The 72,089-nt window shown below is 39.9% G+C and overlaps 2 protein-coding genes across 3 annotated transcripts; one reads left to right on the plus strand and one right to left on the minus strand.

Moving 5' to 3' along the window:
• Positions 1-1,075: 1,075 nt before the first annotated feature.
• Positions 1,076-10,691, minus strand: TIMM21 (translocase of inner mitochondrial membrane 21). Its single transcript, XM_020801817.3, has 6 exons — positions 8,466-10,691; positions 5,064-5,126; positions 4,853-4,950; positions 3,059-3,132; positions 1,654-1,759; positions 1,076-1,551 (listed from the first exon to the last, which is right to left on the minus strand). The coding sequence occupies exons 1-6, from the start codon at positions 8,770-8,772 to the stop codon at positions 1,459-1,461; spliced, it is 741 nt and encodes a 246-aa protein (XP_020657476.2). The 5' UTR covers positions 8,773-10,691; the 3' UTR covers positions 1,076-1,458.
• A 1,115-nt stretch (positions 10,692-11,806) lies between these two features.
• On the plus strand, positions 11,807-29,567 carry FBXO15 (F-box protein 15). Of its 2 annotated transcripts, XM_020801800.3 has the most exons (10): positions 11,811-12,123; positions 13,644-13,763; positions 14,947-15,051; positions 17,731-17,973; positions 18,322-18,528; positions 20,814-20,943; positions 22,555-22,634; positions 25,125-25,270; positions 27,300-27,424; positions 29,134-29,567. In XM_020801800.3, exons 1-10 carry the CDS (start codon positions 11,999-12,001, stop codon positions 29,401-29,403), a joined length of 1,551 nt encoding a protein of 516 aa, XP_020657459.3. In that variant the 5' UTR covers positions 11,811-11,998; the 3' UTR covers positions 29,404-29,567. The 2 variants fall into 2 exon arrangements, with proteins under 2 accessions (XP_020657460.3, XP_020657459.3); XM_020801801.3 differs by lacking the exon at positions 14,947-15,051 and having other exon boundaries at positions 11,807-12,123.
• Positions 29,568-72,089: the final 42,522 nt, after the last annotated feature.

Genomic DNA, 72,089 nt, shown 5'->3' on the forward strand with positions numbered 1-72,089 from the left:
AGCAAGATGGTGTTTTGATGTTAAACGACAATTCTTCAGGAATAACGAAGCTGTAGCCTTTCAGTTGTTGCGGATTTTGAACTCCCACAGTCCTACAAAGCACTGCTTATGGTCAGGCATGACAGGAATCTCTTATTTCTCTACTACATGATACTCAGGATTCACATTAGATCACCTGTTGTCACACAACCCCAGCTCCTCTATATGTTCTCCCTAACAAACAGATTTGCCTTCAGGCATGACAATTTCTCTTGTCTCCACTTCCACTGCCACCAGAGGAAATCCTTCCTCAATTACCAATTAGGACCACAGAATCAGTTGTGTCAAATATAACGTTGTTTATTAACAGATTAACATATTTAAGACTCAAGGAAATCATAGATGGTATTGTATTTGATATTCATTAAACTTCATTAAACTTGGAAATATGCTGGTTACTTTGTATTTAGTTTCAATCACTTTAAAATAATTTATTTATTATAGTTTTCATTGCATTCAGTTCTCTTATGTTTCTTTCCAAAGCAATTCTTCCAATTACCTAACTCATTCCCTAACTCCTAACTAACTGTCCTGTATCATCACTAACTGAAACCCCTAACTGCTGTCCAACCAAAACTCTTAACTGCTTTTAACTGTCCTCCATTCTCTTCTTATATTCCTTGGTTCCGCCCTCCTGCACAACCATTGGCTACTGAATCAGTGTTCCATTGTGATGGACAGGTGTGGTTTCTGGCCTGTCCGTCACACTTGTGAATGCTTGAAAAAGAGGATAAGGCAATGGGGAAGAAAAAATGACAGCAATGCAGCAGCAGACAAAGCAAATGGTGGCAGTTAATATGAGTGAGAAAGACACGGGGTTTCAGAATGGGGAGGCTGTATTTCTAGGAAGTGTTTCAGCTCTTTTCAAGCATGACTTCCATCCCCAAATATCATAACATGGGAACATCTAGCACTATCCCCCTAAAATGTATTATGAAGCATTCTGTCCTACTGTGGCTTTGTATTTCTGTATTATTGAGCAACACAGAAACAGAAGCTGTGCATGAACCATGTGTACAAAAAGAGAACGAGCGCATTCTGTTCATTTCATGTTTTCTTTATTGCATGATTGATACAAAATCCAGTTTCTAACAGAAAAATTCATCTTGAAATTCTAAAAAAGTGTATGTGCACGTGCACGCACACACACACACATGGATTCACCATCAAAAATATTTGATGAATTGCTGGGTCACATTGCTACCAACTTATACTACATGCATCAACACTGTTGTGTTTTCTATTAAAACCATGACTCCCTATTTCCAATATTTATCGAACAGAATTATAGCCCACATACATTAGCAACATTTTATAAGGATGCAAAGTGACCCTTCTGTGAACTCTTCCTGCATTTATTCCATTTTTGCAAACTGCAGTTCCATGAACAAGTATAATAAGGTTATTCTAATCATTTTGTTATCTATTATCTTCGATTATTATGGTTCTTCGGGGATAGACATCAATATCCACAAATATATAACGATATTCATATTTTCCACTGTCAGGGTTCTGTTTAAAAAAAGTTAGAATGGGTGAAATCAGGGTTTTTTTTGCATGCAATAATTTGAATATTAAATCTTGGATCTATGTAGATCAGGAAAGCTCTTGTACCTCTTTCACTTCTAGATGAACCGTCCCTTGTTTTCCTTTTTCTGAGCCCTCAATATAGAACTTCAGGCGCATGTATTTCAGCCCATCTTTTATGTACTCAATGTGGCTAAAGTAAAATAAAACAGGAAGAGGTTTTGAAAGCTGTGAATCTTACAAAGACAAGTACAATACTACAGTTGTGACACCCACACTTGCATGTACAATGTTCAGTGGCCATACTAGCTGAGAGATTCTAACTCTAACAAGTAACTTTTGCAAGCTCTGCTGGACAGGAAATAACTCAGATCTGTGCACACAGTGGTTTGATGAACTATATACATCTCTTAGGTTTTTACATGAACTTTACACATTTTTGCTGCGGATTGCTTGCTTACTTTATAAAGTTCCATACTCATGTTTATATCTGACCTACACCTGTCTGAAGCCTTTGGCTGACTTATCCACAAACAAATTATTAGGGTCTTTGTTGATTTACATCAGATCCTACACTAGGAGTCAATGTGCATCTCACTGAATTAATGCACCGGACACAACAGGATTGCAATCAAATGCCTCATTTTAATTCAGTATTTCTTCAAGTTTTTTTTTAGCTCTGAGCCCCTTCTAAATTCACCTGATCTTCTGAGTTCCCAGCTTGTCCATTGTTATCATACTGGCAGACGAGATGAAAAAAAATTGTGCACAGCTGTACTTGTGTTGTGTATTACGTTCTTGATTGAAATATGAATTCAGTGCCAATATCAGAACTAGAACCCAGTATTTTCAGACTCCCCCTCAAAAGACAGCAAAACTGGGACATAACTCCTGTGGTCAGATGCTCCCATGCTCTCTCCCTCTGAAGCCTTGATGGTTAGCATAGCAGAGTGGTTGGTGGCACTTTCACTGCTAGGAGAAGAGTGTCTAAAGGTAACTCTCTACCTTCAGTACAGCACCTGATTTGGAAGCATCTCGAGCCTTTTGGAGGAGGGCCAAACACTCACTATTTTAGAGTCATTATTTTAACTCCTTAAATAAACTCAGCACGTATTTTCATAAACTGTGAGGGCTGCTTCACAGTTCTGTCTTGTGGCATGTCCACTTTCTGTGTTTCAGTGATGGCAGCATTGTTTTTCAATGGACAGGACTGGCAAATGGTTCCTGCTACCATATATTTAAACAATGAAAATGCCACTAGTTTCTTGGCAAGTGCACTTGCAAAGGATAATGTTGGGTTATGATCTCAGATTCTGGCCATTTACCTAGGCCTCAAGCTATTTTCTCTACTACCATCTTCTGCTTGAAGAGATGGTAAGACAAGTGAATTCAACAAATGTCAAGGAATATAAATAACTTAATCAGCAAATTCATAAGTAGTGTTCAGGGGGGGAAAAACTGGGACCTCTGGAAGAAATTCATCAATAGGTACCTGACCAGTTGTCTTCTCCCACGACGAGTTGCTTCACCATAACCTTTGATGGGTTCTCCAAAAAACCCTATTACCTAATTAGTAAAGACAAGAGTTAATGTTTACTGGCCCATCTTCTACTGAGCTCCAGGTGAGCTGTTTTCTTGATACCGTGAATAATGCTTCCTCGACAGCATGCCTACAATTATTTCCTTTGAAATAAGCTGCAGCAGAGAATGCTGGACACAATCTACAGTGCTCTGTCATTTTACCAAGAGCAACAGTGAGGTCCATCTGGGGTAACTAGTACCCCACCATGTGGACACCCACTCTCACATCACACATACCAGAATCCTCTGAAAAATGCTGAGGGTCTGTGGTGGCAGATTCCTGACTGTCTAGTTGATATGGGAAGGTTTCTCCCAAATGCAAAATGTTTGAGGGAAAAAACACGGTGGTATATAATTTGGGTAATTTAGTCTTCGTAACATAGCTTTAAAAACATCTCTTGCTCCTTACCAGAGCCTACATCTAACTCTAACGCTCTCTGATAATCTATGACAACAGAAAACCAAGTTAGCCATACATACTGGCAATAAAAACTATTCCAAAATCCATATTAGTGCATTGAGTGAATCAAAAATGTGTAGACGCATTGGAGCTCCAGATTTCTAATTTCAAACATGAAGATATTAAAACCATGTTGCAAGGAGGTGAGAGTTTGGGGCTGGCTTGATAATGAAATCATTGTATCTGCATAATGTGGCTTTACACAGTGGCTGGAAGGAGTGACCCTTAAAAGATGAAACAGGAAATGAAGGGCCTACAAGTGTCCAAAAAAGCTTTAGCATACCACCAAGCAAGCTCCAAATGTCTCTGGGATTACTCTGGGTGCAAAACAGGCTTGGAAATGTGAAACGGCCTTTAAATGGTCAACCACATTCCTTGGAGACTTGTGGTGATGGTCAACTACCTCTACAGACATGATTTTTTTCAATTTGTTTTGAGGGGAAAACAACCTTTTTATTGTGTGTTGTGAAATTCCCTTCCCCCTGATGGGTTGTTGGGTGGGGCTCCAGGGGACACAAAAAACACCCAGGAGGAGGGGTACATGGCCCTGACCCATAAAGTAGCAGGTGATGTGGAAGATTTTAGTTTCACCTTTAAGGAATCCTAGGGGGATGAAATAGGAAAAGCTTGATCCATTTTTGCAAACAGAAAGGCTAGCTGCAAACTCAGAACAATCTCCATTTTACTGATCCTTTTAGAAACCAAAAGCTCTGTAGTCTCTGTCTTAACAAGACTGGATAAACTATCGATACTGAACTAGCTTTTTAAAAAGTCAGTAGAAGTCACATTGGATAGCTTTACACAGTGGCTGGAAGGAGTGACCCTTCAAAGAATGAAGTTCAGCTTCAAGTGGTACAAAAATCCTCTTTCTAACAAAATTCTTTCTCTTGGAGTTACTACTCAGTGTAGTTGCTACCCTCTCACCACCTTCCAGGAAAGATGATATTAATGCCATTTGTCATGAATAGAAGTTGACCGGCCATTTTGATTCACCAGACTTTGTTCACAGCTATGATCTTGCAGAGCACAGCTTTAGTGCTCATGATCTGACAACACACTCAGCAGAACAGTCAGTCAATTCTACAATTAAACCCATTTTCAGCTGTTCCAAATCGGTCCTCTTTTCAAGTTAAAAATGTAAGAGCCAGCAAAAAAGAAAGTTGTAGTGGTTAAGAGGAGAAACAGTAATCAAGATTTCCTTCAAAAGAACAAAAGAAGGGAAATTCTTAACAAAAACAAACCAACCTCAGGGTGAGCTCTGCATTTCTCCAAGGCATCTCCATAAATCTTACTGGGGCTGGAAGAAGAGAACAGTTCCTTGAAAATCACATAGAATAAACCACCTGAAACAGAGGAAACACCAGGTGCAAATAAACCAAGTTTGCCTGCTGGCGGGGCCAACAAATACTGTAAAGAACTTATAACTTAGGAAGGGTTTTTTGTTTGTTTCAACAACCTGTGACGCCGATCCCAACCACCACCACTATTAGGTAGGTGAAATCTCTTCCAGCTTCTTTCACTGAAACAAAACAAATCAGCAGTTATACATCATGTGACAATAAGGCCTATAATGGAGCTTCACAAACAGCCATGCTTGGGCTCCTAAAATGCTGCTTTTAAATGCATAAAAGTTAAGAACACAGTAGCATTTGCCTCAAAAATGACAGGGGAGAACATTGGGATGGTTTTGTACTAGTTCTAATATACATATTGGCAATGTTCCCGCACCAGCTGTAAATTTGACATAGGTTTTCACCAAGTCCCCAAAATCTATCTTTTAATTCCAGGTTTTAATCAGCAGTTTTCTGTGGCTCTTTAGTCTAGACCACTGGTTCTTAACCTTGGGTTACTCAGGAGTTTTGGACTGCAACTCCCAGAAGCCTTCACCACCAGCTGTCCTGACTGGGGTTTCTGGGAGTTGCAGTTCAAAAGCATCCGGGTAACAAAGGTTAAGAACCACTGGTCTAGACTGAAAGATAATACTGATGATGTTCTTATATTTTTTGTTATACTGTAAGTAATGCTATATTTTGTAAAAAAATATTTGAATAAAGCAGAAAAACATATACAGTTTATGAAAATAAATATAATTAAATCTTTCATGAGACATACTAGCAGCTCTTCCATATCTCACTAGCATGCCCCACTGCAGTTTGATAATTATAATGTACACTGTGCCTGTTACAGTTATTTTGACTTCAAACTGTGTTACCTTCCAGCTCAATGGCACTGGGTTGAGTATTTCTACTGATATTTTTTGCTACCATCCTCCTCTCTGCCTTTTACAAGAATTTACTGAAGATGATATGAAAGAGTATATTGTGTACCCAGCTTGCTTTGCTCCTTCTGTTTGATGAGTTTTTCCCCATACAAAATATTTTTTCGCCAGTAACAATAGCAGAATGAATGTGTGTATCCCAGACAATGAAAGAGCCATCATATTACCTTTGAGCCATTGAAACATTGTTGTCCGTTTGACTTAGGGCTGCCATTCTGCTCACACAGTGGCCAACCAGTTACTTATGAGAAATCCATGATCAGAGAGAGTGCAATAGAAAACTCCTGATCAAAAATCTGGCTGGCTGATTGAATATGGTCAATTTCTACCCGTTATCTAGCTCCAACTAAACTGCTCTGAGAATGCTTTTCTTCAGATGAACATAATGTATTTTAATATTTTTAATAATTGTATCTTTTACTGGGAAGAGGAGACATGAAGGCCACTTGCCACTAGCTCTGAAACAGTCAAGACCAAACCGGGCAATACTGCAAAGCTTTCCCCAATAGATACTTGTTTTAATTGTGGGCGTCTCCAAAGCAGGAACTTAAGCAGTTAGTCGTCAGTGACAAAGGTCATCAGCGCCTAGTGAGGAGACTGCCAAACTATACTAGCTACTGTAAACTAGGTTGAAGTCCTCAGTCATAATAAATGGCGTTAAAACAGTCATGTACTCTCCATTGAACCTATCTCACACAGCTGTTATGAGCTTAAAACAAGCACAAACTATATATATTGCCCTGAACTTCTGAGGTGAACAGAAGAACAAAAATGTTCAGAAAGAAGAAATAATTAAGTTTTAGAAACAGTATAAATAACCAGACTGAAAACTGGGACTAGGAAATCTGATCATCTTTGGGGTCCCCTTCTCTGTTAGTTTCCATGCTCAATTCAAATTGCTAGTTATGACTAGAAATGGGGGTATTCATATTTGTTGTTGTTTAGTCGTGTCTGAGTCTTTGTGACCCCATGGACCAGAGCACATCAGGCCCTCAAGTCTTCCACTGCCTCCCAGAGTTGGGTCAAATTCATCTTGGTAGCTTCGATGACACTGTCCATCCATCATGTCCTCTGTCATCCCCTTCTCCTCTTGCCTTCACTCTTTCCCAACATCAGGGTCTTTTCCAGGGAGTCTTCTATTCTCATAAGATGCCCAAAGTATTGAAGCATCAGTTTCAGGATCTGTCCTTCCAGTGAGCACTCAGGGTTGATTTCCTTCAGAATGGATACGTTTGATCTCCTTGCAGTCCAGGGGACTCTAAAGAGTCTCCTCCAGCACCACAATTCTTCAGCGGTTAGCCTTCTTTATGGTCCACCTCACACTTCCATATATCATTACTGGAAAAACCATAGCTTTGGCTATGCAGACCTTTGTCGGCAAGGTAATGTCTCTGCTTTTTAATATGCTGTCTAGGTTTGTCATTGCTTTCCTCCCAAGAAGCAGGCATCTTTTAATTTCGTGGCTGCTGTCACCACCTGCAGTCATCACAGAGCCCAAGAAAGTAAAATCTGTCACTGCCTCCATATCTTCCCCTTCGATTTGCCAGGAGGTGATGGGACCAGTGGCCATTATCTTAGTATTCATATACGAATATCCCCATCTCCAGCCCTTAACAGTTTAGGGCTTTGATACTTGTCCGAATGTTTGAAATCAGCTACCTGTTCTATCCACTCCTCTCAATCCATGTTGCTAAAAGTGGCCACACTGAGGGAGGCCAAAAAGACAAATACAAGGAATTGTCCCATTTTGTTTGTAGCCCCTAGTTTCTGGAACAAAATGTGAACAAAACACCTGTTTTCTCCCTCTGATAGAGGCCTTTTCTGTTTTTTAGATGCCTTTAGCTGCATGTTTGCGCCTGTGTGTTAATCAACTCTATGCTTTGTAGTTAAGCTTTTAGGGGCGTAAGAGGTATACATGGATTTTGAACTACGTGGGGCCCAATGTCCCAACCCCAGTATTATTGGAGAGAGAAGTGTATACTTAGATGACATCATTCAGACGATCAGGTATGTTCATATGGACATAGTTGAAGGACTGCACCACCACTCTTTGGGAGATAACTTTTTTTCCCAGCAAACTACAAATCCCAGGATTCCATAGGGTGAATGAAGTGGTATCATGCAGACATACTTTCTGTCTATGCCCTGAGAAGACTTTTCTTATTCTGCCATATTACTTTAAGTTTGCACTTGTTCTAACTGCTGCTGCTTTTAAATGCTAGTTTTTCCCCTGCCATTGACTAGTTCCATTTCATTTCAAGATGGTCTTGTTTTCAAATCTTTCTTTATAAAACACCCTGGGAACCAATTCAGCTGAAGGGTACTGCAGAAATGTTCCTAATGCACAAACTAGACATTCAGGGGCAGTAAACCGAAGTAACATACAAGAGCTTAACTTTTTTTTTTGCATAACTTCACCTTCAAAGATTTACTGTGGATTTACTGCAATGCATGTTCATCCAAAAGTAAGCACCACTACTGTACCTTCAAAGGGGCTTATTCCCAAGTAGAGCTGTAACAGGCTTGTAGCCTTGATTTCCTCGGTTTGGTTGGCAACCCCCTGGAATTAGTGCTCCTTACCTTTCTGAGCAGGTGACAGAGATGCCCCTCCTTTCTGGCTTCTTTGCACAGACACCTGCGCGCTGCTTTCAGGCTTCCCTGCGCTGAGAGCCCCCGTCTGGATCCAGAGGTTTCGCTTTTGTATTCGCCCACATGCTATCCCAGGGCGCAAGGCAGGGGCGCCCTCGCTGTGGATGGATCCTTTCCCGAGCCTTAGGCGCGCCCAAGTCCTTTGAAGTGCTTTCCGATGGGGTATGATCGGCCAATTCCCGGTGGATCCCAGCAGCTTGTCGCTACACTGAATTCCTCGCACGAAAGAAGAAAGCATTATGAGAAGGACCCCCCGTCTCTTACTACTGTATGTTGCTCCAAATGCACGACCTGGTAATTTACACCGAAATCTCCTGTCGTGTGCAAGGAATCAAGCTCATCCTTCCGTGGTTTAATCTCGATGCAAAAGATTCACAGCTGTAAAAAGAAAAATCATATTAAAGTCTTACCAGAATTAACACCTCCAAAAGGGACACGACCCTTTCACTAACAAATGGTTCCACTTTCCCCCGCCATTTTTTTCCCCAAACGTCTCTGGGAACTGTAGTTGTTCCCGGTTGTTCGCTGGCAATCCGACTTGCTGATAGGCGCTCAGGATAAAGGACTACAACTACCACAATGCAAAGCGTCGTATCTCGCAAAGACGCTCAGGTTACAGTGTTGGACTCTGCTTCCAATTTCATGGCTTTCAGTTTATTTGTTAAAAGCGATGAGCCTCCAAAAATAAGCGCGCACTTTGCTTAGGATGGCATTGCTCGAAATAATTAATTGTATTAAAACATGTAGGTTTTGTAAAGCTAAAAATGTCTTTTAAGTGGGCAGTTGTTATACCAAATCTCACACGGTAGGAACAAATAGTACTTAAAGATTTAGCCAGCAGTGACTGCTAAATTTATAAGCCACCCCAACTGATAAGTCACATGGAACAATAATGTCATTTTTATAGTTGGCCCAACACATTTTGCTACCTGAAGCAGAGCAGCACCTCCTATCTCAAAGTGCATAGTATTCAAGGCAACCCGGTTTATTTTGGCAGATGGGGTAGAAAATGCCTGAAGCATTTCTCCCCTAAAGACACATCCATAGCTTGGATTTTTTTTAAAAAAAAAAACATAATTACAAATATCTATGTGCTGTCCTTTTGTGACACACATAATATGCTTCTCAGTTGAAGTGGTCACCTCTCCCAGCCTAATGGTTGGGCCAGGCTTGTTTTCAACTAGTGATTACTAGAAGCCAGCACAGGTTTGCTAAGAGCAGGTCATGCCAAACAAATCTTACTGCCTTCTTTGATAAAGTGACTAAATTAGTGGACCAAGGAAACATAGTAGAGATAGTATACCTAGACTTCAGTAAGGCTTTTGATAAGATAGACCACAACCAGTTCTGCATAAGATAGAATACTGTAAAGTGGTATAGACAAGTACCAGATGGATTTGCAGCTGGCTGATCAACCACACACAATGTGTGGAAACACATCTACGTGGAGGGAAGTGTGCAGTTGGGTCCCTCAAGGTTCTGTCTTGGGCCCAGTGCTCTTCAACATCTTTATAAATGACCTGGATGAAGGGATTGAAGGTGCACTCATCAAATTTGCTGATGACGCAAAGCTGGAGAGAATTTCTAATACTTTGGAAGATCGACTCAATCAGAAGGATCTAGAGTGACCAATAAGATGCAGTTCAGTGGAGGGAAAGTAAGGTCCTGCACTCAGGCAGGAGAAACCAGATGCACAGGTATAGGATAGGTGGTACCTGGCTCGACAGGGATTTAGTTGTTCTGGTGGACCACAGCCTAAGGATGAGTCAGCAGAGTGCTGCAGCTGCCAAGAAAGTCAACACAGTCCTAGGCTGCATCAACAGGGGGATAGCATCAAGATCACGGGAAGTGATAGTACCACTCTATACCGCACTGGTGAGCACTTGGAGTGTCCAGTTCTGGTCACCACAATACAGAAAAGATCCTAAGGCCCCGGAAGGGGTGCAGAGAAGAGCAACAAAGATGATAAGGGGACTGGAGGCTAAATCCTATGAAGAACCACTAAAAGAACTAGGTATGTTTAGCTTAATGAAGAGAAGACTGAGGGGAGATATGATAGCAGTCTTCCAATATCTGAAGGGCTGCTACAAGAAAGAGGGCATCGATTTATTCTCCTTTGTGTCTAAGGGTGGGACAAGAACCAATAGGTGGAAACTCATCAGAGGAAAATCCAACCTGGAAATAAGGAGGAATTTTCTGACCCTGGGAACCATTAAACAGTGGAACACCTTGCTTCCCAATGTTGTGGGTGTCCCATCACTGGCGGTTTTAAAGAAAATATTGGACAGCCATCTTCTGGGATGGTATGAGGTTTCCTGCCTTGTCCAGGGGGTTGGACTAGAAGACCTCCAAGGTCTCTTCCAAACCTACAACGATTCAATGATTCTAGTGCAACTTATTAACATAATTCTGGAAAAGGTGGCACCTAGTTTGGGTTGCAATTTTGCTACATGGAACAAACTGCATTTCTTGAAGTGTGTAAAGGGCTTTTCTTCATATGGAAACAAACAGACCCTTTGTTCTGCTACTAAAGAGACCTCTAGGTAGTGTGGGCGGCATATAAGTTAAATAAATAAATCAATGACTGGGTCATATAGATCCACATTGCTGGGGCCGAGAGGAGTGGTGACTGAATACTTCAAAGGGCTGGCCTGAGAGATTTTGCTACCTGAGGGAGACCTTAGGAAGATTTCCTGATTCTACTTAGAGAACTCAACATTGTTGGCAGTTGCCTCTGACATGGGCACCATGGCACAGGACACTATTCTCTGCCAGAGCTGAAGGCAACAGGCTAGTTTGTGGAGCATACAGCTGCCTGCAGCAAAACCTGTCTGAACCCCTGCTGATTAGTACAGTAGAAGGTAGAATGATAGTGGACTCAGGAGACCGGGGTTCAAATCCCTGGATACTCAGGGAGGATGCCAGGTGGGACTGTTACAACCACTTTTTAATAAATATCACACTTACTGTGACATTCCTTTTAAGGTCACAATAAATCAGTTCCAACTTGACAGCTTATACCACACCAAGACGTAAGTAAATGCCATAGAATCAAGGGGGTCTCCTCTAGTCTGGAATCACGATATACAAAGGTTCTTTGCTGTTTTACTCCGACGGACTACTTTGCCTAAACTAAGCGTGGGAAACGTATACACGCCTTTGCGTTGTGAGGAGACCTGATCCTGCACTCTTATCCTCTCATCCTACAATACTCGTGCATCTCCACCCTTTTGCTCCGGAGACTTCCTTTTGTAGGGGTAGAACCCCTCCCCCCCCACTCTGGCCACGCCCCTCAACGGAAGGACAAAGGGAAAGAGCCCAAAGACTCGATCCTTGTGGGAAAGCCAAGACATTGGCGGTTCCAGCTTGTGGACTCCTTGGGATGCTTTCCCACTCGCGGTTTGCTGCTTTTATCATGGTTTTGATCTGACGCGTCAGTCAACAACCTACTGACGCCAGTCACCATGGCGACGGGACGCGGCTGGATTTTGAGGCAGCACAGTTTAGGCTTCTTACGTTCCCCGGGCCCTGTGGTAACTCATCCCTCTGGAAAGAACGCCGACGCGATGAGTTCCTCTGTCCCGGGCAGGTAACGGGCACCGTTTGCGTTCCTTTCCGTGGAGGGTGGGGGCGAAACACGGCCAGAGATAGGAGAGTTTGCTTTTTCGGGACTGCGTCCTGTCAGGATACCAGAGCCAGCGGCTGTGGGATTCTGGGCGTTGTAGCCAAAAGAAGTGCATGCCACCACCTTCTTTGCTCTCAAAACACGATATATATATACAGAGTGCATCCACATTTTTTAGTATTTATTCATTCGATTTTAAAAAAAATGAAAGTCACTTCATGACTTTCTCGTTGGCTCCTTCTGTACTTTTAATATCAAAGCCGCTTGAATGTACTGAAACCATTTTTCTTGCACTCTTATTAAGGGGAATATTTTAAACTGTATTTTATTTTATCTTTACTACACTTTTGTCCTTAAGAGGACCCAAGGTTGTTTACTTCATTAAAAGACAATATTACAGCTAACAATGAGTATACAAATACTGCAAGGGATCAAACACCGTTTGAAAAAAAACAACCAAAACAAAACATAAGCAACATCAAAATACATTCAGATCAGTAAGGTACAACAAGCCATTTAAACACCTCGCTCAGGGAAAGGTTGCCTGAAGAAAAAGATATTCTCATGCTTGTGAAAAGACATCAAAAATGGGGCCAGCCTAGCTTCCTGTGCTCAGATTGTTATTATGCTTTCTGTTTTGGGGGTTGCTGGGTGGAAAACATTTGCCTTATGTTTTTACAATGAACTGTTTCCTTTGTGTGAGGGTACCTGCCTCCTTTTCTGGCATTGGTTTGTCTGATATGTATAACTACCAAATGAAACTTTGCCCACAATTGACTTTTGCAGAGAAGAAATTTATTTGACTACTGTTAAAATAATCAGGAGGACAATTAATAATAAATATCCAGCCAAAAGACAAAACCATAATGTCTTTTGAGCAGAGGAGAGGCATTATTAGACCATCACTGTTCTTCTTGTTAATATTATTATTATCTTACACTTTTTATTTTTCAGCATTAGTGGGGCAGGTGGGCCAAAGGGCCAAGTCTGAAAATTAGGAATCTTGTTTGGAAAATCACTCATGTTTGGATTTCGGAAACAAATTAACAGCTATTGGCAATTGTTTTAAATTGGTAACTAGAGATTTTGAAGTAACTAGTATGGGAAAGAGGGCAACCTGATCTTGCTTCCATATTCTTTTATTTTCTTGCCTTAATGTTTGGTTCTTTGCAATTACTGTACTTTCTATACTTCTGAGGTTGCTTGCTGATGGAACTCCAACATCTACAGTATAAGGAAATTTTTTCTTAGTTGCTAATCCAGAAGTATGACATCTGGCTTATTAAAATCAAATCATTATGTTGTTGCTGTTAGACCATAGATATGATTCTCTGTGAGAACAGCTTCTTTATCACCTACCCTCCCATTAGAATGTCAGTCATGTTACTCTAAAAATGTTTAGACAATTTTTAGCAATGCAATGGGTCAATCATCTTGATGGATATCTTTAGTAGATACAATGGTGTTATTCTTTTCCCTTTTAGTGCCTCAGCAAAACAGTCCACTACTTTGGCTCTGCCGCTCTCTAAAGTCAAAGGGATGCAAATTCGCAGTCGGCATTGGAAGTCTGCTATCAAATCTAATTCTTCAGTCAACTTTGACAGGTAAAATAACCTGTTGCTTTATAGTAAAATTTGAATGATGGTTATTCATTTTTTATTAATAAAAGGAAAATTACAAATAACAAAATTAAAACTAAAATTCAAACTCAATGGTGACTACACACAATACACATTGAACTATTCCCACCCATGCTACCTTCACCCTTGGGACTAGGTGACCAATAATATCAATTTGTACCCCTTTTCGTCGTATTTCTCTCCAAGAATACATTGAGTCTTTTGCTGGACTTTCCCCTTCAAAAAGACATACTGCAAGTATAAATTCCATACATCTTTGAAATCATTAGACTTTACCATTCCTCTTCTTATTTTCATGTCATATGTTAACTTATCATTAATTGCTAAGCTCCAAATTTCTTTATACCAATCTTCAAGACTGATTTGTTTGTCACCTTTCCAATTTTTTACAAATATTATATCTTGCTACCATAACCGTTATAACAACTAACTCTTTTTGATCTTTTTTCAAATGATTCTTAATTATGTTCAGGAGGGCAATAATTGGCGATATCCGAATATTGCATCCAATCATTTTTCTAATTTCTTTAAAAACCAGTGCCCATTCTTTCTTATTTCACACATTCACATATGCATATAGGTCCCTCTTTCCTTCCTGCATCTCCAGCATTGAAATGGTATGTTTTTATTTATTATGATGGTTATTCATATTTGAAAAATCTGTTGACTGCAGTGGCATGCCCTCTTCTGTGTATGTTCTAGCCTTAACGTTGTATTCCAATAATGGTCTTCTAAGAACAATTATAGTTTAAATGTTTGGTTCACAAACAAGACAAGATTGTCTTTTGGCAATTTTTTGGCAGGTTCAAATGATTATATCATCCTACCTATCTTTTCTCTGATGGTACTATATCCTACCTTCCTTTCCAACCTGCCAGATAATTGCCAAAAGACAATCTTGTCTTGTCTGTGAACCAAAATGTTTACTCTGATACGAAGCATGACCTAAATTACATGTTTCCATATGAAGTTGAACTTCTAGGGATCATTCTTTTGTTTTTACAAAGACAGGTTTTTTTAATTGAGTTATGGAATTTTAGGGGATGTCTTTAGTTTTACATATGGATGGCATTGCTTTCCTTATTAAACCCATTGTTTATCAAGTCTGTTCATAAGAGTGCATGACTTTCTCATTTTCCTTATCCAGCATGCCTTCAGAGATACTACTGAAGATATTCTCATACTTGGATGCTCAATCTCTGCTTTGTGCTGGCTGTGTCAATAAACGTTTTTATCATCTCTCCAGTGACAAGTAAGAGAGAGGAGGCAAACAGAGTATAAAACCCCAGTTACAGTGGGCCCTCGACTTGCGAACGGCCCTAATTGCGAACGTTTCGGGTTACTCATCACGACGTTTCAGGTTACTCATCACAAGTAGCAGACCCTACTTGCGAACGCAGATTGAGTTACGAACCCAAAAGGCAGGGAGAAAGGGCGGGAAATTTGAATTTCCTGCCCTTCCTCCCTGCCTTTGGAGCTTTCAAAAGGCTTCCTCCAACGTCGGAGGAAGCCATTTGAAACCTCAGAAGCCAAAAAGACAGCGAGAAAGGGCGGGAGGTTCAAACTTCCCACCCTTTCTCCCTGCCTTTTTGGCTTCGGAAGCAAGCTGGGCGGCCAGGGAGAAATCGGCTCCCTCCTTTCACCCGATGTTGAGTCCCCTTCGTGCCGGGCTGAGCTCAGCCAGCGCAAAGGGGACTCAGCATCGGGTGAAAGGAGGGAGCCGATTTCTCCCTGGCCGCCCGGCTTGCTTTTGCGTGGGAGGACTTTGGCCGGAACGGATTAATTGGTTTCCAATGCTGTCCTATGGAAAATGCTGGCTCAATTTACGAACTTTCCGATTTACGAACAGACTTCCGGAACGGATTAAGTTCGTAAATTGAGGGCATACGTTTAAACCAGTATATGAAGTTTGCTAAGAGCTAAACATTATTTGATGCTATAATGAACTTGGCTGGCAGAAAGAATAGGGTGCCCTTTGTGATCACACTTGAGTAATAAAACATGATCTCCACAGAGGATCTTGGCCCCAGTTAGGGTAGAAAGGGTCTGTTGAGGTCAGGGAGAGGAACGATGTGCCATTTGGCATGGTCTTCCCATGTGAGCAGCAAAAGACTTCTTTGTAGTCCAATCAGCTGTCCATTAAGTGCATTTGAGGAGGCTCAAAGGAAGTGAAAAAATTTTTTACATTGGTCTTCTCTCCTTTGTCAGTGACATTCCATTTTCTCCCTCCCCTGCCCCGCTTCCTTTTGTTCTTCTCTCACTTTCTCCTCCCTTGAAAACTACAGCCGCAATGGCAGAGGCTGCTATCTCCAGGCAATGAGTATGCCAGAAAGAGTGCATGCCCTACTGCAGGGCCAGAAAGGTGTGTCACAGCTCTTAAAGGGGAAGGATGGATTGTTCTAAGTAGAAACACTTGCGGTCAAGGTTCCCCCCCAATCCAAACCATGCCATCAGTGACCCACATACCATATGCCAGTGTGGGCAGGCCCAGTCCATCAACATGTAGAGGTTCCCAAATTTTTTTGTAAGTACCGTGGTGCCTCGCATTACGACATTAATTTGTTCCAGCGCAATCGCTGTAGAACGAAAGCATCGTAATGCGAAAATAAAAAGCCCATTGAAACCCCTTCAATGCGTTCCAGTGGGCTGGAAACTCACCGTCCAGCGAAGATCCTCCATAGGGCAGCCATTTTCGGTGGCTGTCTTGTGAGGTATCCGTCCCAGAAAACAGCGGGGAGCCATTTTATTTACCCAGTGGCCATTTTGAAACCGCCGATCAGCTGGAGGAAAATCGTTGTTTTGCAAAGAATTGGTTCCCAAAGCAGGGAACCCATCATCGCAAAGAAAAAAAAGCCATTCAGACCATTGTTTTGCGATCGCAAAAAGATCGTCGTAATGTGGTTTCGTCATAATGCAGGGCAGTCGTAAAGCGAGGCACCACTGTAGTAGAATCCTGTTCTCAAGAGAGGCAAATGTTGTAAGTAATGCTCAAAAGGCCCAATTTCCTTCAGACTTGAAGTTGTCTGTGCTCTTAACTTTTTAAAATTGGACTTACAACATAAATGCAGCAAAATCTTTCTTGGGGCTCTTTTTTTTTTAGGAAAAAAAGAGAGGAAGAAGAAATTGAGAACACGAATATATAATGCAATGAATTCATCCTCCAGCAATTGGATTCGATGTGTCATCATGAACAGAAAATTGCACAAAGCTGAATGTTGATTGCTAATTAGCAGAACTTGTAGCAGTTTGACTTCATTAATATCACTGAAAGTGTTGCCATTGGATTTTTTTTTAAATAAAGAGTTCTGTCACCACTTTAAATAAAAACTCAGCCATCTTAAGTCACATCCAGGCCTATGGCATCTTTCAGAATACCAGAGTCATGTTTTTGTTACAAAATTCACAAAGAGCCATTTGCCATGTTAATGGTTTCTTTTTGCAGTCACAAAACTGCTGGGTCAAAAATTGTCCCAAGATACCTATTCCATTTTGTCATTGAGATGCTTTTGTGATCCAGCCAAGATAATGTATTGAGACATTTCAGTAAGCCATGATGCAGGGAAACAGCAAATTTTGGCTATCAGTAGGTTGATCCCTACAGGAGGACATGCAAATTATAAATGAATTCAGCAAATTAAATGATATATAAATGGAATTTAGATCCTAACACTTCTGCTGTATTAGAATTTCCACATGGTAAGAGAATGCTGGAGAAGTCACTCAGCACATGTTATTTTTACCTGCTTAGATAAGGATTATCTAAGGCTCATGGTGTTTAAGGAGCTCAGAAAAATCCTGCGTTTTAATGTTTTCAAGTTACAGATTGATTTGCCGTTATATTTCTTAACAGTGTTTAAAGACCTAAGCTCTTTAGGTCTTTAAACAATGCGTAGGTCTTTAAACAATGTGTGTGTTTGTTTCTTTTCTCCAGTTCCTTGTGGTTTAAAATGTACGCTTCAACTTTTCCGCCTAAAAGGAAAAAATGGAGAGCCAAATCTGTTGAGGAACCAACAACACCTCTGAGCCCTCCAGAGTCTCAAGAAAGGGAATCGGGATATTGGAAGAAAGAGTATATTTTGAAAAATATAGCAGCTATTAGAAGTGACATAATCCAACTTTTAAAGCCAATAAATACTTATACGGGTCTTCCGCTGAAGATGGATAAAGCTATCAAGTAAGCAAAATTATAAAATATACGTGTACAATTTTGAAATAAGTCTGCATGTTTTCTCTATCAGCTAATGAATAAAAATACTTCAGATAGTTAGATGGCTATGGTTAAGTTTTACTAACTTCTGGTTAATGTTACCTTGTAAAATAGAAAATATAAATTTATAGCACTACAGTGATCTTTCTGTTTTGGTGTCTTTGGTTTTGCTGGTAGTAAAACAACAAAAAAGTAGAAAATATACATTGATTTCCGTTGGAAATTTGGAACAGGCTAGTTACTGCAGATGCACATTTCTATATGCTGTATATTAAATTGACAGTTTAAAAGCTCCTTTTGCTTTCCCAATAACAGGTTCTCTGGTTTGAGATGGGTGATCATACTAAAGGACAAAAATGGGAAGGAACATATAACGGATCAATCAGATATCTCTCTGAATGAGACATCTATTACTATATCTTGGTACAGTGTAAAGTGGCCATGCTTACAGATGTTGTCAACTTTGCAGTTATGTGGAGTGACACCAGTACTTTTGAATAAGGGTAAAGTTTATAAGAATGGGTAAGTTTAATTTAAAGTCAGTTATTTAAGTTTTATATTCTTAGTACTTGGTACTTTCTGTAGAAGCTGTTGCTTGAGCTCATTATGCTTATTGCCATTATTTCCTGGAGTTATTTTTCATTCCTTGCAAGTCATAGAATCATAGAATAGTAAATTTGGAAGGGGCCTATAAGGCCATCAAGGCCAATACCTGATTGATGCAGGAATACAAATCAAAGGATACCTGCCAGGTGGTTGTCTAAGTTTCTCTTGAATGCCTCCATTGTTGGAGCACTCACCACCTATTGAGGTAGTTGGTTCCACTGTAGCAGCTTTTGACTGAAATACTGTTGCTTAATGTAATAAGTCACAACTAGAGCTTGTTATTGCATGCTGTCAAGTCAGAACTGACGGTGGTTCTAACAGGGTTTTCAGGGTAAGTGAGATATTTAAGGTGTAATTTTACTTGTTCCACTCCCCCAATCAGTTTCCACATCCAAGCAGGGATTTTCTGTTCTCCAGAGTTCTAGTCCGTAATTCTATCCACTAAACCACACAGGCAACAGGATTTCAGCTTCTGCGTAAATTATACAAGAATGTATACTGCAGCATTGTTGTTTGCAGATTAGTTACTCACCAGTAGCAATTAATAAATTGGACTTTGACAATGAAACAGTAATAAGGGCAATAGTATATTGAGCTGTGTGTCCTAAGTTGTATCTGCATTATCATCTACCGTGATTTTAAGGTAGCAGGTAAAGAGATGCATGCATATATTTGCCTGTGATGTCCACAGCACAGTGACTGCAGCTACTATTTTTGTGGGGTCAGGTAGCATCTAGATCTGAGACAATGGCAACTGATTGGTTCCTATGGCTTCTTTGCGTTATTCAGAGATTCTGCAAGAGTATGTGGTTCATACGTGATGAGAAATTTATGCTGATCTGTTGTTGTCACTTTTAACACATGAAAGTGACAGTCTGAAAAAGAAGAGGATGCTGTATTTGTGGAGGCTCTCCTTGTGAGCCAGAGCCCTGGTGTATGTGTGCATGTGGATTTGATAGCCTCACCTCCTTCAGGCAGTGGTGCCTCCACTTACGACCATAATCCATTCCAGAAGATGGATGTAACTCGAAATGGTCGTAAGTCGAATCACCATTTCCCATAGGAATGCATTGGAATGTGATTAATCCGTTCCAGCAAAAAAAAAATTACAAACAACCACACAGCAAGCCCCATCGGAAGGCGATGGGGCTTTTAAAAAACAAAGCTAAAAATAAACCACACAGCAAGCCCCATTGGAAGGTGCTGGGGCTTAAAACAACAACAAAATAAAAAAAAATCACACAGCAAGCCCCATCGGAAGGCATTGGGGCTTAAACACACACACACACACACACACACACACACACACACACACACACACACACAGAGAGAGAGAGAGAGAGAGAGAGAGAGAGCAAGCTCCATCGGAAGGCGCTGGGGCTTAAAAGACAAACAAAAAATAATAACCAAAAATAAACTACATAGCAGGCCCCATCAGAAGGCACTGGGGCTTAAAAAACAAACACAAAAAATATCACAGCACAGAAACATAACCCTCCCAGCCCAAACCCACCCTGCAAAACCCTGTAAATGTACTTACTCAGGAGCAGAAAGCAGCACCAGGCAGTCCGAAGCCTCCTCCTATCACACTCACTGTAACTGCTGGGGCGAAAGAGCTACAAAGAAGCAGCCTCTTTGCCTGCCAATGGTTAGCAATTTGAATTCCCCGCCTTTTCCCCCTGCCTTTTTTGGTTGTAACTCAAAGCTCCGGCCACAAGTCAAAGCAAAATTTTGCGGCCGGAGCTGGTCGTAGCTTGAAATGGCGTAAGTCGGAACATTCGTAAGTCGAGGCACCACTGTACACATGCTTGTAGAAAAGGGCTCTTGTCTCATCTACACTTATTGCCCACACTTCAGGAAATTAGAAACACAGCTATTGACTTTTGTTGTTGTTTTATTTAACACTGGTAAGGGAAGTGAATAAAGAGTACATTGATCAATTCATAAGTTTTTAAAAATTGTGTTTTTTTAAATACTGTTGTGTTTATAATTGATTCTGAGGAAAACATAACGTTTTACTTGTTTTTAAGCCACCTTGAGTCCTCTTATGGGGAGAAAGGCAGTTTATAAATGAAACCAACTAAATTATTCTGCTTTTAGCTTACCATGTTGCTACTCATTGTTTGTTGAGAGATTAAAAGTAACTGTAACATTTCAACTGTATCTATTATTTGTTTAACTAACTTAATGTCCTCTGAAAGGCCTTGGAGGCGTTCCTTAATTTCCGAATATGATCTGGCTAATCTGAGTGAAAAGGCAAACATGATTGGTTGTGATCCATTTGTTCAGCTTTACCGCTTTGATCAAGGACTTCTGGTGGGACTTTGGAAAGTAAGTAAATTTGCTCAGTAAAATCTTGTGGTCATTTGTGGTTGTTATGTTATATTCAAACTTTTAATTTTTATGCAAGAAAAAATCAAGGGATTCAACATAGTTAAAATAGTTACATAAATGGTTCTAATGAAGTACCTCAGACTAACTAGTTGTTAATGTTTTGATTAATCTTTTTTTATAGTGGCTCATTTGACTTTCATTTTTGGCTCAGATTTCTTTTCTGTTTTCTTTACTGTGTCGGATTATAGAGATTTAGTATGTTCCAAGCTAAAATGGAATTGCAGGGGGAATGATTTTCTCTGTCTCACCCAACCTAACCAGTAGTTCTCGCAGTTTTAAAGATACAGATGCACAGTGAGATGATGAGATTAATATGTGTTTGACAAAACCTCTATGATTTTAGAAGCTGGCGTAGCAAATATATGTAAACACTTAGGACTTTCTCAAGTTAACCTTAGCTGGTTAATCTAATGTGGTTAATTTAATACTTCCTCCCATTTCATTGGTCTCCTTCTGAGTGAGTGAGTGATTTCCTTCTACAAATAGGAAAGGATGTAAGGCAGATATTCTGATTTCAAGCCAGGTGATCAGTCTCAGCAGATTAGCTGTTTTCTGAATGGTGCTCAGCTGAGCTGCTTACCCTTCTGTCTTACAGCTGTGGGATAACACTAACATTTGCTTGGAAGAATTGTGTACAAGAATTAGACATAAATGGTAGTCTGCTTTTTAAAAAACCTTCAAATAATATACAGATCTGCCTCTCTGTAATTTTATCCTTGGATTTAATGGGATCTTCTGGGCTTTAAGTTTTAACCTGTAAACTGTCCAGAGTAGTGCTTGCATTAACGGGGAGAAATATAAATGAAATAAGTAAGTAAATAAATAAATAAAAATAAATGAATGGCCATGTATATGACTTCAATTATGAAGTGTGCAATAAACATCTCACTTCTTTTCATTCTTCTCAGCTATACTGAACTTATTGCACATTTTTTATAAGAAGGAAGAAAACCTATTTTCTTCCCCTTATAAAAAAGCACATTCTAAGCAAGTGGAGTTTTGCATTTTAAAGTTATTTAAGTCATATTGCCATCTTGAGTAAAGGAATCAAGTGGCATTTGCTTCTGATATCCTGCCCCTAAACGTATTTCTTTAACAGAAGAACCAAGGTTTTGGGGGAAAATGTTAAAGTAAAATAATAAAATAAACTTCCGTAGTTCTTTAGCTGCACATTTCCCATTTATAACTTAAAAGAACAACAACAAGATACAATTGTGAGACAAGAAAAGATACAGTCGTGAGAAAGTTTAGCTCCTTTGTGCCCATGCCGATGTTGGGAGTCAACATTCCTCCCTCCCCATGCACAGACTTGCTGTCTCCTGGATGATCATTTGAGGCTTTCTTGGTTCTGCGACTTGATTTCAAAGTTTCATGGGAGCAGTCCCCTGAAAATCTATCAAAATGCAAGTGAATAGTAATTTGTTATAATTTTGGAACAGGAAGAAAGAGCCTTTATGTGGGCTTAAATGGGCTTTGCTTATAAAAAAATTAAGGGAAAATTAAGTACATTGGACTGAAATATATATTCTGTATAATTAACTTTTTCAGAAAAATGGAATTGCTTTCATTATGGCAAGTCTTCATCACCATCAACTTATTGAAAGAAGCACCCTTGGCACTGCTACAGTGTAAGTGCTGATGTATGAAAGCTAAGGGGAGTGGAGTACTTCAGAGTTTTAATAACTGAATTTCAGAAGAGCGTAGAATTTTGGATCTTTCAAAACATGAATGTGAATTATGTTGGACAGCATTTCTAGTAGCTGGTTTGCAAAGCACTGCAGAGATAGTTAGGTTTTTATGATAACTCCAGGGTGCAGTCTCACCCATAATATTGGTGTATGTGGGGATTAAGATTGTGTTTTGGTGTCTCTTTGCTGACCCTCTTCTCATGGAAAAGATTAATGCTGTGGGGCAGGTTGCTTTGTTATGAAAAGTGCTTCTCTTATACCCAGGCAGGTGGTTGCTGGTAGCTGTAAGGGGAAGCCCACAAAATGGAACAGTCTATGGGCATAGAGGAGCCAACTTTCGATTTGCTGAATCTAAATCTGCTCCATCATGTCAGATGGGCTCTGTGTGGGCCTGTAATCTGTGGTAACTGTGGAGCAGGTATAACTAATGTTCTTCCTACTGCTGCCAGACCCGGTGACTAAAGAGCGAAAGTAATAACTTTTAATTACATAGGAACATTAAACTGGGAACAAATTTGAGCTCCCGTTTTCTTCAGCTACAACAACCAATTAAAGTAATTCATAACCACAGGTTCCATATCTTTTCCCCTAGCTTTAACATTTGCTCAATTCTATAGTCTTCTTTTTCATCATAACCTATATATTTTATTTTATTTTTTCCCTCAAAACTTCCAGGCCGCTCTCTCTTTCCTTACTCCAGCCCTCTAGTCCCCTCCTCTACCTACAGCCGGTCATATTGCTGCCCTGTTAACAAGTGGATTGGCCAAGGTTCCGTTCACATAGACCTGTTAGTGTGCCCTATGTGTGCTAATTCTTCTGCAGTATAAAGGCCAATGAAAGTATAATTAATGATTCAGTGACTTGTGGAATGGCTTGTGAAAGTAGAACCAAAAACCGGGATCTTATCAAGTGCTGCTAGAGCACAATTCTCTGCCAGCATGGTAATGCTGGATTCCCAGGTTTGCCATCACAAAGACCAGAATCATTGCTGTAGCAGCCCAACTTCTCCTTGTACAGGGAAGTACTAAATAACTCCTTAAACAAGGGAGGAAAAAAGCAAAACCATTCATGCACAGTTACATAGTGTAGGTGGTTCGACTGAACATTTCCTGGTCATACTTCCTGGTCATAGAATTATGCAGGGACCCTATTAAATTTTCCAGGGTTGCTTTCAGTAGTTTTGTGGAGTAATTCTGATTCCTCACATAGAACTACACCTACAAGGTAAACAGTTTAACAATAGTCTCTCACTTGAAAACTAATAAAAAAAAATTCGTATTTCAACTATTTGCCATGTTGTTTCTTTCTTTCTATGAGCACAAAACAGCTGGGACACAATTGTCCTAATAAACCTAGTCCATTTTCTGACTGGGATGCTTTTATGACCCAGCCAAGGTAATGTATTGAGACGTTTCAGTGAGCCATGATACCAAAAGCAGGAACAGCATATTTTGGCTATTAGTAGGTTGATCCCATTTAGGCGGGCATGAGAAATCTCAGTGGATTTAGCAAATAGAAAGTGTCAGACCCTAACACTTCTGCTATATTGGAATTCACACATGGTCAGAAAACGCCTGAGAGTCGCTCAACACATTCCCCCCCGCTTAGATAAGGATTGAATTGCTCACTGTATTCAGTGAGATCAAAAAATGCCTGCTTTTTAATGTTTTCAAGGTATAGATTGGTTTGCAGTTATAGGTCTTAACGTTGTTTAAAGTTTGAACTGGTGTGTTGCATATGTACATGTTTCTTTTCTCTAGTACTGTGTAGTTCAAAATACACTCTTTTGTTTTGGAGAGCCAAATTTGCTGAGAAATCAACAATGCCCCTGAATGACAAATCTATTTACTGGCTGTTTACAATTTTGGTTAAAAATAAATACGGTCTCAAAATGTTTCAAAATGATATGGACAGAATGGACCTGCTAAAATTAAACCTATGTCTTTGAGCTGTGTAAAATATGCATATATGTCAACTTCGGGTAGAGGGGGGATTATCTGATTAAATCAGGTGTTCCTGAGTAGTGATTTAAATCATTATATAAATCATGAGTTTAATCAATTTGATTTAAAACACATCTACCCTGCTTCCTTTCTTGATATGGTTAGCTGATAGCTTTTTCAAAGCATAACATTTTACAGATATAATTGGGAGATATCCTTTTTTTAAAAGGCTGGAAACATCCAGACTAATTGTATATGCATATGTGTATGTGTGTGTGTGGGTATGCATCTAGATATATAAACTGATGGTTGAAATTTGGTGATTTCTAAAGACTAGATTTAAAAAAACCTGAACTGAAAAGTGTGGGCATTGTAGCAAGCTGCCAAAACATATGCAGATCCTGCCAGCCCCCCGCTATTAAACATGTTAGTTACTTAGCTGACTTTGTACACCACAGTATGTTCCTCACTATCCATTTTATTTCAGGAAGCATCCTGAAGCCCAAGATAAAGCCATCTTGGATGATGTTGACCCAGAATATGGCATGCATGGCTATCAGCTACACATTGATCTGTACAGCAGTGGAAATACATACATGTGTAGCACATTTCGTAGTTTGTTTTGTACAAAAGGTAGTACTTAGATTACATATTTAAAGTGGTTCTTCTAGGCCTGTCCTTAATATTTCATTTCTAAGTGTATAAACATAAGTGATATGAATCTTAATATTGAAGAAAAGTGTAGGAAATAAAATATGGCATTTTTACAAGTAGACTATATTTCAGTGCAGAGAAACACTGTTGTGTGGAGTTCTCTGTTCCAGGGTGTAAGAAAGTAACTTGGGAACTAAGATTCTAGCCCCTTGCATTTATTGAGTAGTTCGCCTCGAGTGGTTCCGGTTGCTACCTAATGTGGGAGCCTTTTATGGAGAAGGGTGGTATTTTTGCAAGCTAATAGCAAATCAAGGTACAGTGGTGCCTCGCACAACGATTGCTTCATACAACGATGAATTCATACAGCGATGGGTTTCTTTGAGGAATTTCCCCCATCGTTTAACGATGTTCTCTATGGGGGAATTTTACTTAACGATGTCCCTTTTTCGCTCCTGTAAAAGTGTCTTAAACTGTTAGAAACATGTTTTAAATGCTTGCAATCGTTAGCCCACCTCCTGAACCCTATGCAAACTTAATTTGGTGTTGTTCTGAGTCGTTGTTAATTTTTGGTGATTTTTAAAATTCTCCATTGAAAGCCTTTTAATGGTCCGTTCAAAGGCTTTCAATGGAGAATAAATAAAATCACCAGAAATTAACGACGACTCAGAACAACACCAAATTAAGGTTGCATAGGGTTCAGGAGGTGGGCTAACGATTGCAAGCATTTAAAACAGGCTTCAAACAGTTTAAGACACTTTTACAGGAGCGAAAAGGGAGATCGGAAAGAGCTTTAAAAGGGAAACGGAGATCAAAGAGCCCTTTCCGATCTCCCTTTTCGCTCCTGTAAAAGTGTCTTAAACTGTTTGAAGCCTGTTTTAAATGCTTGCAATCGTTAGCCCACCTCCTGAAACCTATGAAAACTTAATTTGGTGTTGTTCTGAGTCGTTGTTAATTTTTGGTGATTTTTTGTTTTTCCCTCATTGAACTCTATTGAACTGTCCGTCCAATGCATTTCAATGAGAAAACAAAAAATCACCAAAAACTGAAATTCTTAAGGATTTTTTAATATCTTGGTTCAAATGGAAACTGCAGCCAAGAAATCAGAAGACTGAGACTGGAAAGGGCAGCTATGAAGAAACTAGAAAAGATAATCAAGTATAAGAATATGTCACTGGAGACCAAGATGAAGGCTATCCACATTTTTGTATTTCCAATCACCATGTGTGAGTGTGAAAACTGGATAGTAAAGAAAGCTGACAGATGAAAATTTAGTTTGTTTGAAATATGGTGCTGTAGAAGAGCTTTGTGGATACCCTGACTGCCAGAAATAGACAAACAATCCTAAAACAAATTAAGCCTGAATTATCTCTGGAGGGAAAATTTTATTTTATTGATATATTTAATAGGAATATTTATATATTACCTGGTATATAAAATGACAAAATTAAAGCTTTCATACTTTGGGCACATCATGAAATGGCAAGATTCTCTGGAAAAGACAATAATGCTGGGAGAGGTTGAAGGCAGCAGGAAAAGAGAAAGAGTAAATATGAGAGGGATTTACTCCCTAAAGGAACCATAGGCTTGAGTTTACAAGAGCTGAGCATGGATGTTGAGAATAGGACATTTTGGAAAGCTTTCATTCATAGGGTCTCCAAAAGTTGGAGATTACTTTATAGCCTGTGGCAACAAGAAAAAAAGGAACTGGCTAGCTGAAACAATAAATTGGAATATTGTGCATTCCAGCAATTTTTTGCAGGCTCCACTTGTGCATCCATGAAGCCTTAGTAATATTTCATGCTTGCTCATTACCATCATCTTAACTGTTACAGAATCATACACAACTTGAATTTCTCTTCTTTATTCTCTTTGAGAATTGCTCTTCATTTCATGTTTCTTTGAAAATACTGGTCAGTGGATAATTACTCATAAGAGAATGAAATATTCAAAATGCTATAGACTTTATTGTCTCTGAGGTTCTGTGTCTTTTATATCTCATTTGTTACAGATTACATTAGAAATGGATACCTGAGGCTTTCAGTGATAAGTTACAAAAATAATGCCCAACACCTACCTCTTGTTGGAAACGTTGGGTTGTCTTGGAGAGTTGATGCATTTGAAGGCAATGTTAAGGTAACCTTTATTTCTTTTATAATTTAATGCAATCTTGATTGCCTTTCCATTTTAAAAATATTTATGGACTGACATTTCTTAGGTTCAAATACAGTTTCTGCATATGAGAACAATGTGAGTGTATATACATACAGCTGTTGAACACATATTATCTCCTTATATATTACCTATTATGAGTCTCCTCATTGAGAGAAAGGCAGTCTACAAATGACACTAAATGAATGAATGAATGCTTAAGTTTTGGTAAAATGGATAACCTTTCTTGGGGGAGTAGAAGAGTTTTCTGAATTTATCTCTTTAAAGGGTGATTGGTGTTATTACACCTTTTTATTCATTGGTTTTATAACTTGCCTTTCTCTCCAAAATGTGACTCAAGGTGGCTCACAGTAAGGTTATATAAAAGATACAACTAAAACACCAAACAAGTGCAAATGTTAACATATGATTACATTAAAAACACAATGTCTCACGTCCTCTAACCTAGTTAAACTGTCATTGTCTGACTTGGCACGTATCTGATAATGTCTATGGTGATTTCTTCTCTTGGAGCAGTTTGCTTCCAAAAGTTATGCAAGAGGACTTTGGCCAATTTAAAATGCATTGGTACACAACACCCTGCCTGGTAGAAAGCCTCTCCTCTATCAAGTGGGTAGTTTGCTAGAAGTCAGCCTAAATTTTAAAGTTTTTGCCTGTTGTTTGAAGGATAAGGTATCTTGGGGATAAACTTCCTGGGCCTGGGAGTAACCACTGAGAAAATCTTTATTAATATGGGGAGAATGGAGCCATCAAGTCTAGTATACTGTTTAAAGCATATTGGAATGTGTAGTCTGCATTTGCCACTGAAAATTATCAAAATTAGCCAATACCAATGCCTATCACAGCATTCAGCAACTATGGTAGGATTTTGTCTAGTTTTTGCAAAAAAGAAAAAAAAGAAAACAAATACTTTGTGTGTCCTCTGAAGATCTGCTAAATGGGGAATTTGGCCTGTTGATGGTTTTTGCTTGATTTGATGCTGTAAAAACATACACACATGGGCGTGTGTTTCCGCAAAAATAAGACAGAGTTTTATATTAATTTTTGCTCCAAAAATGCAGTAGGGCTTATTTTCAGGGGATGTTTTATTTTTTTCATGGACAACAATCTACATTTATTCAAATACAGTCATGTCATCTTCTGGTTGCTGCACAATGGTGGAGGGCGGGGTTTCACTTAACTAGGGTTTATTTTTGGGGTAGGGCTTATATTACAAGCATCCGGAAAAATCATACTAGGCCTTATTTCAGGTTAGGTAGGGGTGTGTGTGTGTATAAGGTCTTATTTTGGTGGAAACTGTGTATGTGTATACACATGCATGCATGCATGCATGCATGCATGCATGCATGCATGCGTCCATACAAACATACAAACATACAAACATACAAACATACATACATACATACATACATACATACATACATACATACATACATACATACATACATACATACATACATACATACATACATACATACATACATACATACATACATACACCTGGTATTATTTGTCATTCTTTGACAATGAAGGCAACTTTAAAGTTGTAGAGAGAATTTTGGAGGCATCCCCTTAAAATATTAATCATTGTAAGTGCCTGTGGAACATAGTAGAGATATTGCTTTTTCTCATTGCATTTTTTTCTTTTCCTCTTTTTTTTTTGTATTCTATAGAACTGTTTCATCATGGATGTCACCGTTCTGGATTATTCACAAAAACCATTTTGGTGTGTTAGTGCTCCAGTCTACATGATACTTTCTGCCAAACCATCTGTCTTATACCAGTATTTAGGACCAAGTTATGTTGTGAAATATGTAGATTCTACTGGAAAAGTACACATGGAGCTGGTGTGGATGGAAGAAACAAATGAATACTATGTCGTTAATCTGGTCCTTTATTTAAGCACTCGCAAAGTTAATAGTTGGTTTGGCACAAACTATTGAATTTACTTTCTTGAGAGATACTGTGAGATTTTTTTTCAGTTATTTGATATTTTTTGTGTCTCATAATTCATATTTTACAGAATTTCTTCTGTCAACTTTGTGTTGGGAACAAGGCTTAATTTTGGAAGGTATAATGTAAAATAAATTATTTTTTGTCTCTGGGATACATTTGTCACTGCATACATTTAGTCTTCCAAAAGTAAAGGAACAACATCCTTGTGTATTTGGGTGATTTCCCCACATTTTGAAGCTGTTTCTGCGGATATTTTTTCAGTGGACAGACCTACTGTATAAAAAACATTTCAGTGCTGCTAAAATTTAGGACAGCAGCTAAGATGGCTGATGTCTGCTCAACAGGATATTCTGCTTGAAGCCACATGGTTTAACCATTGTTGATGAAATGTTTCTTGCAAACTAATTGTGAACTTTATATTTATTCCAGAGGCGTTTTGTTTTTAAATTCATTCTTAAAAAACTCTTTCTGGTTTATGGATGTGGGATATTGTGCTTTGGGATCCACAATTCAGAATGCCAGGAAATGGCCTGATATTGCTGTACAATATCATGTCAGTGGTGTGAGCAGGAAAAAGGATGCCAAGTAGAGATGGGGATATTCATATTTGAATACGAATATCCCTGGCACAGCTGAACCTAATGAGGGTCTGCTCCTGGGACCGTACCACCCACTCACGTGTCTTGCTGCGGTGCCAGTCCCACTCGTCCGTCCAGTGGTGTCCGGAGCTCTGCTCTTTTCCGGCTTGGCTGGCCACTCAACAGCCATGCAGGAAGACTTGTCCTCCCACCCCCTGCCTAGAGTAGCCAGCTGAGCAGGAAGAGAGTGGAACTCGGGGTGCTATTAGAAGAAAAAGCGGGACCAGCACCACAACAAGATGCATGAATGGACGACCTGGTCCCGGGAGCTCAAGAATTGCTCTGGAACAAGGCAGCTCTCATGGACCAATATATGGAAGGGTTGGCTGATGGGATCCTAGATGAGCTGACACGTGTAGATCTACCCAATACGCTGCAAGAATTAATCACTCTATGCCTTTGCATTGATGGCCGCCTGGAGAGCCGATGCCTAGCACAGGGCGGGTCCCGTTCCTCGCAGCCACGCCTGATGCCCACCAACACTAGACAAGAGGATTCTGAGTCTATGCAGTTAGGGGCTGCTCGGCCATGTCTTACCCCTGAGGAAAAAACACAATGCCGCTCCCAGAATCTCTGCCTGTACTGTGGGGGAGCAGGACACTTCGCTTCCAGCTGCTTGGTTAAGCAGCGTAACACCGGCTCCACTCTACCTACCACGGTCAGTAAAAGATTTGCCCCATGTCTGAGTGGACCCCCAGACGTGGGGCACTTAGCTGGGTCCCCTGAACCCTATGTTAACATCCCGGGTCCATTCTTTGTACTAGTGAAACTTTGCTTGCCTGATGGACACTGGCTGTTTATTTACGCCATGGTCGATTCTGGAGCCGACCGCTGTTTCATTGACATGGCCTTCATGAAATAGCACCAGATCCCCATACAGGATAAAGAGATCCAGACCCTAGTTGAGTCCATAGACGGGTGTCTCCTCCGCTGCAGCCCAGTGACCCAGGAAACCCATCTGATCATTCTCCAGGTCCAACACCATCAGGAGCAACTACAGTTCAACATTGCATGCATGCCTCATTTCCCGCTCATTCTGGCTCCGAACACATAACCCCCTAATGGACTGAGCACAAGGGGAGTTGTGTTTCCGGGACCTGTGACCACATCTGGGTCCACCGGCTACCTTAGCTGCAGCAGGGTCAACAGATAGTCCCATGATACGCTTGGAATACAAGGACATTACTGATGTCTTTGAGGAGAAGGGGGCTGACCAGCAGCCCCCTCTAAGACAAAAGCAATTTCTTCCTTTCCCATAAGCAGAATTTGCATGGCTCCAGGGAAGGAAGTGCACTGACATTTGAAGTCAAGAGTTAAAGGGGAAGCTTTAGAACTTATTTGGTGCTGCTATGATATGCACTCTTGATAGAGATAAATAGGGAAGTTTTAAGCTCCCTTTCATTCCTTCTTTAAACATTCATTAACAGGAGGTCAACTGAACGTGTGAATTGTCTTTTTGTTTTGGGCACATGCTGACCTCTGCCTTCTAAGTCAACTTTTCCAGCACTTGCAAAGAAGCACCGAAGCTTCCATTAAGTGAATTCTATGTTCCATGCTTCCCATTTTCTCAGTTTCTTCACACTCAAATATCAATACTGTATTTATTTACCAGATATATGCACTTAATGTTTACCTAATAGGATTGCTCTAACCTACTCACTAACTATCAGACCTATGAATCAGTACCTATGGTACTTCATTTGTGTTTACTGGTTTGTGTTTTTGGGGTGTGAGAGTTATGCCAAATGGAGGAAAAAAGAAAAGTATCACCAGAAAAAGGTTATTCAGCAAGTAGGTTACTTTATTCCCATGCTTATTCTCACACACTGTTATAGCTACTGGTTATTAGCAATATTCTAAATGGTAATATGTTAGATGTTCCCTTATATTTGTTTTAAATCTTGCAATATGATAGATGTTTTGTGAGCATAGAACAGTTCACACAGCACTTTGTTCAGCTGTATATTAACATGGTTTATTGACTGCATATGCACCACTGATGAAGAAATGTACAAGGGAGTGTCAATTAGAAATGTGTTTTAATCAGTAATTCAGCCTGACCTTTTTCTTGCTGATTTTAAATCTTGTTTTAAACCACTCACTTGATTGCTGTGGTTTAAATCAGTCACTCCAGCTCCACTCTAATACATAAGATGTGGGGGATTTTTCCTAATAGTCACATTAAAGCACAATGTGTTACAGATTTTTCAATGAACTGGAGGCAAGGAAAAAAAGGATTTAAAAAGCCAAGCATTGATCCATACATATTTAATCTTTATTACAAATGCTTTAAATTTGAACAATATTTATTTCCAGCAAATTAGTACTAATGTGTAAACCCAACACATTGGCTAGTATCCTAGAGCTATTCTCAATCTGAGACTTGAAATAGGATACTGGCCATTGAGATTTTGAAATGTTGAAACACATGTACATGCTATCATGAGTTTGTTTTCATTAGCTGTGTTGTGATAAATTTTGTTCAAGAAAAGAATGTATTATAGAAAAATACTTGATCAAGAAAGAAGTAGCAGGAGCAGTAATAATAGGAAGGATGAGTTCTGCAAGGGAAGGTTCAATCAACAGAGTGCTTGATTTATGCCAGTTACGTACTTCAGATACCATGCATTATGATTAGCTAGCAAACCAGAATTGGAAATCATAGTTTCATGTAATGTCTGAAAAGACAATCTACCTTCCAGAGCCCCCCTAGAAAAGAGAATATTGTGTGGTAAAGATACTCTAAAACAGAAAGAGGGCAGTATGTGGACAAAATGACAGACCCTTTCTTTTTGTGCCTCCCTATCACTTTTGAAATTACCACTGTTGTAGGAGATGCAGTCCATCAGCATCTTTGGAAGCGCACTTTTGCCCACCCATGTCTGAATGTTTGGAAGCTTGCTCCATGGTTTGCATTCTAAACTGTGCCTTTATTGCAAAGCACGGTTTCGTTGTAACAAATAGGTGTTGAAAATGAACTGAGTAAAATGGAATTGGTATCAGGAGTTGCTTAGAGGTGTACATTGTAAGCAAGCATAAATGGTGAGATCAGGGCTCTGGCTGTGGAGCCAGATGCTGTGAGTTCAATTTCTACTGTGCCTCTTTGACAGGGGCTGGACTTGATGATCCGTAGGGTCCCCTCCAGTTCTAAAATGATGATGATGATCTAACATTATTCCTGATTATAGTACATCTTTGCTTTAGCTTTGTAGAGCTTGAGTCAACAGAGCCTTAATTCTAGTCTTAAAACTCAGGTTTTTGATCACTGAATAAATGTGGGTTACATAATACAAGCTGGTTTCTGCTGCATCCTGCCTGCAAACAAGAAATATTATGGTAAGGAATCCCAGGAGGCTATTGCAAGCATGCTCATCTCTTATGAAAGTCATACTGAAACTAAGATATTTGCTCAAATGGATCCTGCCGGATTTATGCTATGATTGTATTGGGCTTTTCAATTCTGTAAAATTTGTAGAAGTAGCATCGTTTTTGCAGAAGCAGAACAAATTGTATTTATCTGAGCTAAGAATGCTATCCTTCAGAACAACGCAGCAAGTCAGACAGCACCCATACTCTCAATTGTACTGTCAATGTCATTTGAAATCTCTGTTTTCAACCTGCTTTGTTAATTTATAATCAAGTCCCATTGGCATGTATGGTGTACTACAGATCTCTGTAAGCACAAGGTAGTCCTCTCTTGCTTTCAATTTTTTGACAGAGCTAGGGATGAAAAGATGCAGAAAGGAAGAGGAAGTCTATGGGAAAAGATGCAGTTGTGTATACTTAGGCTTTTAGTTTTACTCATGGGAGATGAGGACATATGAATTCAAAGAGGCATTGACATGAATTAATATGTTCTCATCTGGTTTGTTTACACATCATTTGAAGCTGGTTTGTTTGCTCATCATTTGACACATCCGCCAGATTTTTTCCCTATGTCTTGGTACATTTTTTGCCTCCATTTTATGGAGAGTCCCCACAGAATATCTCAAATCCTATTTGAAATTTTCCACAGGCTTCAAATTGATTATTTCATAAAATAATGAAGAATTCTAAAACAATAGCTAGTATGCCTTTGGAAATGAGCATAGTCCAATAGGAGGACATACAGCACCTTTAATTCCAAAGAACAGCAAAGAAAACACAGGACTTAATGTGGGTTTAATTTGAATTTAATTAGTCCCAGCATTTATCTACTGCCAGGGCTGAGTTCTGACAGTTTTGAAGTAATAATAAAAGGATATGTCTTCATCCATGGATAGAGTATCTGGCCCTCCTGATTTTTGAGACTACACAGAATTCCACATTCATGTGTGTTTTGATACGAAAACTAGCAATACACACCTGGCACAGACAACAAGGTGCCAGGTGCAAAATGGCCCAAAGATAACTAGCATGACCTGCTGCATAAATTGTTTTTATATTTTGTCACAAGTATCCATTATTGGTAAGCCTTCCTTCCTTCCTTCTGTGAGGGTTTGTTATTAGCCTCCAACTTTTGTTCAAATAAACCAGGAGTCATTTTCATACCCAAATCCAAACTGGTGTTTATTTCTTTAGTCAACGGCAAAACGTCTTTTAACAGATCATTCTGTAACTTTTCTTGCGATGCGAACGGGCCTCACAAGGGCAACCAAAGTTCTGAGTCAGAAGGGTTCAGGGACTTAACTTCCCAGGGCCCTGGAACAAATGGGTCATAACTGGGAACTTCAGTTTCAGTTCCTTCTTCTCTCAGTAATGGTAGGGTTTCCTCATCTCCGTCGTCTCGCCATATCTGGTCTCCCTCTCCCGTAACGTGTCCCCACGGTCCTGGAGGTACATCATCCTTTGTGCCTCTTCTGCTCGCCATGCTCAACGTGCCTCTGCTTCCCGGGCCACAGCTTCCTTCTCCTCAACTGTCTCCTCCACTCCCTCGCCTCGGACTCACCCCAGTAAGACAGGCATTGAGTTAGTCCCTTTCTGCGTCGATAATCTGCCTCTTCCCTGGGTACCTTTATCTTTTCACATTTCCCTGTCCAGGGATCCTCAAACCAGATGAGTTCCCAGCCCCCTGGTATGTTGTTGTGATCCCCGTTTATAATCCCCATTCCCGCCTCCACTATGGACCTCCCCTTCTCTTCCCACTAATTCCCTCTCCGTCTGCGTTGCCACAGTCAGACCCCGTAGATTCATTTCCAGCTCCCAGGTGTCTATTCCCTGGTGTATCTTTCTTGGAGGGGTTGGCGGCGGAGTGGTCTGCACCTCTTTAGTTGTCTTACTTGGGGACGGCACTCCGTCCCACTTATCGCACCTTCCCTCCCTCCTTCCTTCCTTCAGTCAAAGAGTCTAATGAGAAAGACCGCTGATGGAAATCTGAATGAGGGGTTATTTTACCCCTAAGGCATTGGAAGTCATGGAGAAAGTTCATGCAAAGAAAGCAGCACTCCAGTTCCATCCCGTCTGTCCCTGTTTCATTGTGTTTCTGAGTACGACAGGTGATAGATGTGAAGAAAGAAAGCCTCTACTACAGACCTGGGCAAAGTGCGGCCCGAGGGCCACATACAGCCTGCGAGCTGCTCCTGTCCGGCTTGCGGACAGTTTTGAACATCAAAACCATTTATAGCTTTTTTGTCTAAAGTTGATCAGTTGCTTATCTTTAACATACTGCAAAAAAACTCTTTAGTATTTGTGAAGATTAACAAGTTTAAAATAAAAACAATCTTAACATCACTGATTCATTTCATTTTTAAGTAAAGTTGGTTCGGCCCCCGAACACAGTTCAGATTTTTCATGTGACTCCCCCATAGAAATCAATTGCCCACCCCTGCTCTACTATCTGCAGGGGTCTCTGTGTGAGTCAGAACCTGATTTTGTTGCTCCTTTGGTCACACTAAAGCATGAGGCTAGATAATCCTTTGCCCTGCATCATCCACAAATGTGCTTGCTGCAATAAGAAATTTGAAAAATTCGCAGTGCAGATTAAACCATACATATGCATACATTCTTGGTTGCCTACTGAATGTTGACCCAGGTTTGTGAGACAATATTGAAAACCTAGGGAAAAGAATTGGTTTTCAATAGAATGAACCCCATAAAAGGGTTTTTTCCCCAGTGGATCTAGACAGCTTCTTGAAAAACATACCATGAGATGTGTGTTCTTTGATCTCACCCCATTGCAAATATATGGATACAATATGCAGTAGAGCAGTGGAACAAAAAGTCAAAAATAACTCCCCACACTGGACTTAATTTATTTGGGAAAGATGAGCAGTTTCCTGGTTGTCCATCCCTCAGCTTCAGCAGTTTCTCTAGCATTAGATTATTCTGGGTGATCCCTCAGCTCCACCACTGGAGACTATACCCTCTGCTTCACTAGCTGCAGTGGACTCCAGTCATCACTAGATTCAAGGTCTGGTGAGCATGAGATTAGTTGCCAAACTGTTGCTCAGCTATATGTCCTGGGACCTGGATATTTGATATTATGGATGTTATGACCTTGGACTGGATACTTGAGGGTATGCCTCTCTCTTTATGCACCTGTCATCTCTATGTCCTGATATGGAAGATGGTCCAGTATGTGGTGATACAGGGTTCGCATCTGTAGAACATAATTTATGGAATGCTGTCTCGATGCTTGACTGGCAACCATATTAATCTCATTTTGCTACCAAGGTAAACATGGTTATTCACCAAGAGCTTTGGGGATTTTGTTGGTTTCAGTGTACAGTATTACACACTGTTTAATGTTCAGTATTTTAAAAAAAAATAAGCCAAAAACATTTGGAACTGTTTTATAATTTAAGTTTTTCTTGAATGCCTCCAATGTTGGAGCACTCACCAACTCCCAAGGTAACTGGTTCCACTGTCTTACTGCTCTAACACTTAGGATGTTTTTCCTGATATTCAAGCAAAATCTAGCTTCCTTTAACTTGAGCTCATTGTTGTGTGTCCTGCACTCTGGGATGATCGAGAACAGATCTTGCCCTTCCTCTGTATGACAGCCTTTCAAATATTTGAAAAGTGCTATCATATCACCCCTCGGCCTTCTTTTCTCAAGGCTGAACAGGCCCAATTCTTTAATCCTTTCCTCATAAGGCTTGGTTTCCAGCCCCCTGATCATCCTTGTCACCCTCCTCTGAACTTGTTCCAGTTTGTTACCATCCTTCTTGAAGTGTGGTGTCCAGAACTGGACACAATACCCAAGGTGGGGCCTAACCAGTACTGAATAGAGGGGGACTAGCACCTCACAGGATTTGGAAACTATACTTCTATTAATGCAGCCTAAAATAGCATTTGCCTTTTTTGTAGCCACATCACACTGTTTGCTCATATTTAGCTTGTGATCTACGACAATTCCAAGATCCTTCTTGCTCGTAGTTTTGCTGAGCCAGGTATCCCCCATCTTGTAACTCTGCAATTGGTTTCTTTTAACAAATTATCAATAAAACAATGCTTTCTTAAATGCTCTATATATTGTCCTTACCCAGCTTGTCTTGCTGTCAATCTCGTGCTGGTTGTATGGAGGGAAAAAGTACAGTTCATTTGGAATTGGGAAAGTCACTTTGAGATATTGTGATAAGTAACTTGAAAGGACATTTGAACTACAATTCCCAGAACACTCATGTTACTGACACTTGAATGTGTGCCAGGCAAATTATGATCCATCTTTTTGGAAGTCAGATTGATGGGTAATGATTTCCAAAAGTTCAAAGAATTGACTATGACTTTGCAGAGTGCCTCAATATATGTGTGTGGTCTGCTCTCTTTGCTCAAAGCTATCCGTATAATGTATTTCTATCTTGGAGGACGAATGAACTCCCTGCTCTTCTCTATTTGATGTTTTCTGCCTTATCAGAAATATTTATTGTTATCTGTAGTCAATATTTATATTCAGGGCAAAAAGGCTACAGTAGACTCAGGATTTTTTAAAAAAGCAATTAGGAGCATTATGTGCAATTAAATCAATTAATTTTAAAATTGCAAAACTGAAATAGAAATTCAAAGCACATTCCAATCCAGCACAGCCATTGAAATAATTTTAAAACACAGATACCAGGAATATATATATGATCAAAAACCCAATTCAGGTGTTTCAAAATAGAAGATTTTTCAGACTAAAAGCCAGTAAAGAAAAGGCTGGCTACACATTTTACAGGCTATGCCTACCATTGGTTGCTGTGTTGTCTACCTTACTCACTCCACAGAGAGCACTACGTAGTTGGCAGGTGGGGGGGGGGGAAGAGTCCTGCAGGTTTCTTTTGGATGCCATGCCCTAACTTAACTCTACCATTTTTCCATACCCCAGAGTCCTTGTTAGCGCTCCTTCCTTCCCATTGTTCCTCTGTTACTCATCTTCCCTCCATACATTTTCTCCTTTCCAAAGACAAATGTGGGGAGGTGTACCTCTGTTCTGTATAAGAGGAAATAACCCAAGCGTCCACTGTAAGTAAAAGTGTTGTTGCAGTTAACCAAAAAGCAGATTAGGGTTTGTTTGTTTTTGGTCCTTTTTCAAGGGAGGAGTTGAAATTGAGCAGACCTCCAGTTACTTTTTAGATTGCACTGACCACGTTGGCCGGGGGATGTTGTTGGCACTGGTCAAAAACAGTAACTTTTCCGGGCCCTGAATTTTAGTAGTATCAGTTCTGCACCACAAGATGTCTTTGCTCATTCCGACAGAGTCTGTCACATATTTGTTGTTTCCCACATTGCAACTTGTCAATCACAATTTATTTTCATCCCAAACAGTGGAATGGATCTATAGCCATCACCAGGGTCTGTGCAGTAGCTCATCATTACGTATAACACATGGCTCGTGCGTGGTTTTATCAGGCCTGGACAGAAATCAAGTCACTGCAGTGTCATGGCAAAGTCACAGTTTGTCTAGAGAATTAAACGCTGCAAGAAATGCCATCCCGGCACAGTCTGTTGTAACTGTACAATTGCTCCCGCAGGATCTCTCTGATAAGGCTGGGGAACAGCAAACGGCAGTACTTTTTCTTGCAGAGAAGAAGCGAGAGCTCTGAGATGGCAGGAGGGAGAAATATCACTTATCTTGACCTCCTTTTTAAGATTCTCAGCAGGTCCTCAATGATCAACCTGGCAGGGGATGAGAAGAAAGTTCCATGCTTGTGATTAAATACTTTGCACCTCCTGCCATCAGTGGCAAACTCAACGGTTGTAATGATACCCTGTAGCACAGAGTGCATTTGAAAAATGGCAAGGCTCTTACAGTTTGAATAATGATAACAGAGGTTCTCAGGTTTTTATTGGACAAATGCATGCTCATCCAAACACCTAAGTTTAGCTACTTGAGGCAATACCTCTGAGTCTAATTCACTGAGACTGATAGCACGGGAAGGCTTTGCTGTCATAAGAATAAGCCTGGAAGTGCATTTAGAAATTTGAATGTCTTTCCTTTTTAGACATGTAAGTACCACTTGGCATTTGTTTGTAGTTTACAGCTGGATGTTGGTATCAGTTGGACTAAGTGTGTTTGTTTAAAAATCAGTGGCTGGGTTTTTTTGCTACCTGACTAGACACCCTGAAAACAGGTTTTCTCCTTGCTAGCTCTGGCTGGCTATTTTAACTGGCTAGCACCACTCTGGCTCCCCTTCAAACCCTTGCCTACTCCATTTCTGTGACTTTACAAAGACCGGCCTAATGGCATTACATTGTACTGTCTCCTGATCTAAGATTTTGGTCTGAAATTTCAGGGAGTGCCATCATCCAACTGAAGAGCTACATTTCTTCCATTTCTGTGGAAAACCCATTTTTACTGTTTTTTTTGTGATGTGCAGCTAGTATATTAACTACTAGGCAGGAAGAAATATCATCTGCCCTGTCAGCTCCAGGCCTGAAGATGGCCATAAAATAAAGGGCCCTCCGGTGGGCCCACTTCTGTCTAGATTAGCTCTGGAGAGCTTCTGTGATAGCACTAGCAGGCAATAACAACTGGTATTATGGCTAACATTGAGCAAATGGGAGTTGCTGTTCAAATATTCTAGTCAATTCTTTTAAAAAACAAATAAACCCACAGTTATGAATGTGAGATATTGAGCTTCTGCACCACAACTCAAAACACCAGGAAATAGCCAGCTATTGCAGCACAATATTGTTACCACGTTCGCATCAGGAAAAAGGATGCCAAGCTTTACATTGCAAAAGGCACCCTGAAAGTTGACAACCAAGGTTTCATCAAAGGTGCGCATGCGCATCTGCACATATGTGACTCCGCTTCCCTCTGTGCAACTTTCTTCCTCCTCCGTGCAGCTCCTTTGGTTCTGGTCACAATGGACACCCCCCACGCATGCACACAGGGCAGACGTTGCACGTGTGAGAGGCGGAGCCCTGCCCGGCAATGCTGAAAATTAGAGGGTATGTTGTTAACAATACCTGTAGCAGCAGCCAAGATGGTCTACAGCAGTGGTTCCCAACCTTGGGTCTCCAGATGTTCTTGGAGTACAATTCCCAGAAACCCTGGTCACACAATTAGGCTTCTGTGAGTTTTCGTTCAAGAACATCTGGGGACCCAAGGTTGGGAACAAATGGTCTACTACAGAATATTCTCTTGTGCTTACCAACATTCACAGAGAAACACCAAACAAGAGAAAATCGTAGAAGCTGACTCCCATTTTCATCAATGAACCACTTCTCACCCAGACAGGAATATTTTTCCAACAAGTTCACTAGGCATCTATTGCTTGCGCAAAAAAGCAATGCAAATGCTTAGAAGAAACCGGTGTTGCAGATTAAGTATGTGCACTGAAGTACTTCTCTGTACATCAGGAAGCTACTGGATCAAGAATCCCTATACAATATATATGAATTGGGAGTGCCTTTGGTCCCAAGCAACCTGATGCACAGCACTCCCAGCCACTGTATTGAAAAGGAAGTCTCAGCCAGATTCCTTTCTTCCACCCTTCAGAGCTAATGTTCTTTTACGTTCAGCAGTGGAGCACAGCACATCCCAATTAAGGTACAAGGCCGATGGAAAAGTATAGATATTTGTTGCAAAACTTAGTTCCAGCTTACTCTCAGATGCATGCAGTGTGTGTTTTTCTTTGAAAATTGATGCTTACCGAGGATTTGCTTGGCTGCCACATCTGTGCTAAGATCGGTGCTGATCTGATGCCCAGTATTTTTTTATTTGCAATGTCCCCATTTTTAGAATTGCCTTACAGAATGTTGATTTGTTCTGCCAGCACATAATCATTGCTGCACTTTCACGTGATGACTGCCCATCGTGTAGCATTGCTCTGACACACTGTGGAAAATGTAAATGATTGGTCATAGTCTCCAGGGAAGAACTACTTAAAGGGCACACAGGATGCAGACATTACCTGTGGTCCCTTCAAGGGTGTTGGGGCCTTGATAGCTGCCCAGTATTACCACATGATTATGCTAGGCCTGTTCCTTATTGCATTTGTCTTCTGATGGTGAACAAGTTAATTCAGCTATAGGTATGCTACTTATTATACTAAGAGAAACTGCATAAATCAGAAAAGTTCAAAAACCCAGATATAACCCTGAAGATGTCCAAATCAGCCCCTTACTTTCCCCTGAGAGATAAAAAGAAGCGAAAGCCTTGCTGATGAGATACAAACAAGTCTTCTCAAACAAACTAGGGGGAGCAAAGGAAGTAGTGCACAAAATTGATACCGGAGATGCACTTCCAAAGTGTATACCAAAGTTCAGCGAAATAGCCGCCCCTATATCTGACCTGACACATAAAAAGAAAGCTAAAAATATCCAGGGGACGAGCAATTGCGAGGACGCTTTTGGGAAGCTGAAGGAGGCATTGATGACAAGCTGGATCGTGAGAGCTTTAGAGTTCCGGAAGGATTTCACCATCCACGCTGATGTGTCCAGATTCGAACCCAGAGCCGTGCTGAGCCAGGAGGATGACAAGGAAGATCATCATCTGGCTACGTTCCTGAGTGGAAAGCTGAAGGCTGGTGAGAGACACCTTGCATAGATGGCACGTAAGTGTAATATAAGGGGGTGGTCATTACAGAAGATCAGGCTGTGCAAGTGGAGAGGACATTTTGAACTGTGTACAGACTCATTTCCTTTAATGGAGTTATGAACTGTGAAATCCTATAAAAACAAGCTTGCAAACTGGACCAGGAACTTGCAAGATTTAGAATTTGAAATCCACAGAAAAAGAAAACTCAAAAGATGGTTACTGAAGCCTGGGCTTGAAGACCTAAGAATTAATAAATGGACAACTGAAAGTAAATTTAGAATGTAATAAACTGTTCCAGTTATGTATAAATAAAAATAAGTAATTACAAATGTAACTTTCTTTTAGATGAAATAATGGTAAGCAATGGTAGTAAAGAAATTGAAGGCAATGCACATGTTGATTGAGTTTAATGGTGTTAAGTATTAATGTGATTTAAAATGAGTAGTGTTGATACAGTGGTGCCTCGCTTAACGAGGATAATCCGTTCCAGAGAAGTCGCTGTAGAGTGAAATTCTCGTTAAGTGAAATAAAAAATCCCATTGAAACCCCATTCAATGTGTTCCAATGGGCTGAAAAACTCACTGTCCAGCGAAGATCCTCCATAGGGGCAGCCATTTTCGGTGCTTGTAAAGTGAGGAATCCGTCCAAAAACACAGCGGGGAGCCATTTTACACAGCGGGCGGCCACTTTGAAGCTGCCAATCAGCTGTTTTAAAAACGTTGTAATGCGAAGAATCGGTTCCCAAAGCAGGGAACTGATCGTTGGGAAGCGAATTTTGCCTATTAAAACATTGTTTTGCGATCGCAAAAGCGATCGCAAAACAGTTGTTGTATAGCGGTTTTGTTGTTTAATGAGGCAATCATTAAGCGAGGCACCACTCTATTATAGGTTGTGGGAAATATTACTAAACTGTTTCTATGTTGTTCATGGAGCAAACCACTGTAGGTTTTACTCCATGGAACAAACTTTCTAAGGGGGAAGGTATGTGGCGAAATGCCAACAGGTGATGTAATCCCTGCCTGTCCATCACAGAAGATCAAAAGGGAGGAGCCAAAGATAGGGCAAGAGGGGCGGAGTCAGAGAGACAGTTGGAGATGTGAAATGGCAGTTAAGGTTTAGGAGAGAGAAGAAGAGGGTTAGGGAATTCAGCTGAGAGAGTTAAGAGAGAAAATTGAGAAGGTTGAAATATATTGAACAAGCAGGAATGAAATCATAAGTACTATAAGATAAATATTGATTAAAAGTATACAGTAGTTCAGGATAAAAGTACTTGGAACCCCATACATAATCAAATCCTTGTTAATACCTGATACAGTTCATACGTGATTTACCTTAGTGATTTACTTGACAATAATCGAATATTTGTTACTTCATCCTCTTATTCCTAAATTCAATAAACCTTAGCTTTGGCAGCACACATGTATAACATACATAATCGGCATTAGGAGGATAATACCTGGTGGCAGCTAGAAGAGAAAAGGGCATGAACCTTTGTGAGGGCCAAAATAAACAGGGGCAACAAGGTCTAACGCCACACACATTCATAAGTAAGTATTGTGAGGTCAGAACATATGCAGGTTATAGGCAGTAAAATTCCTGGAGAATGGAAGGCAGGAGCCAGCAGGAGAGATAGAGATTGCACCCATGGATTTTATGCTGAATTATTCAAGAGAGATTTGCCAAGAAAGGAAATATTGGCCATCTTGTACATTGGCTATTCTCTTCTCTCATTACTGTTAGTACTTAAGCCATTTCTTCTATGGAGACTTCCATTAGAGAGATAGTTAACCGAGGGGGTTGGCAATATGTTAAGTTCAGTTCGGGGGAACAATAATTGAGTGAAATTTGACATGATTGCTCTGTGAAGAAAAGTATCTTTAGCTTATTTTAATAGAGCATATTGATTTTCTCACATCCTCTTGCGAGCATGAACCCTAAAGCAACTGTGACTAATGTACTGATCAAGCAAATGCACACATAAGCAAATAAGTGATTCCACTAAGGCCCCTGGAACATTTTACAGTTTAGGAATAGTATCAGTAAATTAAATATACATACTTACACACAATGCTTTCTGTGATCAGGAAAAAAATGCACAAAACTTCCCTTATTATTTTATTTCTTCACCAAGTGATACGAGGAGTTTTACAAGTTTTTTTGATCAATGGATCAGCTCAAAATGGAGAGAAAGTTGCAATAATCAAAAAGGGAGATGATTGGTGCATTAATGTAGGGTTGCTATATTCCTGCTGCTTATGTGATTTAGACACTCATTTAGCTAATATGTAAACTGGCAATTGTGCACATTAATACATATTTTTTATTTTATGCAAATTAAGCACATTACTTTTTTATTTTTTAATATCGATACATGTCAAATTTGGCGTACTGGTTAGAACATTGGTCCTGGAAAACAGAGCCAAATTCAAACTTTTGCTTAGTCACAAAGCTGGCATGGTATCCTTGGGCCAGTGAGTTCTTCTCAGAGAAACATATTCTAGACTGTTATTTTCTAGAGTAAAATGAATGTAGGGGACCCATAGAAAATAGCTATGTACATTCCTGGTGCATATGAATAAACAAATTATGACATTTTGCCACATATATGGGCTGCTGATGATATTCTTATGAGATGGCTGTGATTTTTCTTACCATTACTTTTTATCAGTCATAAAATGACTCTATAATATGTGTGAATACCACAGGAATCCTCTACTTTCAACTTATTTACAGGGAGAGATATAGGGGGAAAGTGAGGGCAAATTTCGAAAATCAAAGTGTCATTTCCTTTCATAGATCAAATATTTTATTGCAACTGCAAAGTATCTTGGTAACTTTTCACAGTCTCTCTCTCTCTCTCTCTCTCACACACACACACACACACACACACACACACACACACACACACCTCTGTTCCCTCTCTATATATGTTATTTAATCATGTGAACATACTGTCCAATCCAATTTATATCCAAATATTTGCTGTAAAACTTGGTACCACCCTCAAGCTGGTTTGAAGGAGGCCTGGACCAAATCGCACTGCAGACAGAAATAACAAAGGAGTGTGACTTGGGACGGAAGTTGCTGTTTGAATTATTTTCAACCTCGTATGTAGCCTTTAAGAGGTTTTGCAGGGAGGGACCTTTCTGGACTGGGGTAATTACCAATCAATCCAGCAGAAGCCAATTGTTCCCTCTCTGTCTTTGATTTTGGAGAGAGGCACACCTCACAGGAGGCTGCAAATGGAAGGAGAGTGGAAGAAAGTCTTGATTCATTTGATGTCAGATCTTGAGTCAATGATTTACTGCCCTTTCATGACACCCAGAATCTGTTGTCTGTGTTAGGGGGCCTCACTTTGCTTTATGGTGAGCCCAATACTGGGACAGGCTATGAATTGTCTTCTGCCATACTTTCTGTCCTTATTAGGACAGAATTAGAATTAGAACCTGGCTTGCTTTTTACCCCAATTTCTGTCTTAATTAGAACCTGAAAGTAAGGTATATCTAGTGACGTTATCTGCAACAGTACTTTTGGGAGTGATAGCAGGTGATTTGTTGTTTAGTCATTAAGTCATGTTCGACTTTTTGGGACCCCATGGACCAGAGCACGCCAGGCCCTCCTGTCTTCCACTGCCTCCCAGAGTGGGGTCAAATTCATGTTGGTAGCTTCGATGAAACTGTCCAACCGTCTCGTCCTCTGTCGTCCACTTTTCTAACATCAGGGTCTTTTCCAGGGAGTCTTCTCATGAGATGGCCAAAGTATTGGAGCCTCAGCTTCAGGATCTGTCCTTCCAGTGAGCACTCAGGGTTGATTTCCTTCAAAATGGATAGGTTTATTCTCTTTGCAGTCCAGGGGACTCTCAAGAGTCTGCTCCAGCACCACAATTCAAAAGCATCATTCATTGGCGGTCAACCTTCTTTATGGTCCAGCTCTCACTTCCATACATTGCTACTGGAAAAACCATAACTTTGACTATGCGGACCGATAGCAGGTGATACATAACATAATGTGTTATATTTTGAAGGCAGTGAACAATATTTACTAATGATTTAAAGTAATACTTCAGTGCCATCAAAATGATTCTGATTTTGGTGACCCACTCCAAGATTTTCTAAGTATAGAGTGCTCAAAGCTGCTTATCCCTTTCTTCTGGTTGTGCTCTAAGACTGTGCAGCTTTCCAAGGTTACATAAGCTGACTCTTCTCTTGAGTGGCACAGTGGGGAATTAACTCCCAGACAGATACATAACTCACTGAGCCATTTAGCCAGCACATAGGTATTTCATGTTCATTTCCCGGGAGAAGTGGTCGGCTGTTCAGAGAGGCAGGGAAGGACCAACTGGGCTCTCTCGGGGATTGGCGTGACGATGATGGAGCTAAGCATGTGGGGAGCCCAGTGAATGAATCACCGCGGCAATAGAGAAATGAATAAGAAGTGCCCATGTCTAGCCAGCACTAATTATTTATCAACTGTTATTTTTAAGCCTCACTCTTTGCATTTTTGGTCATTTTTTATTTTTAAAAAAGAATTTCGAAGAAAACTTGAAAAAATGCAAACTTTTAGTAAAACACTAATAATGTATTCCAAAACTTTAGCACCATTCATATTATTAGAAACATAGGTAATGCTAAAATGTTATCAGTTTCACATAATGACTCCAAGCCCTGGCCCTAATCAGTATGGTATAAATATTGTCCTTAAAAATCAATTATTGTGCTTAAAAAAATAACGTAGCTTGTGTTCTAATAATGTACCAGTTATGACCTTTTGGAAAAAAAGTTGCTAGAAGTATTCTGACTCCCTGATTCAGTACTAAATCTCCTAAGCTTGCTTACATAAGTTAACAGGCAATAATAAAACAATAAGAACCTTTGTACTTAACTATTCTGGGGTCAGGGAAGGATCATATTTTAGGACAGGCAATATTAGCAAGTTAACAGTCTAATTCATACTAAAGATTTTCTCAAAGAATGGAAACTTATTTCTCCTGATGGTATAAATGCGCTCACTTTACAGTGCAGATAATGAAATCCTTAACTGGAGCAAAACCTTCTCTGCTATTCAAGAGCTCCATATCTAGGGTGAAATTAAATGCCTACTCTGAACAGTAAAGCAGCTAGATACTTTTGCTGATTATATAATCATTTACCCTAATGTGTGTGGTCCTAAAAATGAGTTGTTGCATTACAGTGGAGGAAGAGAAATTCAGTTTGATTTCCCCAACCACCACTACCACATGCTAATTTTCCAGAAAAAATTAAATTATTCTCTCTTATGAGGCTATAAATGAATTTGCCTGGCTTGTTGCTGACGCCCATTCATTCATCTTTATTCAGATTACTTCCCATTCTTATATAGCAGCAGCCTGACGTACTGCTTTTGGAAAACAGCCAAGAGAAGAATTTAAGGAGAGAATTAAATCACTTTTGATCAAGATTTCTCTGGGTTCTGTAGTCTCATCTGCTTTCACTCAACTGTAAGAGCTGGAGATTGGGAAGGGCAGAGGTAGAAAGGGTGGATCTATCCAATGGTCCACTTCTACGAGTGGAACAGGCACTGCTGGTGGACAAATGCCCCCTCTTTTGCAGCCCTTGTGAGCTCCTCCTGAAATGTGTCATTGAGAGGAGATTTGTGGGAAATGTGAGAATCTGTCAGGATGAGGAGAAGAAATCCCCATTGTTCAAGCAGAAGCCCATTCCAGTAATGTTGTATTTAGCTGGTTAAATTCTGGCTGCTACTAACATTGCTTGTTAATTTGCACATGCAAGATTACATATGACAGAGCTTATTATGGCAACGGGGTATTCTTTACATGTCATTGCCAGATTCAAATAAGTTGCGATACAGATGGAATTACATCCATCAGTCCAACAGGAGGTGGTTTATAATCCCTACCCCCCCCTTGGCCCGAAAACCTTCTTCAGGTGGCTGAGAAATTATTCTGAGAAGGATTTTGGCCAGCATATGTCACTTTCCTCTGCAGTGGAGGGATTTCCCCATAAATACCTGCCTCAGCAATCAGATTTGCTGAGTAAGCCAGTTTTGACTTTCTAGTGACCAATCATAAAGCAATGCATAGCTCAATACAACATACACAGTTGAGTCAGAGAATACGCTAAGACAAATTGATGTCCTTCACCAGTTGAGGATGCATAGCTACTGAACACATTCTAAATGTATTGTTTTGTTTGACCCACTGACTTTTGCATTCAAATGGATATTGATTAAACAAATTCACCATTGCCTATTATGCAAATGCATTATGTAGTTTGTTTGTTTACTTAATAAATTCATATACTGCTGACAGTACAGAGCACTACTCTAAGTGGTTTACTCAAAGACAAACAATAAATAAGCAGACCATAAAACCATCCACCCCACACCAACACTAAACATTGATAAATAAGATATATTCAGTACAGTAGGACCCCTGTATCCGTAGGCTCAGTATCCACGGTTTCACTTATCCACAGTCTGAAAATATTAAAAGGATCCAGAAAAAAACTATTTTCACATGTACTACTATAACAGAGCACCAGATGGAGGGAGCCAGACACTGTGTTATGCATACTTGTCAGTGAAGAATACATAGCATGGTCCTTGATGTACTCTAGTGGCCATTCCTAATAATGCATGTAGAAATAATTTTTCTTATTTTCCCCCTTTCTCATGTTAAACATATATAATTCACTATTACTATCACAGTTTTCAGTAATCTCAGGGGACCATGGAACCAATCTCCAGTGGATATGGGAGTCCTACTATAAATCAAAACAGATGGTGGAAACAAGAAATGGTTGGCCTAAGAGAGGATGTCCCTGAGTACTTCTTGAAAAAGGACCATCTTCAACATCCTCTTAAAAGATGGTAGATAGGAGGCCTGATACACTTCTATTGGGAGCCTATTCTGAAGGGAAGGGGCCAAAAACAAGAAGGTGCAATTTCTTATGATCATCTTTTTTGCCTCTTTTGGTGTAGCAACCCAAGTGAGTGGCTTATATGTATATGTAGTTTATACTGCACCCACGTAGAATAGCCTTTATGTAACCCAGATATATGTTCTGTGATATGGCATATCCCTCACTGGAATGCTGAATTTCCCGGTAACAGAGGCCTGTTAGGAATGGATATTTCTCATTCATGCTTCTCTGTTGGATACACTTGATTAAAAATGATTTTTTTCCTCTTCAACCGACATGGTTTATAGATGTGGGATTGAGCTAATTCCATTTGTTTTGTGGGGGGTTTAAAATAAATGGATACCACCAGCTGAGATATGAATTAGGTGAAATGTTCTTATAAATAATGGGCAGTAATTTATGGTCAGTTTAGTAAGTTTCCGACCACAGTAGGCAGATAATGAAAATGTGTCCCCAGGTGGGCAATAAACAACCTGATAAAGTGTAAAGTGGGAAGGGTTTTGTATCTATTTCCATAAAAAGATGGATGTGAGTTTTATAGTGATCAGCATAATTCTGTCCAACTGGCTCTGTGTGTTCCTGTTCTCTTTCTAACAAAGCAGTGAAAAACCATCCAATATATGGTCAAGTGGGATTTAAACTGTTTTAAAACGTCTTATTTTATTTCAGAAACCTTTTCTTGTGGGGTCGTTTTTGTTTTTTTCATATGTTACTGAAGGCCTGCTGCCCTTTCAGACAGAACTACCTATGTGAAGCATGGAAACATTGCTTCAGGAGAGCTTTTTGGACTTAATTGAGCTTTTTGTACCATATTTAATTGATAAATATGGATGGGAACCAACGGATGTTTGAAACAGGTAACAGCAGCCTTCCTCAATCGCAAATTAACAGTATTACCCTTCAGTTGGAAGATGTTGCCTGCAGTATTTGACTGCAATTGGCTGATCTGGTGTGTAAACCGCCCCGAGTAGACATGGTCTAGAGGGGCGGGGTATAAATAAATAAACAAACAAACAAACAAAAAATTTAATCCCAACTTGTCTGATGTGGGTTTGGCAGATTTTTATGGGCTTCTGTCACCCAGCCAAAAATGAACCATATGTTTCTTTATATGGCATTGTGGGGGTGCAGAGGGACTGGCAGGGCTTTGTCTAGGAAAATAATCTAATCTTCATTGCCAGAGATGAAATCTAAAACCTGCCACTTTCACACTGATGCTGCATTTTGGAACTTGCTTCAAAGAAAGATCTAGCCATGATTTTTGGCACTTTAATGTTTCTTGTGTACCACGGTGATCCCAGCCTTGTTGCAGAAATCTGAATTTCTGGTAAAATTCAATGTTGGTGTGTACATGCTTTCAACGTCAAGCCAAAAGTATGCTGTACAAATTAAGGAGGTTTTTAAGCAGGATAACTTTATTATATATTTATTTTGAAAACGTGTATACTGCCTGTTTAGTGCTGGGTACTATTCTGGGTGGTTTACATCAAAGAAACAATCAATTAAATAAAATATAAGAAACAAAATATATCAAATCAACAAGTACAAATAAAAAATCAAAAACCCCAAGAAAAATAATAATACAATAGTGCATGAGACTAAATTAAATCTAAACAGTAGCAAGATGGTGGCAAAATCCAGAAAAACATTTAACTGAGGATACCTCTAAAGCTTTTTCAAATAATCTAGATTTTAGCACTCCTTAAGACTGTCATATTTCTTGTTGAGGTTGTGATGCACCGGACCCCCTAAAGGGCCTCTGGGCATTCGGCCAGAGTGTTTGACAGGCACTTATCTACCACCTTTGCACTGGGTCAAGTCCCAAGAACTCAGCAGTGTTAGCATAAGCTCTTTGAAAAAGTCTGACCTAAAAAGAACACTTTACAATTGCTCAGTACTTCGCAAGTACAGGCACATGGGCTTTGTGATTCCTTAGAACTCACAACAGCGCAGTTAGATAGGACTCTTAAATGATAGCTAGTGTGTGGCCCTCTCCCTTCCTGGATTTAGCCAGACCCTGCTGTTCAAGAGACTGGTCCTTTGTAAGGATTTTTATAATTAATTTTTATTAGAAAACTAGAATTTCATTAGAAATCAGTTTATATTGCATAAGCATTAGCATCAAGAAACATATTCAAAGATCATTGCAGTTAAATAAGATAACTATTTCCCATTTAAAATAATAAACATTAAAAAGCTAAATTAAAGTGTGCTATGGTGGGCTAGCCCCACCTCCTTCTTTCTCCTTTACTTACATCCTCTCTCCTTCAAGCTACATGCTCATACCATCATCATGGAATGAAATCCAGAACAGAATAGAATCCATTTCATCCAGTCTCAGTTACATTCACATAACCCATCATCCATTTTCTACCCTTCTAACTCCTCCCTTCTTTCTGGCCTTTCTGGCTGTTAACCAATTAACTTTTTAGAGGTTGTACCACCTCTCTCCTTCCCTTAGTCCCATGAGAGTCCAGGTGTTGTTTATCTCTTCTGCAACAAGCTTGGAATGTTGAGTCTTCCACGGGCCCCTCAATTTGGTCTTCAAAACACTATCTCGATCCAGGCTGTAACAGTCTTCAGGAAAACACTCTCATGACGCTTAGAAAAACACATCCCAAAGTTTCTCAAATCATCTTCACACAGAAACTGTCTGACTCCATTTTACATTTCTCTGACTACATATCTCATAATCATGACAGAGCTTGTTTATTGAGTGGTGACAGATAAAATTTATGACACTTTTATGTGTATTCTTCCTATTCATACTGCTTGGAAGTAGGTACAAGACTGTAGTTGAATAATTTCTAAAGTAGACATGGGGACGAATATAAAAATGAATCAGGATAGTCAATGAATATCCCTGATCTGTCAGATATTTGTCCCTTTGTATTCTTAGAGTCCAGAGACCTCGATTAATTCGAAGCGATGAATATAACCCTTTTATATTTATCCCTTTGTTCCCTATCTGCTTATGACCCCACGGATCAGCTGGGGGATGGCTTGGGTCAGGCTTTCCCCCTCTTCCTTTGCTCTGCAGGGACATAGGAAGAGGGGAAAAGGGATCAAAGCAGTCCTCCAGTCCCGCTGCCTTTGCAAAGGCAGCAGGGCTGGGGGATCACTTTGATTCCTTTCCCTCTCTTTCTGTGCCCCCGCAGGGCATAGGAAGAGAGGGAAAGCTATTTCCCCAATCCTACTGGAAAGGCAGCGGAGCTGGGGGATTGCTTTGTTCCCTTTTCCCATCTTCAAACCCCCCTGAAGGGCATAAGAAGAGGAGGAAAGTTTGACCCAAGCCATGCCTCAGCCCCCAAAGGCAGTGAGGCTGGGGAATCGCTTTGATCCCTTTCCCCCTCTTCTGATGCTGCATGACATAAGGAGGCTGTGGGGGCGGGGCTTTTTTTTTAAAAAAAAGATATCCCGGGGGTTGTCTAAAAAAATGACCTGATGAACCAATGAATTGATTTGTGGTTTGTTGCACCACTGGGGGGCAATTCGTGGTTTATTCGTGGTCGAACCTGACAACGCACAAACCAAGACGAAGCACCATTTTGGCGCTTTGTCCCCATTTCTATTCAAAAGCTCTGTTTCCTAAGATGGTTCCTTCCAGCTGTTCTGTACTGCAGCTTCCATGAGCCTGAGTCAAGTTGGCCAATGGTCAGAAATTATGGTTGCCGAAACGTATGAAGAGCACCAGTCTACCCATTTTTAAGAACAACACTTAATGTGTTTGTAGCACAAAGGGAAAATGAAAGTGAAGAAAGCAGTCCATAGTAGACAACCCAATAGGCAAAAGAAGCCAAAATATAGGGCTCAGCAACTTGAAAAACTTTCCCCTAAGCAAAAGCTGAGGCATCACTCCATGTTGTTCTCTTGGTTATGGAATGGGACTTGCAACTAACAGTTCTCTGGAAGAGAAATCATAGCATAGTGGTTAAACTGCAGTACTGCAGTCAATGCTTGGCTCACAACCTGAGTTCAATCTCGACGGATTCAGGTAGCTCACTCAAGGTTGTCTCAACCTTCCATCTTTCTGAAGTTGGTAAAAAAAAAAGTACCTGAATTTCTAGGAGGCAAAGTGTTCCTTGCATAATTATGTTGTAAAATGGCCAGAGCCTGCTTCAGCACTATGGGGTGGCATATAAGTTCAAACAACAACAACAACAATATATTTATAGACTGTTTCCAAATAAACTCTACAGAAGAAGCTGAGAAGGACAGATACATCAAAATATATAGAAATGCGCACCTTGGATGAAAGATATGAGGACTTCATAAAATGAATATATTGTTAATGGAGTGTGTAAAAATCATTTTAAATTGCTGATGTATCTCTGGGAGTTAATGACAACTGTAAAAGATCCATGACATACAGTATTTTGTATTTTTAAAGCTTTATTTTGGCTTCAGGTATTCAGAGTAATCTGCTGTGCTCTCATTTGAAGTTCAAAAGCTTAGAGTTTCGTGTAGAATAAGATATTTGAAGATTTTTTTTAAAAAAAAGTCTTGTTAATGCTGTATGCAAATATAGTTCAAATAATTGATTCACTATTCCAAAGTAATACTTGGCAGACATTGGTATGGTTTGTTTAGCTGTCTTTTGATGTTTGAACTGGGGCATGTAATGTTTTCAATTGAAGCACAGAAAGCACAGATAATGAATGACAAAGTGGGTCAGAAGTCAGTAAGGTAAGCAGTGAACTTCAAGTAATTCCATTGATTTAATATTTTAAAATATCTGGATACAACTCTCTGTCTAGCTCAGTGGTCAGGGAACAGGGGTAAATTACCCCAAATGGGGTAAAAATGAAAATCCTGGGGGTAATGAGGACAGTTGTGGCAGCATGGCCCTCCTCATTACCCCAGGCATTTTATTTCCGACGATACTGTGTGTAGGTGGGCATTCTGTCACAGGGAGAGTGAGCGCTGGTAAGGAGGCCCCCTTCCTGCCCCGCCTCACCTGAACTCATGGCTGGTGGACCTGCCGGCACTGCGGTGCCCAGCTCCCTTCAGCTTTCCCAGTGGTGTGGCGGCTCCAGACTGGCTGTTTGGGCGGCAGCCGCAGGTCCCGGGTGAGCACAGAGGTGGGGAGGGGGGTTGGCCACGGATGGTGAGAGCGGAGGGGCAGTGCTGGGAGGGGGGGCGGGGTAATGTTGGCGAATATAATTTTTTTGGGGTGGGTGGGTAAAAAAGTTCCCTGACCCCTGGTCTAGCTCAATGCATTTAGTTTTTTCTCCTTCATTGTATCTCTTGATGGACAGTGTCCTGTAAAAGGTTGAAGTACATGGGGTTTACAAGAGAGTTACACGATCTTAAGTAAACTCTCCAAGCAGCAAAATCCTATATAATCCAGTACAATTTATTTTTGAATAAATATGCATAGGACTGCATGGGACTTGTAAGAACTGGTCAAGTTACAAGAGTTCATGTCTTCCAGCTTTATATGACCTTCTTTCGTTTCCATCAGTCTATGAACCAGCTGGACACTGGTGCTGGCGTTTGATCGGCAAATTTAAAGGGACAGGAAGAGGAAAAAAATTAGAAAGAGAAACCCTCTCCCAGAATCTCCCCCTTGCTTTTTAGTTTATCAGTGTAATTTCCAATTAATAGGAGGGAAACCCTATTGGGAAGAGGCATCCTACAAACACCAGAAGTAGATGTTTGCAAATATAATACCCCATATTTTCCATAGCTTAGAAATTGGAAGTGTGATTTCTCTGTAATGTTTCTAGGTAGTGGTCTTCTCATTAGAGCTAAATTCTCCTTTAGAAATTATCAAACATGGTCTCACCTAAACCGGTAAGAATGAGGAAAGATCAAGTTGCTTGCATTTCATGTCCCTTATATAATTATGCAGTGCCGATTCCACATACAGTAAAGTGTGTGTAGATACAGGTAGAGAGGGGTGTACGTTTGTGTGTACATACAAATAATGTGAACTCTACAGCACTTTTACTAGAGCAACGAAAGAAGGCAGGAGCTAAAAAGGTTGCTGACAGACAGACAATAAGAAAAGATGATGAGATCTAAACAACATTTTTGTCAAGGTTTTCCTGGATTTGTTTCAGGAAAGCAGTTAATCACCAAAATGTGGTATATTCATACTTGTAAAAGTTATTTACAAACAGTTTTATTTAAGCAAAACATTTCAGATGGATGCTGGAATTATGGGAGTCAATACATGCCTAGATTTGTGAGGAGGGGAACTTCCACCAGTGCAGCAGATACTATACAAACTTGGCATAATGTGGGGGTGGTCAACCTAAGGCATGACTGAGTAGACTGGATATCCCATTTTGTTGGGTGTTTTAGCATGCAGAAGTTTGTGAGCTCCTGCTAGTGAAGGTTCCACACTCCACACAAATATGGGCCAGTTTAGGATGTTGCAGATAATGGATTTAAAGATGAAGAAATAGGAATAAACTTCTGTTAGTTGACCATCTGTCCTTTTACCAGGGTATGGAACATTATATTAGCTATGGAGTGACAAAGAACTTTGGAAGAGGCCTTCACACTGAAGGCTTTTTCTGCCTTTTGGTGGACAAAGAGCATACAGCAAAGTGAACAGAGAGGAGATAGTAGTTGGACACATGGCTAGAAATGTTTCCTGCAGAATGTGTACCTGCATGGGGAGATACGGACTGCTTACTACAGATTTCCAGGCAAATGAGGCAGCTGTGCATAACCTCCAGTATGGTCCTGGCCCTGGAAATTTTTGGAGGAGCCATGGTGGAGGCATGCTATTGGTGTGTCATGGGGTCCATCTGCAAGTACCAGCAGACCATGAAGAAGAACTTCACAGCAGCCAAGAAAAAAGACAGAAGAGAAAGAGGATGTTAACTGCCAGAACATTATTAGGATAACTGACTCCCTCAGGAGTCCCACAAAGATTGATAGACCTCATGGGTAAAAAGAACAGATTCTATGATTTGTATTCTCGAAGGCTTTCACGGCCAGGATCTGATGGTTGTTGTGGGTTTTTCGGGTTCTTTGGCCGTGTTCTGAAGGTTGTCCTTCCTGACGTTTCGCCAGTCTCTGTGGCCGGCATTTTCAGAGGACTGCAACAGCAATTGCAACAGCAATAGAGCATGGACAGAGTTCCTACTCCGGTCCTCTGAAGATGCCGGCCACAGAGACTGGCAAAACGTCAAGAAGGACAACCTTCAGAACACGGCCAAAGAACCCGAAAAACCCACAACAACCATCAGATTCTATGATTCATCATAGCTGACATTAATCCAGCAAAGGGTTAATACCAGAATGAAATCGGACAGCCATTAACAAGCTCCTGCAACTCATCTGGGCATCTTAAGATAAAGCTTTCTTGTTGCAATAATTTCAGGCAACTCCAGAACTTGTTAATTTTATACATGTTCTATTTCTTTACATCATTTCTAGGTTCCATATGAAAAACATAAAATTCAAAATGTCAAAGGCAGTCTTACAGTTATGAGGAAAAACTGTAGGCACATATGCTTACAATCTATAAAAGCTGAAAAGCTTTGAATACATCTCAGTTCTAAGCTTATAGGTAAGACTTTAGTCATGTTTGAATCAAAGATACAAAAGCATTAAAATACAGGATCTCATAGCCCATGAAGTCAGAGAATACATCTCTAGAAAACTTCAGGTTTCTTAAGAATCATGACAAGCAAAAAGCCCTATAAATTTCAATGAAAGGCATGAAAAAGTTTTTAAGCTTTAAAAGAAAAAATTTACAAAATAAAAAGCATCATTAAGCTCTAAGCATATTATTAATACAGACAGAAATATTTCCTCACCAAGCTTTTTCCTGTTGGAATAAATGACTATGTTATTCTCATGGCTATCTCCTGGTCACTCTCTGACCATCTGTCATCCACTCTCTTCAGACAGAATGCTTCTTCATTTCATATCCCTGCTTGAGAGCTCACATTATATCTGTGTGAACGTCATTAATCAAAACAAACTCCATCAGAGTTTGTACTTTTCAATGAATTAGAAGCCTACACATTTAAGGTCAGGAGGCCTCTTCTCAAGGCTCTCTCTTCCCAGAACTCTTGAAGCCCAGACCATGCTCAGCTCAGCTACTGGCATTGCCAAGGCTTTGCCTGCAAAGCTCCTGGCTGTAAAGTTCAGAGTAAAATTGCCCCTCTCTTGAGCACTACTAGCTACACTGACGTAACTCACTGACAGTACAACACACTGAAGAGAGTACAATACCATTGCATGCTGTTTTCATCAATACAACTGAATATATATGATTTCATACTCCTTCCAGAACTCAGTTTCTATTAATTATTATGCTAAAACCTTATACAATGAATGGCACCTTCGTTTTTCTTCTCTTCTTATCATTTAATAACGAAGGGACGTGGTGGCGCTGCGGGCTAAACCGCAGAAGCCTTTGTGTGCTGCAGGGTCAGAAGACCAAGCAGTCGTAAGATCGAATCCACATGACGGAGTGAGCGCCCGTTGCTTGTCCCAGCTCCCGCCAACCTAGCAGTTCAAAAGCATGCAAATGCAAGTAGATAAATAGGGACCACTTTGGTGGGAAGGTAACAGCGTTCCGTGTCTAAGTCGCACTGGCCATGTGACCACGGAAGATTGTCTTCGGACAAACGCTGGCTCTATGGCTTGGAAACAGGGATGAGCACCGCCCCCTAGAGTCGAACACGACTGGACAAAAATTGTCAAGGGGAACCTTTACCTTTACCTACCTTTATCATTTAATAAACTGTTTAAAATAACCTTCATCCTTTTCTCCTTTTAAATAATATGTAAATATGTTCATTTTACAATATATTGTTATTCTCATTTTTTAACACAGGTTTCCACATCCGTTTTGTGCCATTTCTTTGTTCATTTACATTATAGGTTAAAAAAAAAACCTCAAGCGGCAAAACAAAATTCACTCCATGTTTTTCTCCATTGTTGTCTCTGTTCACATAATGTAAGCATTGTACTATTTTTTTCATTGTGAAAACCGGCATGAAACTCAGTGAGCTACTTCTGCCTTCTTATCAGTGTTCCAAAACAAACTACCTGTAAGGTAAACAATTTCCCGAGCTTTAGGTTTTCAATAATACTTCAGTTTTTACTGCATCTCTGAGTTTTTAGGGCCACACCTTTGCACCCCTTAAATTCAGCTTTTTGAGCTCTAACATAATGATGGTGGAAATGTCAGATCAGAACAGACTTATATTGACCCTAACAAGGTAAGTGAAATATTTAAGTGAAGTTTTACCAGTTCTACCACCCAAATGAGTTTCTATGGCAAAGCTGGGAAATCGAATCCAGGTCTTCTGAGTCCTAGTCCATTACTCTATCCACTAGATCACACAAGGTACCTAGGAAATGGAAATGGGAAAAAGAATGGCATATCTCTATTATTTCTTCCTTGATTTATGAATTGGGGAGGGTGTTCCTTATTCTTGCTATTTTATATGAATTGCATGCAAGAGAATGAGCTAACTTTCTCTTTTTCTTTATTTGCAAGTCCAGGAAAAGCTTCACAATGTTGCAACAAGCCACCAGCATGATTCATTTATCTCCCTTTAGTGTTTTTATTTGCAAAACACCTTTTTGCCAAGCGTGAATTTCCACATTAGTTCCTGCGGGTAGTTTGCAGTTCTTATTAGAGGGACTGTTCATCATGGCAGCAATTTGCAACTTTATATTCCCCTCTGGAAGGAGTTCATACTCTTTGCTATGCAAGGCAGCCCTCTGGAGAGAATGGAAGAGCCTGTTCTGTTCTGTGCATAAATTTGACAGGCTCTCCGATATGGTTTGATTTACTTACCTTGTTAACCTCCATGCTGGCACCCCATTCTCAGGACTCACTATGGCTTTGCAGAGGTAGCCAGGGAGTAGTGCCTTTTTACACACAGCAAATGATCTACTGAGTATATAAAACAGGTGCCACATCTGAGTTTCTCATAAATTCCTCACAGAGATTTGAAAATAAGGAAAAGGAATAAACTACACCTGCCCTTAGGTTGCACACAGATATGCTACACACATTTGCTGATAATCTCTTGCAACTTGCAAAGTGGTGTTATAGGTGGACATAACGAGGGCCCAGCCCACTGGGGCCGGACTATCTAATCACCTTTCACTGTTGCTGCGGGCTACATGCTCCCTTACTATTGCTCTGGAGCTCGTGGCCTGCGAGCCACTCGTTGACTTGGCACACATTGAAGGACCCTTGATTTCTGTGGTGCAGTCTTTGGATTCAGATGGGATGACAGTGGTTTAAGGAGGATTCCATCTAACCTTCATATGAAATCATGGATATCTGAGCTTTGGATCCAGGTTTTTGCATTAGTGCCAAGCCATGTGTGGTGGGGTCTCTGAATTTTCGGTTGTGGTCTATGGGCATAGATGGGATCTATGAATTGACAGTAGTTTGGAGAAGATCCCTTATAAAACTCATATGAAATCACAAGGAACCATTTTTATGTCATGAATCACCCTTTTACTTTCTTCTTTAGGAGGTTTGTCCCATTTGCTTAATACATGACCAGCTTCAGCTGTACAGCCCTTTCCAAACCATGAAGGAGGGTGAGGTGTTTGCAGCCCGGAGAGGTGGGATGTGTGTTCAAGAGGGGAGGGGGCGAGGCTGCGTCCCACTGCCTTGTTTGTGTCTCTAGTGCATGTCATTATCTCTCTCTGTACTCGAGCCTGTATCCAAGGCTGCGCTGCTTTCTTGCAGCTCTAGAACATTTCTTTTGTGCTTCAGCAAACCTACTGGCAAAACAACAACAGCAACAATAATAAATTAAAAATGCATGTATGCCAGGAGTGGCCTCCCAAATCGGTTTGAAGTGGGTCATTTAATTTGGAATTGCTAATTTCAAAATGAACTTGCCCACTGATATATAAAACTTTGATTGGAAACTGAATTAAAAGACTGCAGATCTGAAATGGATACAAATGAGCAGTGCAACCCTGTTAGGGTCATTATAAGTTGTATTCAACTAGATGGGATGTCACATAGACACAACCTGCTTTTTAATTTTTATTTTAAAAATTGACCTTCTGCACATGCAAGGATTTAACAAAGAGGTGGGTGAGGGTTGAGCCATGAATTCATTTCAAGGAGTCAATGCTTGGACTTCAAAACTTTGACAGAGGCTGCTACTTGATAGTAGGGTTGTAAATGTCCCTGTGCTGTAAGGGAACAGCAGTTTCCCCTGCTTTAATTCCCATCCAAATAATCTTTTTCAGATTTGCATAACATTTTTTGTCTTGCTCTGCAGACAAGATAAATCTGGCTTCAATCATAGTGTTTTGTTTTCTGACATCATGTTGCGTTTTCTGCAAAGCTACTGAACAAAGGCACAACTTGGTGTACTAAGCTGCAGACATTTTGTTGTCTAAAAATCTACAAGGTGGCAGATCATCTCAGTAAAAGCAGTGGTTGCTTGGAAATAAAATATTTTATTCTGGACATAGAGTTAATCTTTTGCTTGAATTAGATTTGATGTGGATTCCCCCCCAAAAAAACCCAGAGTTGAGAGTGTATTACTTCACACAGTAAATCTGAAAGGTGCCTAGGAATGTCAATGTGGTATGTGGAATGTCAATGCAATGCAAGTATATTTATATGAGGTGATATTAATTTTGCATTGATATGCATTCCAGACTGGTCCCTTTGCATTATATCAACAAATACTGATAGAGCATTTGTTTATTTATTTGGTACTTACCCTCAGGTAAGTGTGTGCATATAGATGCCATGGAATTAGACACAAAAGTCAACTGTCGTATTATTTTATAAAACCTTATTTTTAAAAACCCCAGCTTTCTTTTGGCTTTTTCAGTAGCAAGTACGCAATACAACTGTGAAATGTGAAAATATTTGGGGCAGACATGCATGTAGCTGAAGGAGAAGAAAAGGAGGTCCAACGGAGGAGGAGAACTTGTCCATAGTAAGAAACCCAGCTATTGAAACAGTGCGGACTAGGGCCACACAGATGTACAAAGCTGCATTCAAAATCCAAATTTCTTCTCCAAATTTCTTTCACTTGTTAGGCCAGTGGCAGTGAACCTTTTTGGGCCTGAGTGCCCAAACTGGAAAAAAACAAAAATAAAACCAAGTGGGTGGTGTGGGAATTTTTCCACAGCGGTGGAATTGGAAGTGGCAGTGACGGACCAGAAGTGGTGGTGGAAGGAGGAATCCAGGACACGGAGGTGCCTCAAAACCCCCCTCCGGATCTGCTGGCAGCGCCAGCTGCTCCGGATCCTGCCCCCACTGCCTGTCAAAGCACCAGCACCATGGCTGCAGCCGCCTCCTGAGGTTCGGGTGCAGGGGTGGAGTAGCGATCTGGCAACTTATGGCTTGCGTGCCCACAGAAAGGGCTCTGCGTGCCATAAGTTTGCCATCGCTGCGTTAAGCCACCCTAGGAATCATTCTTGCCTTTTTTTCTCTCTGTGTCATTGGGAAATTGTTATGCCATGAGGTGAAAAATGGCCCAATCACTGACACTATGATTTATGCCATGAAGATCGAAATGTATGTGCTTTTCTCGCTGCATTTAAAGTGGCCCAAAATGTGCATATAGCTCTTCTACTTATTTTCAGTCAGTGGTTTCCAAGTGGCAGAGCACATGCTTTACAAAGGATCCCAGGTTCAATTCATTGCATCCTTCTGGCTGGGGAAGACTCCTTGGAAGCTTCTGTCATTCAGTGCAGGCAACCTTGAACTATATGGATCAACAGATATTTGGTGGAATGCCTGCCTCTTCCTGAGTACATCAGCCTGATCATTAAGAGCAGCTGGAGGGGCCTCCTCTGTATTCTACTGCTGAGAGCAGTACATTGTGTGGAGACATAGCAGAGTTTTTTCTTTACATTCTTTTCTTGTATAGTAGCTATTGATTCCATAGTGGTTTTGCTTCTTGCTGAAGACCAAAAAAGCACATCCTGTTCCTGAGTAAATAAGCAAACCATGCATGAAGCTGAAGCCAGGCACAGTTTACCATTGCAGGCCTGAATGGCAAAAACGATGCCTTTATTGTAGCATCAAATTAAAACCTTGATGTTAGGAAAGTGTGAGGGCAAGAGGAGAAGGGCACGACAGAGGATGAGATGGTTGGACAGTGTCACTGAAGCTACCAACATGAATTTGACCCAACTCTGGGAGGCAATGGAAAATAGGAGGGCCTGGTGTGCTCTGGTCCATGGGGACACGACTAAATGACTAAAGACACAAATTAAAACCTAGCTCCTTACTTCAGCATTTGGTAATTAGAGAGACCATGGTTTGGCTTTCAGTCTTCCAGTTTGAAGGAAAGACCAAATAAACAACTTTTTGGAAAGGTTGCTTGTTTATCCAAGACATATATATATAAAACTACACAGGAAACAGATCATGGCCAGATGCCTCTTACTTACACCTGCTGGCATTAAGTCAAATAGCATAAATTGCTGCAGGAAATTCAACGTTGTTAAGAGGCTAAGCATTTCAAGTCACACACCTCTTGCGTGACTTGGAGTGCAATGGGAAATGCAAATGCTTGCTTCTTAGTAGCAACAATTCACCACAGTGATTTAGACTTCTCCTAACAGGTCTAGCAATGATTCTGGTCTATAAGAGAGTATCTGCCATGGCTAAGCAAATAGACAAAGCAAAACACTTTTTAGACTATTTTAAACACTGGGTACTTTGAATTTAAAAAAAACCCAACGATCCAGAATTCATTTTGAAGAAATTATAATGATGTTACGGTTTATTGTCATATATCCTATACTTTTTGATTTAGGACAGCAAGATAGAAAAATCAAAGCCAACATGCATGATAACATTGCTCGATGAAATAAAAGCTGCACCCAACAGCATCTTGCAGATAAAAGTACATGGATGGGAAAATAAAGCTGAGATCATGAGTCAAAGACTAGAGAGAAGAAATTGTATTCAGTAGCCTTTAGTTCCATGGAACCAAGGTGAACTATCTTTATCCCACTAGGTCCTTATTGGCTCTTACAGAACTAAAGTGATTGTGTCCAACAAATGGTCCTTCTAGGTCAGTGTTGTCAGTTCATTGCTAGTAGTAGTAGGCCTCCAACGTTTATGGCAAAGAGTTTTCCCTCAGCCTTAGTTAGATATACCAGGATTGATACTGAGTTCTTTCCTGTGCAAGAACACATGTTCTACCCTTGAGTTTCCCCATCTCATCTTGTACAAGGTTTCCTGCTATTTATTTTTCAACTTCCAGGGACTGGGGATGTGAAAAGCCTATCTGCCAGCAGCAGTGAAGCTTCGGCATTCTGGCCTGGAACTAGTATGCTTGCTAGCAGAGCATGGAGTCATGGTTACAGCTGGGATGGGATGGCAGCAGTGCCTAGCAGCTAGCACCAAACAATGCCCTATAGATCCACTTCCACTGCCCTAGGTAACTGCTCCACCCCACTGTATGCTGCAAATCATATTTTTACACACTCAACCATTATCAGCTTTCCTTTCCCCCAACGTGATATTTTCCTGAAGTGGATCCTGTGATTTCTGCTGAGGGATCCACCCACATGCAGCCTGATGCTACTTGGTTCAGAAAAAGTTTTTTTGTGAAGTAGTAAAGTAGTGTCCCCATGGATTGATAGGTAGTTACGACCATCTGGGTCTGAGGCATAAGGAAAATAAAGTATTTTGCAACTGGCTGAAGTTACTTTGGGATATAGATTTATGGTTTTATGCTACGTAGCTTTATAGCTTTTATTCCCATCCACAATTCATGTTTGACTCTGCTGACTCGCTTCAGTAAGTCTCCTGGTCATGTGTATACTTTCATGTGTCCTCTGAACTAAGCCTTCTTGCTTGGATGGATTGATATAAACTGGAGGAGGGGGAGAGACCAGTTTAAATCAGTGATTCAAACCAAATCTCCCATTTTGAAATGAATGTTATGTCCTGAACATAGGTGTATTAGTAGATTGCTCTATGAATTCAAATATAATGGTTCTGCAGCTATAGGAAACCTTTACAGATGTTGATGCAGTTTTGGCCACTGGGAAAAATAAAATACAAACATTTGTGCTTTGCCTTCCCATCTGGAAAGAAAACCCAACAATAGCACATCATTAGAAGCAGAATTCCTTAAGTGACAAATGATGGCTGATTGCCCTACCATGTCTCACACTGTATTTTGCAAATTAGCCTGCTTTTTTTCTGTCACAGGTTATCACTAGTACAGTAGATAAACACTGGCTTTATGGGATTAACAGAACTGCATGCCTGGAGGGATAAAACTGTGAGGCAGAATCCAGTTCTGTTTCAAAATGGTTGCAAAATTTCCAAGTTATTCAGTTATATCCCCTTGTACAAGTGCAGAAATTGTTTAGCCTCTCGTGTAACAAACCATTGCAAAAGCAGAAGGAACAAATAGAGTTCTGCCATGTAATAGCTGGAAATATCCAATGTATGCCATTAGAAAATAGCTGGCTCTACTAATATGTAGAGTGAGGCCTGGGGTATCTTGGATGACAGATGGTAAGCAACATGACAGAGACTGATCTGCATGTGACACACAAGACCCTAATTTACTTTTAGGTAAAGACAGAGCCTTTTCACCACTAGTGAAATAAAATTCTATTACCAGTCTCACTGACTTTTGGAATTGTAAAGAGGGGAGGCAACATTTTGTATGTTGCTTCAGTTAGCAAAATCTTCTAGGCTAGACCTGAAGGCTCAATGTCAGAGGAAGAGTACTCAATTGCAGAATACTGGATGCATGTTTTTAATTAAATATGTCTGGGTTGTCGCTGCCACTGCCAATACTACTACTACTACTACTACTACTACTACTACTACTACTACTACTACTACTACTATTACTACTACTACTACTACTACTACTACTACTACTACTACTACTACTAATAATAATAATAATAATAATAATAATAATAATAATAATAATAATAATAATAATAATAATAATAATAATAATAATAGGATCAAAAAACGTATTACATCCAAAAAGGTGATGTGGACAGATTACATTTACCACAAAAAATCAGAGGCCGTGGATTACTGCAAATACAGCAGATATTAGAGGAGGAAAAAAAGAAGCCTAACTTATTATATCAGTACAAGCAGAGAAAAATCACTGAAAGCAGTGAAAATGGAGAATATTTTGAAAACAACAGAAACAAAGGCTCAATATAAGAAACAATTTGGAAAAAAAACCACTATATGAACAACACCTGAGAAATATTGATGGAAAGCATGATCATAATTCAACATGGGTATGGCTAAAACTGGGGACCCTAAAGAACAGATTAATTTCCTAGTCACCCATGTAAAATCAGAGGACATGGATTACTGCAAATACACTGTTTTTATAATTTTGACTGCCTGGGTTTTTTAACAACAACAACAACAACAACAACAACAACAACAACAACAACAACAACAACAACAACAACAACAACAACAATAAAGACTGTGAACTAGGAAATTAATCTGTTCTCCACTGCTGAATCTAATAAAAGTAATATCTGATGGTCCAAGCTATACTAAGCTTTCTGCTGTGTGGCTAAGTTTTAAAAAGATGACATTTTCCTACAACAGGAAAAATGTAAAAAAAAATTGAATAGTAATGTGAGACTGGACTCTATTTATAGATCTGACAAGTGAGATTTTTTTAAAAAAAGAACACTGATTAATCATCTGGTTTGTAACCAATTAATTCACTACCAATTACATTTTGAAAAAACACACACACTACATAGCTGCCTGTTTGTCCTTAACTTCCATTGTGCTGAAGCTCAGTTTGATGGTGGGGAGTGAAGAATATACTGTATAACTTTTAGATGGGTGAAATGATGGTCATTATAACAGCTTTTTCATGCAGCAAGGTGGTGACCTGGTTCACTCCTGGCCAGATGAGATTATCAGCATGTTCCTGATTCCCTTCACCTTGACCATGTTTCAAGAGTGACAGAACCCACAAACAATCATAAATATTGGAGAAGGTGGACAAATGTTAGGTATGTACAAGGAGTCAAGTAGTTGAGCAAATTATTCAATTTTCCTCACCATGTCTTTTGAAATAGACCAAATACAATGAATGTGTCCAGATGATGTGTCAAAAGATTTTTTTTCAGATTTCTTTGGTGACTCATGTCTACATTGGTTCACAGAGCATCCTAAGCATTCATAAGGAAGGTACACTGTGCTGTAATGAGACTTGCTATGAATATATATAAGTGGAGTCAGGCAGACTGAAGTGATGGTGTCCATCAGAAGGTGCTGTGGGCACACTGGACAGTCATCCTGAGTTGTTTACATATTCCACACTGGAGAACAGACTTGTGTCTTCCTGCATCTCCTGCCCACTGCCTTTAGCTACCATAGAAGACGATGTCCCATTACTAGTGCAGAACTAAAATTTATCTGCCAGTTTCATTTCCGTTTCTAGAATGAGGGAGGGGCTCCTCCTTCTCCCTCACATTAAGCAGTAAAGAGTCTTCGGGCAATCCTGCTATGATCACATCCTCATTTTCCTACTATGTTCTGTGAAAAGCAGTACATTTTTTAGCTTACAATAACTAATCACTGTTCCAGACAATGGAATTGTAAATTGATATGTTGGGATGGTATTTAGAATCCTAGGTGCTCTCCTAGCAGCTAGCTATAAATCTGCCCTTAATTTTTTTTTTTCAAATGAGGCGTGAGAAAATAAAAGATCAGGAAGACAAAAAGGCAGTGAAATAGGTGAAGAAACAGAGATGTAAAAAATTGTGAGCATGGAAGAAAGCTGCTATTTAAAAGGCATAGAGATGAGCCCACGATGGACTTTATTTGATATATAAAATAATCTTGGTCAAACTGATTTTTTTTTTGTCTACATTGTCTTAAACGCTACAGCTCTTCACAATTCTTTTCATTCACAAAATGTAAATGTTCAATTATATTCAAAAATCTTTTTGTAAAAAGGAAATTTGAACATAAATTGTTCAAGAGCAGATTAAATCAGTTGTGAGCTAAAGTTTCTGCATTTATCTCAGCCAAGAACAGTAGTGGGGCTGGGACTGCCATATGCCATTTTATGGCTCTGGTCAACTCTGATACTGATTCTGCTAAGATGTACTGGATCCATGCTTAATCTATGGAGAACCCTCAGTGGTCTGCCTTATGCAATTTTGCACATTGAGTGATTGGTGTGAGCACAGACTGTATTTGGGGAGGATTCAGAGGTAACTGACTCCTCATTTTGATTTGAGTAGCCCATTAAAACATTGCTTCTCATGCTATTGCTTGAGTGCTAAGATCTCAAAGTTAGAACAGGAGGAACTTCAAGTGTCCATATTTTGTTGGCACATGAAAAAAGCAAATGTAACACTTTTACATGGGCACAAGACTATTCTGTATTCTATGGGCATGTAACAGTGAGAGTCATCACAACTTTAGGCAGGATGCAGGACAAGAGTGAGGTTGGACAAATACAGGTGATTGTCTCTCAACAGTTTTGACACAAAAGTGAGACACAACCCCATTCAAAATAAGAGGAAAAACTTTTTGATACGAAAACTAATTTTTCCAAAGGGAGATGTAGACACATAACTGTGAACAAGCTAATAGCAATTAAGAGACACATCTTACAAGTAAATTTGTAAGCACAATAATCTGTCTGTCTATCTATCTATCTCCCACCTTCTTCAAACTTGAACAGCAATTGGCACCTGACAAAATTGCTTCCAGGACCAGATCTAAGCCATGAGCATTCTCTAATGTATAGTAAACAGGAACTTTAGGGTTAAGAGTTCAGGATAAAAACAACAACAGCCGCCTAGAGTGGTCTTAAGTGACTAGATGGGTAGGATATAAATAAAATAAAATAAAATAAAATAAAATAAAATAAATAAATAAATAAATATATGAAGACTAATGAGTAAAGCTCGAAATGGTGAAAATAATATGTATGCTTGCAAACGTGTAATAAATATGTTTCTCCAATTATGTAAAGGACTGTGATAACCAACATTACTTTCTCTATTGTTTTGCTATAGCTTACTGGAATGAGAGGGCAGAGAGATTTGTTCCAGTCCTGTGAGATTATTATTATTTTTTAAAATGTTTCCGGGGAAGCTGAGTTGCTGGGCTTTCTTTTGAAAGGATTTACTATGCAGTAGTAATGTATTTGTGTAAAGAGAAGCATTAGTAGCTCACACTGAAGATTGTAGGCTGACCACTAGTGTATGTGTGCCATTGGTGGGGTGAAGAGGAAGAGTAAACAAAGAACAGACGTGAGAAAATTCCTCTTTGCTCTTTTGCTACCTTATTACTCAGTAATAAGTTATCTTGACATTACAGCTTCTGATGGATTGTAGCACCTGTTCCTCCACAGAACTAAAGGACGAAGGTTACAGAGGAAGTTAGTATTGATTTCCCCCCTCTCTTCTCTGAGAGCATCATTGGTTGATTATGTCTTCTTTATTTCTTTACACCTGCAGCCAGGCAACAGCAAAGCTAGTGCCAGCAGCCCTGAGCAGTAGAAAATCTTTACCCTCTTCTCCATCTCCAGTTTGAAACACATTCCTTTTTCAACCTGGGTCAAAACACTATCTGCAATGCAGCACAGAAGATGCTGCATATCTATTATGCGCTTTCCATTTGACAGTTTCTGTGCAAGGCTTATGCACTGGTTGAATTTCCCTGGAGTGTAGCATCAATGCTGAAAGCATCTTCAGGGATGATTCAAGTAGAAACTTTCCCCTCCAAAGACATACCCTGCCTGTTGTTTCTAAACTATACAACAACAATAATAATTGCATGCCGCCAAGTCAGTTCTGACTTATGAAGACCATTTCCAGAGTTTTCTAGGTACAGCAAATTCAGAAGTAGTTTAATATTTAATTGAAATATTAAACTTCTAATTAAAATAACATCAACTGTGGGTCCTGATGGCAATTTTAATTGTATTTTAATCATTTTATCTTTTATTGTATTTTACTTGAATTTTAATTGTTGTAAGCCGCCCAGAGACCTTTGGGTAGAGTGGGCGGCATATAAGTTAAATAAATAAATAAATAAATAAATAAATAAATAAATAAATAAATAAATAAATAAATAAATAAATAAATAAATAAATATTCCCTTTTTCTGGAACTGTGCAGCTTGCCCAAGGCTACACAGGCTGGCTCTTTTCCCTGCGAAGCACAGTGGCAAATCGAACCCCCAAACTCTAGCTCTACAGCAGATACCTAAACCACTGAAAAGAGAAGAAAGGCTGCTTTTTGAATCCAGGTGATTTTGTCCTGGAAGGATCAGGAAATAAAGCACTAGTATTGTTTTTGAAAGAACTGATGCCTTTGAATAATGTAGCATATCTCTATGGTATGATATGTGTACCCAGAATGTCATATTCCTTGTAAAGTTCAAATATCAGTTAAATTCCAGTGTTGCCTACAAGAAGGTTAAAAAAAAGGTGAGGAAATATTGTAATGTCTTCCCTGAGTACTGAAATATCACATTGAAATTGAGTATGCTACTTATTTGACATTTGGAAACGTATTTTGTTCCCAGACAAATTTGGAAGGGAAAATAGCAGTGCGAAACATATTATAATCTAGAACAAGGGCCTGTTATTTCCTCCTTCTCATCCGAATTCCTATTTTCTTAATATTTGTATCAAAGCTAGCCAGGGTTTTGTTTGTCTGTTTGGACTATAAGTGGTTAAGTTGGCTAGAGGATTCCGGAAGCTGTGTTTTAAAAAAGTTTTTTAAAACTTTTAAGCTGTGCTTTTAAAAGTAAATTGTTGAAGGTCTGATTTGTACCTATACGCACATTTCTCCAAAGATGTTTTTGGACATTTCTCCCAAAATGTTTTTGGGAAGGAAGACTATTGCTTCATATCTGAGTGTTAAAACTCCTCAATCTCAAAATTCAACCATTATTTTTCACTACACTGTCAAGAGCTCAGGACTGCTTTCTCGTATCACCTTAATAAGTAGCAGTGAACTCTTAATAATGCTGGTACTTTTTATCTCTACCCATTTGTTGAAGAATTAGCACATTTTGAATTAACTTGATTAAAAAAAATCATCATCATCATCTCTGTTTATTAATTAGCGGACAAGATTTATCTGTCATGTCCCTAGCTGTCTCCAGAGACAGTTTACTGATCAAGTTAATTACTTCATATGTACAGATTACAGTGGTGGTACAATGAAAAGAGGATTGGACACAAATGCTTCTCTAGCTCCCTTAAGAATAATGAAAATTAGCTAGTGCTGGTAGGGAAAGGAATTAAATATTTTACTCTATTTTGTATGTATGTATGGAATGTTGCCCCTTCACAGATTGCTGCCTTGACATGGCAAAGGGGCTTGAGTAATTCAGAGAAGCTATGGGCTATGCCATTCAGGGACACCCAAAATGGACAGGTCATAGTGGAGAGTTCTGACTAAACGCGATCCACCTGGAGCAGGAACTGGCAAGCCATTCCAGTATCTTTGCCAAGAAAACTCTATGAACAGAAACTAAAGGCTAAAAGATATGACGCTGGAAGATGAGCCTCTTGGGTCGGAAGGCATCCAACATGCTACTGAGGAAGAGCAGAGTACAAGTACAAGTAGCTCCAGAAATGTCAACAGCCTCAGATATGCAGATGTCCGAAGCTCAACAAAAAAAATTAAGATCATGGCCACTGGTCCCATCACCTCCTGGCAAATCGAAGGGGAAGATATGGAGGTAGTGACAGATTTTACTTTCCTGGGCTCCATGATCACTGCAGATGATGACAGCAGCCACAAAATTAAAAGACATCTGCTTTTTGGGAGGAAAGCAATGAGAAACCTCGATGACATCTTAAAAAGCAAAGACATCACCTTGCCAACAAAGGTCCGCATAGCCAAAGCTATGGTTTTCCCAGCAGCGATGTATGGAAGTGAAAGCTGGATCATAAAGAAGGCTGACCGCAAAAGAATTTATGCTTTTGAATTGTGGTGCTGGATGAGACTCTTGAGTCCCCTGGACTGCAAGGAGATCAAATCTATCCGTTCTCAAGGAAATCAACCCTGAGTGCTCACTGGAAGGACAGATCCTGAAGCTGAGGCTCCAATACTTTGGCCATCTCATGGAAGACTCCCTGGAAAAGACCCTGATGTTTGGAAATTGTGAAGGCCAGAGGAGAAGGGGATGACAGAGGACGAGATGGTTGGATAGTGTCATCGAAGCTACCAACATGAATTTGACCCAACTCTAGGAGGCAGTCAAAGACAGGAGGGCCTGGTGTACTCTGGTCCATGGGTCATGAGGAGTTGGACATGACTTAACAACTAAACAACAAATGGAATGTTATGGATTACAGCCTGATTCATCAGATGTACCATGTATCTGACAGAGTGGGATGTGGTCTCCAGACGTTTGTGCCAAATAAAACATTTTACTCACTTGGCCCAGTGTATTTAGCTGAGGTTCAGAAAATGTAGCTGGCAGGTTTGTGCATCCACAAGCCCCTTCTCTTAGGACACTGAACAGCACAGTCTTACATTTCTTTGTAGAAGGAGTAGCCATGTCAGTCAGTGCAAGCATTAGACTGAAAACCAAAATTAAAAATAATAAAAGACAAAAACATGGTGGCACCTTAAAGGCTAACTTATATATTTTTTGATGTGTGCTTTCATGGACAAGTCCACTTCATCAGATTTCCTTGAAATATATAATATTCGAAAAAAGTAAAGTACCATTGTTTGAAATAAAAGCATCCTTCACATATTCATGCATGGCTTCCTGCCTGAAGTGACTAGCTTGATTGTCACATAAATATTGATCTCAGTGCTAGCAAAAATAATGATCAAGGTCTATGTCAACCACACACCCTTGCCCAGTATTTCATATCGCTCAGAGGCCTTACATTTGCATTGGAATGTCAACCTGAGTTTCCTACTGAATGCACATTTAATGAGAAATTGCAGCCACTAACAGCTCCATGACAGTTTCCAGTATGACTGGAAACATATTTCTTTCATGCAGATTTTTCATGTGGTTTACCATTTTATTTTATTTATTTATTCATTTGATTTGTATCCCGCCCATCTGGTCTATGTGACCACTCTAGGCGACTTCCAATATAGCGTAAACAACTAATAAAATAACACAAAAGTATTAAATAAATCTTCCAAAAACAATTTACAAAACAGAAAAATAGAGTAAAGAGTAAATAAAGAAAGAATAAAAAGAAAGAATCAAG

This window comes from Pogona vitticeps, chromosome 4, assembly GCF_051106095.1.
Source record: "Pogona vitticeps strain Pit_001003342236 chromosome 4, PviZW2.1, whole genome shotgun sequence".
NCBI classification, from domain to species: Eukaryota; Metazoa; Chordata; class Lepidosauria; order Squamata; family Agamidae; genus Pogona; species Pogona vitticeps.

Bases quoted from the DNA above. Each gene is read 5' to 3' on its own strand.
- FBXO15 (XM_020801800.3), top strand. From the start codon at position 11,999: ATGGCGACGGGACGCGGCTGGATTTTGAGGCAGCACAGTTTAGGCTTC. The intron at 13,764-14,946 runs GTAAAATAACCT...TTCCTTATCCAG, and splicing joins TCTTCAGTCAACTTTGACAG to CATGCCTTCAGAGATACTAC. The intron at 27,425-29,133 runs GTAACCTTTATT...TGTATTCTATAG, and splicing joins CATTTGAAGGCAATGTTAAG to AACTGTTTCATCATGGATGT.
- TIMM21 (XM_020801817.3), bottom strand. From the start codon at position 8,772: ATGCTTTCTTCTTTCGTGCGAGGAATTCAGTGTAGCGACAAGCTGCTG. The intron at 1,760-3,058 runs GTACCTATTGAT...ATTTTACTTTAG, and splicing joins GGGAGAAGACAACTGGTCAG to CCACATTGAGTACATAAAAG. The intron at 1,552-1,653 runs GTACAAGAGCTT...TTTTTTAAACAG, and splicing joins TTCATCTAGAAGTGAAAGAG to AACCCTGACAGTGGAAAATA.